Source organism: Zingiber officinale, chromosome 8A (genome assembly GCF_018446385.1).
Source record: "Zingiber officinale cultivar Zhangliang chromosome 8A, Zo_v1.1, whole genome shotgun sequence".
NCBI classification, from domain to species: Eukaryota; Viridiplantae; Streptophyta; class Magnoliopsida; order Zingiberales; family Zingiberaceae; genus Zingiber; species Zingiber officinale.
Window position 1 is genome coordinate 55,950,770 of NC_056000.1, and position 72,089 is coordinate 56,022,858.

The following is a 72,089-nucleotide window of genomic DNA, read 5'->3' on the forward strand; positions in this document are numbered from 1 at the left end:
AATCGATTCAAATGTTTTCTGTGTTCTCACGATCGCGCGAGAACTTCCAGCTCCAATCGATCGACCGATCGATTGGAGATTCCCAATCGATTGCCCGATCGATTGGGAAGGCCTTTGTGCTCACGACTCATGCTCCCAATCGATCGGCCAATCGATTGGGCCATTTCTTCCTTCGAAGCACACTCCAATTGATCGGCTGATCGATTGGACCCTGATTTAATCGATTTCCCAATCGATTGACCATCCTGGACTTGACTCAATCTCAAGTCTAAAGTCTCCAACCCAACTCTCGGTCAACCGTGACCTGTTGGGTCTCCATGCCTAGCATTTGGCCACACCTGACCAACCTCGAGCTAGCCTTCTAGCCTCCTCCATCAGCCTCGCGTTCCTCGGATATCTCCCCATCCTTCACGCCTTGCCTTCAGGAGCTTCCTTCGGCCTCATCCTAGTTGTCGAGTCTTCCTTGCCAAGTCATACCAGGACTTACCTTGCCAAGACCACATGCTTGGACTTATACCCTTTGCCAAGATCACACTTGGACTTTCCAATTGCCTGGCTCCTCACCAGGACTTTCTCCTTTGCCAAGATCACACTTGGACTTTCCAATTGCTTGGCTCCTCACTAGGACTTTTCCTTTGCCAAGATCATACTTGGACTTTCTCCTGCCTAGCTCCACACTAGGACTTTACCGTTGCCTGACTCCTCACCAGGACTTTCTCCTACCTATCTCCTCACTAGGACTTTCCCGTTGCCTGGCTCCTTATCAGGACTTTCCAAATGTCTAACCTCCAGTTAGGGCTTTCCCAGTCAAGTCTCTTGTTAACCTTGACCTACTTGACTTGTATTCTCATCAACCTGGTCAATTCTTTGACCATCTCCACAACCGGACGATTGTTCCAATAATTTCCTTATATTGTCAAACATCAAAACTCAAATCCTGACTCAAGCTTGACTCAACTCAAGCTTAGTTAAACAGGTCAAACTTGACCTAGGGAAATTGTCCCAACAATCTTCCCATTTTTGATGTTTGACAATACCTCTAAGTTAGGCTAAATCTCATAGCTTTAACCTCTTCTTTATACCAAGGCTAAATCTCATAGCCTTAACCTCTTCTTTATCACAAGGCTAAATCCCATAGCCTTAACCTCTTCTTTATACCAAGGCTAAATCTCATAGCCTTAACCTCTTCTTTATCACAAGGCTAAATCTCATAGCCTTAACTCTTTCATGACAAGGCATGAATGAAGGTTTTCTTCATTCTCTTCCTTTCCTAAAGGGCAAACTCCCCCTGCTTGGGATGAAGGTCTTAACCTCTTCTTTATCACAAGGCTAAATCTCATAGCCTTAACCCTTTCATGACAAGGCTTGAATGAAGGTTTCCTTCATTCTCTCCCTTTCCTAGAGGGCAAACTCCCCCTGCTTGGGATGAAGGTTTAACTTAACCTTCCATTCTCCCCCTTTGTCACACATCAAAAACTGAAAAAAAAAAAACTCTTCTCCATAAGAGTTAACTCTACGTTGTTTACAACCTCATATGTTGTTAACAACCCCACAATGAAGATCTCATATTCTTCATTGCCGCCAAGGTTTCCCCTTGAGCTCTACTTCACTTCACAATGCTCATCCTAGAGCATGCATCAACTTCCCAACGAAACTCCCATTCATTGTATTCAATGCTCCCCCTTGAGTAGTAATCTTCTTCTCAATGTTCATCCAAGAGCATTTTCCACTTTACCAATGAAGGTCTGATCCCCTTCATTAATCCAATGCTCCCTCTTGAGCAGTAACATACTCCACAATGCTCATTCGAGATCATTTATCATCCTAGCAATGAAGATAATCAATTTTCCATTGTTCCCCAATACTCGACCCTGAGTATTATCTATCACGAAGGTTTAACCTCCTTCTAAGGTCCTTGAAAGTAAATTTTCATGCATTCACGGAGCAACTCCCCCTAAAAACATGGTTAAACTTCTGTCATTGCACCAACAATGACTTAGAGTTCCTAAATAATTAGAAAAACTAAAATTTGAAGTTTTGAGGTTCAAAATTCAATAATGAAACTAAACCCCAACCTAAACTTCACCTAAGTCTACGTTAACCAATCCATACTTGCTTTCATCATGAGAACTCCCCCTAAATGTATACAAGTGTATTCCAAAGGGTTAGGAATGACTAATGACCTTTGAAAACTAAAACTTGAAGTTTTGAGGTTCTAAAATTTGAAATTGAAACTAAACCCCATCCTAATCTTCACTTTGATTTATCGTAACCAATCCATACATGTTTTCATCAAGAAAACTCCCCCTAAATGTATACAAATATATTCTAAGGGATTTGGAATGGTTATTGGAATTTGAAGTGGCTTAATGTGCTGAAATCATGCTTTTCTAGTCATAATCAGACTTCCCAATTGATTGAAGTTGGGACTCAATCGATTGAAGCTACTTCAATCGATCCATTGATCGATTCCGCAAGCTACTGCTCGCAGAAATTCCCTCTGAATTGATCGGCTGATCGATCCAGCCTAGGTCAATTGATCGGTTGATCGATCCACTGACCCTCTGTTCACGGGAATTGGCTTCCCAATCGATCGACTAATCGATTAAAACCATCCCAATCGATCAGCTGATCGATTGGGTTTCTGATTTTCTGAAATTTAGTTTCAGCGAAATTCAAAAACTCCCCAAAAATTATATAAAATTACAAAAATCGTGAAAATTCATGTAGATACTCTTTATGGTATACTCTATCAAGGAAAAATAATTTTCTATGAAAATACTTCATATTTTCAAAGATTTACACAAACTTGAGACCTTGTAAAAACTTTACTGTTTTCTTCCAAGTTTGTGTCTAACTATTCAATGATGATTACTATCAAAAGATAGTCTTTACCAAGGTTTTCCAAAAGCCTTTTAAAATCATTTTCAAAACCAATATCCAACCATGTTCCTTGGGCTCAATGCACATGACTTGTACATTAGCTTTCCCAATGATTGGAAAACACATAACTATGTGTTTTGATAAACCTAAAACTCAACAAGATGCACTAAATCAATATCTTGAGTTTTGTTCACCATCCTAACATTTCACTTGTATCTAATGTGTACTAAAATACATACAAGTCACCTTATGATTCTTTGTGAGATGTATATTTGATTTTACCCTCAACTAAGGGATCATGCATATCTATCTAGGCATTATGAAATTTATGATCATCCACCTAGGATGTCACTAGGTATACTCCCACTTGTTAAAATATTTACCATTCATAATAGATGTCATTTGTCCTTAATAGCAAGAGAATTAAAATAATGCATGATGTTATATAGCATACATCAAGATGAGCAATTTTTCAAAAGAAAGACATGTTACTGCTACATGATGTATATATGACATAACATGGTATTTTTGTATTTTTCATAATAAAGATGAATGCAACATATGATGTCATGACATGTGATAAACAATCAATCATGACATTTTTAGCATAAGTAAAATATACCTAGATAATCTATCTAAGTATCCTTAATTCTTAGCTAAACCTTAAAATTAACCTAGATCGCCTATTTCTTAAGGAAATGTCAAAACCCAACTTGACATTTCTTCTACCCTTTTTATTTGTGCCAATTGAAATTAAAAATTAAATCCTCAAAATTTTGTTTGGCACGTGTTACTCTCTCAAGGAGTAATCTTCATTTAAGACTTAGGTTTGCTCTTAACTCATAAAGAAGTTATCTAAGTCCTAACTTGGCATTTCGTTTGCTTTCCCAAGTGTGCCAATTTAACCTAATTTCAAATCCTCAAAACTTGGCACATTTTTGCTCTTCAAGGCTTAATCACATTTGATTAAATCATGAGTTTTCTCTTAATTCCTTAAGAAAGTATCAAAATTCTAACTCAATTTTTCTTATACTTTTCTTAAGTATGCCAATTTAGATTAAGTTCAAATCTTCAAATTTTGGCACATATATCACTCTTTCAAAGAGTGACCCAATAATCTTTTTCATTTTCAAAGGTTAACAATAACCTTGAAAATTCTCTCCAAGTGCCAACTTCATCAATGTTGGATTGACTACCCTTCCAATTAGAGTTGACACTCTCTAAACCCATCTAGGGTGTAGAGAATATGCTCCTAGGAACTCAAAACCTATTGATACTCCTTGGATGCTCTAGGTACTCACTCGGGATAACTTCCTTAGATACCTTTCTAAGGACCTTTCTAGGCTTCTTAGAAACCTTGGTCACTTCTACTAGGTCACTCCTAGGGATAACTTCCCTTGTCACATTCTTTGTGACTTTGTTAACTTCTTAGAAGTCTTAGTCACATTGGTCTTGCCAAAAGAACCTTTAGGGATTACTTCCCTAGTATCATTGACTTGACCTTTACACCTAGGGTTGGTCCCATAGCTATATGGAACCCTATAAAAAGAAGTCACATCCTTCTTGACTTTAGGTTTGTATCCCAAACCTCTATAGCCATTGGATGACTCTTGTCTAGCTTTTCCTAGGTTATGCTCATTTTGACCCCTAAGCATGTTTTCCATTCTTACTAGAGTCCTTTCTAAATTATCAAGTCTTGACCTCAAGACTTGGTTCTCCATCATTAAATCCATAGATTTGAATTTTTCTTGACCCCTATGAGCATTTTTATATTTTTACATATATCTATAATCCTTAGAGTTATTGCCTAAGATACAATCTACCTTCCTAAACTTAGGTGTGGTAGTTCTAGCATGAGGAAGAATATATTTTTCTCTTAACGCTATCATGCTTCCTACTTTCATGATAATTTGCATTAAAATGATAAGAATTATTTCTATCATGTTTTTCATCATGTGTCAAAGAAATAGATTCATTAAATGATACCTTGGTTTTTACCTTGGAAGCTCCCCCTAGACTTGTGCTTCCTCCTTTAACTTTAGTTGTTTTCTTCCCTTTTGGACATTGGCTTCGATAATGCCCATTTTGGTTGCACAAGAAACACACAATGTATTCCTTGCTCTTCTTTGTTGTGGGGATTGTCTCCTTGGGCTTCTCCTTGCCCTTGAGTACTACTTGGCTCTTCTTCTTGGCCAACTTGGGACACTTGCTCTTGTAGTGCCCATGCTCCCTACACTCAAAGCAAATGATATGGTTTTTATTTTTTACAATTGAAGTTTCTATACCTTTGCTTGTAGGGATGATACTTGATTCTCCATTTGATATAACTTGAATTGTGGATGTTGCATCATCTTCTTCTTCTTCTCCTTTTGAGGATGTGGGTGCTTCCACCTCTTCAACCCTTGATGATGTGGATACTTCCACCTCTTTCTCTCCTGAAGATGTAGACGATCCCTCATCTTCTTCCTTCTCCTCCTCTTCCTTCTTCTCCTCAAATGTTGACCTTATGTCAACATCGGATTAGTCCTTCTCTTCTTGGACCAATGAGCCCTTCTCCTTAGGCTCATCCACTCCTTGAAATTGAGTGGGGTTCTCATGATAGGCAATGATCTTTTTCCAAAGATCACTTGCACTCGTGCATTCACCTACACTCAAAATTATGTTAAAGGGTAATAGATTTAACAAAATTTTTGTTACCTCCTTATCCGCCTCCGCTTGCTCCCTTTGTTCCTCGGTCCAATGTCGAGGTCGGAGGTGCTTGTTGGACCCCGTGGTTGTTTTGATGTGATCAAACAAGTTTATGTTAGGTCCTGTTTGTCTGATCCCTGTGTCTAAGTGTGCAGGAGCTTAGAAGCGCAGGAAGTCGAGCGAAAAACGCAGCTGGTGAGAAGGACGACACGGGAAAGTAGCCACAGGCTTGGTGCGTCCGAAGGACGAGAGAGCTGCGGAAGAGTACACCAGTGGAGGAGAAGAACGTGCACAGCATTCGAGGGATGTAAAGCCGGGACAGAAGACTGCTCGAGGAGAAGGCCGGAAACTGGGTTCGGGTGAGCCCTATTCTGGAAGGTCGAAATCACCCAAGTGAGCAGAACCAGAGCAAATCAATCGAGACGTTGACTTGACAAGTGTTCGGTCGACCGAATGCCCTTATCAGTCGACTGAACCCCTATCATCAGAAACCCAGCTGTTGGTGACACGTCAGAAGCCACGACAAGCAGCCAGCCGTTGGTGAAGTGATCGGTCGACCAAACCTTCTGATCGGTCGACCGAACCGAAGATAATCAGAGACTTGGTCGAGCGATTTGATCGGGTCAGATCGAGTAGAGACCGTTGGTTGATCGGATGACCGAACACAAGGATCGGTCGACCGAACCTAAGCTCGATCTACAGAGTCTGCATTCAGACGGCAAACTCGGAAAGTTCATCAGGTTCGGTCGACCGAACCTGGGGATCGGTCGATCGAACCTGGGGATCGGTCGACCGATCCCTCTCGAGTCAAATCCTGATCCTGAAGATCAAGTGATCTGGATAAGTGTTGGAACCCATATATAAAGGGGTCTCGAACAGCTATTTAACACAACGAAAAGAAACTCTGTACTTTCATTCTTAGCAACTTATGTGCTCTGAAAGTGTAAAAGGCTTCTCCGCCTTCAAAGAAGGAGACGTTTCTAGTACGCTTTCCAACCGCTTTGGATTAACAACCGTCTCGGTTGTAACCAAGTCAAATAGCTGAGTCGTCTCCCTTTTTGTTTCTGTTATTTAATTTATAATACTTCTGTTGCTTTTATTTTGAGTTAAAGTTCTTTAAGGAGGGTATACTCTTTGATTGCAGGCAATTCACCCCCCTCTTGTCGGCCCCGCTGCACCAACAAGTGGTATCAGAGCCCGATAGCCTCAAAAGGACTAACTGCCGTTTGAAGCACAAAGATAAGGACAATGGCCTGTGCGAATATTCATCCCCCAAAGTTCGACGGAGACTTCGCTACATGGAAGCGAAAAATGGAGGTATTTTTTAAAACTAAATTTGATATACTCTTAATAATGAAATATGGATATGAAGCGCCAAAAGACAAAGAAAAGTACAACTAGACGAAGAAGGAACAAGCAGACTTCGTCGCCAACAGAAAGGCTGAGTTCCACCTGCTCAGCGTTCTGCCGCCTGAGGAGGTAAATCGGATCGGAAGCTACGACTCCGCGAAAGACCTCTGGGAAAAATTCCTGGAGCTTCACGAAGGTACCTCCGAAGCGAAGCTTGCAAGACGCGACATCCTCCGGACTCAGCTTGCGAACCTCCGGATGAACAATGGCGAGAAGGTAGCGCAACTCCAAGCAAGGATTAAGGAGCTAATAACTCAACTAAGCAACCTTGGAGAAGAAGTAACGAACTGGGACTCGATCCGGTACGCATTCAACGCCTTCCCCAGAACTCCAGAATAGGCGTCCTTAGTAGATGCATATTACATCTCTAAGGACTTCGAGATAAGTACTTTAGAAAATTTGTTGTTTACTTTTGAACTTCATGAATCTAGAGTTGCAAAGCCCAATGGAGTAGAGAAGACTAGTCAGAACATTGTCTTAAAGGCAAGAATAAACGGTTATGACTCCGAAGCCTCGATCGACGAATTCGAAGCGGCTCTATTGGTAAGACGTTTTAATAAATTTTTTAATATTAATAAATTCAGATCGCAGACAAAGAGGCTTCGGCGAAATAAAAGGACGATTCGTTGCTACAACTGCAATGAAGAAGGGCACATCAAAGATGACTGCCCAAAATTGAAGAAAAAAGAAAAAGGAAAGGAAAAGTGACAATCTTCCTCCAAACAGAAGAACCTGAAGGTCACATGGTCAGACTCATCCTCTGAATCAAACGTCGAAGAATTCTCGGGGCTAGCGCTAATGGCTAATCATCACCTGGAAGAAGAGTCGAGCTCAGAAATGAGCATAGATGAAGGGGGAGGAACATCAGAAGAAAGCTGAGATGAAGGGGGAGCTACGGAAATACATGTAAGTGAGGTATGCATTCTAACTCCCAAGCAGTCCTTTAAGTTTATTAAATCTCTTTCTAAAGATTTACTTAAATTAGAAAATGAGAACGCTGATTTAAGTAAATTGCTAGATAATTTAAAATCAGAAAATGATCATTTAAAAATGCAAATTGAAAAGTTGAAATCCGCTGCATGTTCAAATGTTTTTCAAAAATCTAAATTAAGAATTTTTGGTAAATTAAACTGGTATATTAGAAAGTATCAAGGTTAACTTAGGAAAATTCCTAAAACTTATGTACCCCCCAGATTTTTGATTAATCATATAGGAAGGAACCTCTATTGGGTTCCAAAATCTATGTTAAATTAAAATTGTTATTAAAGCTGTCAGAAAAGAGATTAAATGTTTAAAATTTCTTTATGAAACTTTGTCTAAGGAAGTGATTGTTGCTCCAATAACCAAGAAGACCTAGTGTCTCGCCATGACTTAGAAGCCGAAATATCGAAATAAAATATTTAATTTCTGATAAAAGCATTCAAATTAAAATTATATAATGCTTTGAAAAGTTTTTAAACATTGCCTTGGAAAATCATTTTTTTTTTACTTAGAAATTTTTTTTTCCCGTTTTTGCTGTGATCAAAGGGGGAGAGTTAAGTAACAAGTTTAGGGAGAGTCAGGAAAATTAAATTTTTTAGTTATATTTTTTTAATTTTTGTGCTTAAAATGTTAGTTTAGTAATTTTCTTAAAATTACTATTTGTTTGTTTTTACCCTAACTTAAACTTGGGTTGATGCACATCAAAAAGGGGAGATTGTTGGACCCCGTGGTTGTTTTGATGTGATCAAACAAGTTTAGGTTAGGTCATGTTTGTCTGATCCCTGTGTCTAAGTGTACAGGAGTTTAGGAGCGCAGGAAGTCGAGCGAAAGACGCAGCTGGCGAGAAGAACGGCACGGGAAGGGAGCTGACGGGCTCGGTGCGTCCGAAGGACGAGAGAGCTACAGAAGAGTGCGGCGTTCGAGGGATGTAAAATCGGAATGGAAGATTGCTCAAGGAGAAGGCCGGGAACTGGGTTCGGGTGAGCCCTATTTCGGATGGCCAAAATCATCCAAGTGAGCAGAACCAGAGCAGGTCAATCGGGACGTTGACTTGACAAGTGTTCGATTGACCGAACGCCCTTATCGGTCAATTGAACCCCTATCATCAGAAAGCCAGCTGTTGGTGACACGTCAGAAGTCACGACAAGCAGCCAGCCGTTGGTGAAGTGATCGGTTGACCGAACCTTCTGATCGGTCAACCGAACCTTCTGATCGGTCGACCGAACCGAAGATAATTAGAGACTTGGTCGAGCGATTTGATTGGGTCAGATCGAGTAGAGACCGTTGGTTGATCGGACAACCGAACACAAGGATCGGATGACCGAACACAAGGATCGATCGACCGAACCTAAGCTCGATCCACAGAGCCTTTATCTAGACGGAAAGCTGGGAAAGTTCATCAGGTTTGGTCGACCGAACCTGGGGATCGGTCGATCGAACCTGGGGATCGGTCGACCGATCCCTCTCGAGTCAAATCCTAATCCCGAAGATCAGGTGATCTGGATAAGTGTTGGAACCCCTATATAAAGGGGTCTCGAACAGCTATTTGACACAACGAAAAGAAACTCTGTACTTTCATTCTTAGCAACTTTTGTGCTCTCAAAGTGTAAAAGGCTTCTCCGCCTTCAAAGAAGGAGACGTTTCTAGTGCACTTTCCAACCGCCTTGGATTAACAACCGTCTCGATTGTAACCAAGTCAAATAGCTGAGTCGTCTCTCTTTTTGTTTCTGTTATTTAATTTATAATACTCCTGTTGCTTTTATTTTGAGTTAAAGTTCTTTGAGGAGGGTATACTTTTTTATTACAGGTAATTCACCCCCCTCTTGCCGGCCCCGCTGCACCAACAGCGCTTATCCTTCCTGTCCGTTGGAGCTTTAAATGGGTCCTCCAAAACAACCCATTGGTTCCAATTCATTTGGAACCATGTCTCCAACCGAGTTCTCCAAAAATTGAAGTCCTCTTTGTCATACGGTGGTGGAATTCGAATGTCCTATCTGAGCGGTCCTTCGGACTCCATCTTCTTCTTCCTCTAGCTTCTTACTCTCTTGGTGGTTAGTCCATAGAAGAGCGACCTCACTCTGATACCAATTGTTGGGACCGATGTGCCCGCTAGAGAGGGGGTGAATGACGTTTCCTCGTGCTTGCATCGGTTTGCCTCATCTTGTTGTTATGCAGCGGAATACTCGAAGGCAAGCACTCGCAATGCTAACACCTAGGATTTACTTGGTATCCACCTCAAGAAGAGGTGACTAATCCAAGGATCCACACACGACACAATATCTCCACTAAAGAAAACCTCCTTCTCGGTCGCAGCTGGAGGCGGAGAAGCCTCGTACAAACTCACATACAACACAAACACAAATACAAGAAGAAACTCTAAGAATACAAGTGAATACACCTTTCTTCTTGCTACTTGTTGTTGCCTCTTGATCCTTGAAGATGCTCCTCAAGTGCTTTCAAGAACTGGCGTGAGTGCTGGAGAAATCGCTGTGAAGATCGCTATAAGCTCGCAGGAGAAGATCGTAAAGATCTGGCGAAGAAAGCGCTCCGCCCAAGCTATATGTAGGACCGTTGCGGCCGGCTAGAAGGGGGGTTGGATAGCCTGCAAAAATAAGACAACCCTTTCTCGAACTCTCAATAGTACACTTGTATAAAATTGAAGCAGTAAATAAAAAGCAGAAAGAAAGAGGCAGAAGGTTTTTACTTGGTTACAACCAAGGAGGTTGTTAATCCAAGGAATGTAGCACTAATATCTCCTTCAGGCGGAGAAGCCTCTTACAGCAGTGAAATCGTAAAATAGAAAAGCTAATCTAGAACAGTAGCGTACAAGTGTTGGAAATGGAATGCATGAGTTGATGAAAAACTTCTGGACCAAGGTTATATTTATAGGCTTGGTCGGGGCGCCTGGAAGGGGTTCCGGACGCTCTGGGGGATAAAACTTTATCCCCAACGTTTAAATCACGTTTGACGTGATCTGGTCAACAAACCAGATTCGAGCGCTCGGAAGGGTTCCGGGCGCCCCAGGTTGCTCCGGGCGACCCGGATTGCTCCGGGCGTCCCGGAGCCTAAAGTCAACTGATGTTGAATTTTTCATCCGGGGACCACTGCTCGGTTCAGTTTGCCTCGGTCTGGGTCTTCTACTCCGGATTCGTTCGCTTGGGTGATCTCTGCCATCCGGAAAAGGGCTCACCCAAACCCAACTTCCAGTCTTCTCGAGCGGGCTTCCCTCGGGCTTCTCATCCCTCGGGCTTCTCATCCCTCGGAATCGCCGCGTATTCCCTTCTCGTCCGCCGGCGTACTCATCCGCAGTCTTCGTCCCTCGGACGCACTGCGTGCCGTCCTTCTCGCTAGCTGCGTCTCTTGCTCCCCGAGCAATCTTCTGCTCTGGCTTTCGTCCCTCAGAATCACCGCACGCTTCCTTCTCGTCCGCCGGTGTACTCTTCCGCAGCACCTCGTCCCTCGGACTGTCATCCTTCTCGCTAGCTGCGTCTTCCACTCGACTACCTGTGCTTCTAAGCTTCTGCACACTTAGACACTAGGTTAGAAACAAACAGGACCTAACTTAACTTGCTGATCACACCAAAACAACCTTGGGGTTCCAACACTATATACAGTGCCTCCAATCGATTGAAATCAACCCCAATCAATTGCCATGTCAGCACCGTTCCATCGCAGTCGTCTATCACTTGCATCCCGGGCAACGGTCGAATCCTAATCGATCGGCCAATCAATTGGGACAGTCTGAATCGATCCATTGATTGATTTAGATGCCTTATGTGTTCTCGCGATCGCGCAAGAACTCCCAGCTCCAATCGATCGACCGATCGATTGGAGATTCCCAATCGATTGCCCGATCGATTGGGAAGGCCTCTGTGCTCGCGACTCATGCTCCCAATTGATTGAGTCATTTCTTCCTTCGCAGCACACTCCAATCGATCGGTTGATCGATTGGACCCTGGTTCAATTGATTTCCCAATCGATTGACCATCTTGGATTTGACTCAATCTCAAGTCCAAAGTCTCCAACCCAACTCTCGGTCAACCGTGACCTGTTGGGTCTCCATCCCTAGCATTTGGCCACACCCGACCAACCTTGAACTAGCCTTCTAGCCTCCTCCATCAGCATCGCGTCTCTCGGATATCTCCCTATCCTTCACGCATTGCCTTCAGGAGCTTCCTTCGGCCTCATCCTAGTTGTCGGGTCTTCCTTGCCAAGTCATACCAGGCCTTACCTTGCCAAGACCACATGCTTGGATTTACACCCTTTGCCAAGATCACACTTGGACTTTCCAATTGTCTGTCTCCTCACCAGGATTTTCTCCTTTGCCAAGATCACACTTGGACTTTCCAATTGCTTGGCTATTCACCATGACTTTTCCTTTGCCAAGATCATACTTGGAGTTTCTCCTACCTAGCTCCACACTAGGACTTTCCCATTGCCTGGCTCCTCATCAAGACTTTCTCCTGCCTAGCTCCTCACTAGGACTTTCCCGTTGCCTGGATCCTCACCAGGACTTTCCAAATGCCTAAACTCCAGTTAGGACTTTCCCAGTCAAATCTCCTATCAACCTTGACCTACTTGACTTGTATTCTCATCAACCTGGTCAATTCTTTGACCATCTCCACAATCAGACGATTGCTCCAACAATATCCTTATATTGTTAAACATCAAAACTCAAATCCTGACTCAAGATTGACTCAACTCAAGCTTAGTCAAACAGGTCAAACTTGATCTAGGGAAATTGCCCCAACAATTCCAACCCAGGACGAGTGGAGAGATAAATACTTTTTCATTCGACTTCCACCCTCTCTGTCTTGTCCCACAACCGGGCAACAATATCTTCCCCTTATCCCTGATTTGGGCAATATCCGAACGGATCCGGTCTTTTGCAAGGTTTTGGAGAGGCTAAGAGGCTTGAAGTTCAGCTTACCCAAATTGACCATAGAAGGCTTGTTATATGTTTTTGGGCTTACCTCGATTGACCTTGGGTTGAGCGCCACCTTTGGAAAGAAATCTTTATTTCTTCATAGTTATTTGTAAATTATAATATTTACTTATTTTTGTAGTGGAGGTGCTTAAGTTTCTTTTGAGAATCTTCGCTCTAATGTTTGATTACCAATTGAGACCCTACTAAAGGACCATGAGACCAGGCAAGCTTCATCCTCTGTCGGTTATCCCCTCCCCATAGATTTTCCTGAAGAAACCTCTTCCGATTCCTCTGATTCGGATACTCCCCTTACGTTCAAGCATAAAAGGCCTAGATCAGAGACTTTAGCTTTATCTGTGCAACCTGCAACTGAATAAGCTTCCCTCAAGGTAGCCGAGGTCTACTTGGGGAAAGCAACCTATGCCACCCAAGCGTCATCGATCTAAATTTGGTATGAGATAGACCAATACTACACTTACAACTTCTAAGGTTGTGTGGGCTTCTGAGCCAGTTGAGATAATACTAAAACCTTTGCTTGCCCGTCCGACCTCACCGCCAAAGGTTATGAGCTTTTCTTCTATCACCTTAGGAAGTTTGAGGTCAACACCTACCCTAGATCTGGCCAACCCTCTCCAAAATTGTACAGGATATTGAGTCAGTTGAGACAATACTAAACCCTACCTCGCCTGTTCATTCAGCATCGCCAATAGTTTTAGGCGCCCATCCTCCAAGGCCCTCCTCGACGGTTTATAGACTATCATCGCCTTAATAGAGAGCTTCCACAAGACCTCTTAAGTAGGTTTGATCAAGAAGGGTATGTCTATATTTTTCATGTCATATTCTCAGGCTATGTAATTGTTGTAATGAAGAAGAACTAAATATCAAGACGCGTATTAAACACTGTTAAATCACACCTATTGTTTTTGTATATCTTCAGAACTACTAGTATTTCAAAATATTTATTAATCCACATAGTAGACTGTACGTAATAATAACGTCAATCCATGTAACTAGGCTGAATAAGTGACTCGTATCCTGAAGGGTCTCTGAGCTGAATAATATGTCAGATGATATAATGGCACCGAGCAGAATAATTAGACCAGGTGATAATAACCTTTTAATACATTGGTAAGATAACGAATTCTTAATAATCAATGAGTGGACTGAATAATAAATCGGATATTATAATGATACCGAACATAATAATTATAGCCATTTAATAGTACATTTCCGAACGGATTCTTTATAATGGATTTCTGAGATGAACCATAAACTGGGCAAGATAACGCTACCGAGCATGATAACTAGACTGGACAATATAATAATGCCTTTATAATTGAAATTTGTCTGGAAACTTAAAGAATATGAGATTTGAAGGTGTGAGAGCATGATCGCTTATAACCTGGCTAATGGCTTAGGAGTCTAGGGCAGGCCTAGTCTAAAATCCGAGGGCTTATAATTTTGAAGCGCGAGAGTATGCTGGCTTATAACCCAGCCGGTGGCTTGGGAGGTTAGGACAAGCCTGGTCCTAAAACTCGGTGACTTATAATTTTAAGGCGCGAGAGCATACTCATTTATAACTCGGCTGGTGACTTGGGAATCAGGGATAGATTCGGTTTGAACCTCAAGGAATTATAATTTTAATGCGCGAGTGCATGCTCGCTTATAACCTAATTGGTGGCTTAGGAGTCTGGGGCAGGCCCGGTCTGAAACCCGGGAGCTTATAATTTTAAGGCAAAAGAGTATGCTCGCTTATAACTTGGCAGGTGGCTCGGGAGTCCATGATATGCTCGGTCTGAAACTCGAGGGCCTATAATTTTAAGACGCGAGAGCATGCTTGCTTATAACTCGGTCGATGGCTCGAGTGTCTGGGACAGGTCCAATCTGAAACCTGGGGGCTGATAATTTTAAGGCGCAAGAGCATGTTCGGTTATAACTCGGGCAGTGGCTCGGGAATCTGGGATATGCCCAGTCTGAAACTCGGGGGCTTATAATTTTAAGGCACTGGAGCATGGTCGCTTATAACCCGGTCGGTGGCTCGGGAGTGTAGGCCAGGCCCGGTCTGAAATTCAGAGGGCTTATAATTTTAAGGCACGAGAGCATGCTCGCTTATAACCTGGCCGATGGTTCGGGAGTCTGGGACATACCCAGTTTGAAACTCGGGGGATTCTAATTTTAAGGCGTGAGAGCATGCTCGCTTATAATCTAGTCGGTGGTTTGGAAGTCTAGGACAGACCCAGTCCAAGGAATCTTCTATTTACCCATATGTATACCTCTTTTGTCATTTATAACTTATGTTCTTGTCGAGATTATTGAAGAAATATGCTGTTATAAATGATCAACTGATGAGAGACACACTACCCCTCGAAGAAGATTTCAGAAAAATATTCTCTGATACCTAGTTGTTATTCTGACAAGTTGTTAGGATGCTGTCTGCTAGGTATATCTCGGCCAAACTATAAGGCTAGCGATTTTTCTGCTTGTCCTTGCATTAAGCTACTTGTTATGCACATTCCGCAAGATGTCTTTTTGAGAATATGAGTATATCTCGACCGACCAATAAGTTTGGTCATCTTTGTGTCTATTTTGGCATTAAGCTGCTTTGATGTATGTTGAATAGTAGTAGTTCATCCAGAAAATAATATGCTGCATCGGGCATACTAGAAATCCGTTCGGGAAGCAATATAAGACCAAGTGTCTTAAGCCCGCCCGACCTTTTTATCTGGACTGACATGTATAAAGAGGTGTGTGAGTCTAAGTGCTTTAGGCCTGACCAGCCTTTTATCTGTCCGAGCATGTATAAAGAGATTTATGACTATATGAAATTGGACCTTATTTTACTCGCCCATGTGGCGAGTCTGCTATAAGGTAGGTCTAACCTTCTGGCTGGGCTATACGGTCGACCACTTTTAAACTCGATCAGTCAGCCCCCTCTCGCCTGGCCCACAACCCAACTAGGTTGGAGCTGAGATCCTTAGTGCTGGGCTAGCGATGAAGCCAGGTGGAGAATGTTCTCTTCCCTTAACTCTGACCATCATGTCACCTTGACCTTAATCGTCATGCCATCTTGACTTTGACTACTACGTCACTTTGACCTCGACCACCATGTTATCTCTTGGGTCCGCTCGTTATAACTCGTATCATGTATTAATATAATTTTATCTTTGGTCATTACATATTCTAAGCATTACAAAAACTCTATTTTAGTTCAGCTTTAAAGATTTTTGGAGGATAATTGACTAGAGTGCCTCATAATCAATAAAATCATCAGTTGGTTAGTAGGAGGATATCTTGAGTCTTTGAATTGTTTTACTGTGTCTTCTATCTCCCTCCCTTACAGGTTTGGAGGTGCTAAGTCAACTACTGTTCCCGAGTCTTCTATCTCCCTCCCTCATATGTTTGGAGGTGCTTTAGTATAGATTTGGCAACAGAGGTTTTATTATATGCCTACGCTATGTTGTGGGAAAGAGAGTTCATTTTTTGGTTGCCATCAGAGTATTGGGAGACAAGGGTACTAAAGCCTTCAACAGTGAGGCGAGATTGTTGCTGGCAGAATCAAGGATTATAGGTCATAGGGAAGGTAGCATGAGAAGAGTGGTATATGTGGCACAAGGGGCTAGACAGGGGAAGGAATCTATTCGGGGATTTCGGGAGTTGGTTCGGTGGTTAGCAAGATACTTGGGTAGGAATATGGTGGCACAATGTCAATAGGGTGTGCATGTTCTGTGGAAATAAAGGGTGTTGGTTCCATAAGCTAGTGAGGAGGAGAAGGGGCTCCGAGTCGGATGCAGTGGGGATGCCTACAAAGAAAGATGGGAGAATTGTTGGAGTTAGGAAGGTGAGAAGGCGCCCCTTCCTCTTCCAATCCATTCACCTTCCTCCATCAATGAAGGAAGGGAAAGAGACCTTCTACACCTATATAAGGTTGTCCAAAGCAATCTGAAGGAGTTGATCATAAGAGTGAACGAAGAACACAAGATAAGACTTGGAATTTGGTTTGTGGAATCTTGAAAAGCTTTCCTATTCGTTCTTTCGACGACAAGCGAAGATCAAGATCTACTACGGAAGCTCAGTGTGAGTTTTATAGATTTCATATTTCTGTATTTCATGCATTTAGATCAACAATGGTATTAAAGCAAACGTTGAATGCATGATAGATCACTATCTTTTTGCTTTCTATATGATCATGTTGCCATGAAAGCATAAGATCTCTTATGCTTGCAGATCATGCTACTATAAAAAGATCTGTGCAAGATATGTCAGTAGATCTGTTCCAATGGTATGCACTTGTTCATCGTCAGAGGAATTGTCGATGGAGTTTTCTCTATCAGATTTCGTTGTCGCCGAGCCCATTGCTGGGCACAATCGCGATCTGCGACCATCGCCGAACCTTGAGCGCAACAGATGATAACCATGAAGTTTATCTCCCTTTCTAACTGGTGGACGATTAGGAGGTCAATCCTCCGATTATGACTGACGGGTGAAGGGGATCGGAGGTGATGGTGGCGTAGGTGTTGGCGACGGAGAAGAGAAAAGAAGCGTGGGTGATATCAAACAAAAATCGAAGCATTAGGTTTCATACCAAGCATTAAGTTTTGTGCATATGTTTTGGTAAAGCTTTTTTTGGCAATAATTAAGAGTTTACGTTGCAATTAAATAAAAATGGTTTAATTAATTCATGATTCAATTAAATTAGTAATTAAATTTTGTTTTTTTAATATTTTAATTAATTGGGCATGAACTTGAATAATTGGATCATTGAGACCCCGTTCTAGTTCAAACCATTGGTTAGTTTAACCAGACCAATTTGGTTCAATTAGACAGAGGTTTGGTTTAAATCATTGGTGGATTTAACTAGATTAGGTTAGTCATTTTAGACCCCGGTCTGGTTTAAACCATTGGTTAGTTTAACCAAATCAGTTTGATTCAATCAGATCACATTAAATCTCATTGGATTGGACCTTTCCAGATTTGATCATGTGGACTAGATTTGTTCTAATATGCTAGATTTGATTAAATTAGGCTATATTATCCATTGGACCAGAATTGATCAAATAAGCATTGATTGGATCAATAAGTATGAGTTAGACTTAAATGTGCTTAGGTTAAACAATAACAACTAAACCTCCCAATTAGATTAGTTTTGATGAGGGCAGGGGACTTGGGATATAGTTATCCAATTAACTGGTCCAATGTATTAGTCAACTGGAGCTTCTCAAATAAGGAAAATTTATTTTTCTTATTTGCTAGTTATTATGTGTATTTATTCTATGTAGATGTGTGAATTGAAATGAATCGGTTTTGTTACTAGTTTGTGTTGGTGTAGGGTGTACCAGAATCAAACTTGAATTTTGATGTTGTCAAATGTTCAAGTTAAGTCTTGTTGTGATCTGATAAATTAACTAAGTATACATGTTGTTTACTTAACTAGGAAAGTCCTAGTGGTGGTTAGGTAGGAAATGTTGGAGCAATCTAGGTGACATAGGTTTTGATGTTTGGGCAAAAATTTAAGTTATGTTTATTGTTGTATTTGATATGTATTGTGAGTGTGCAGGATACAGGTACAACAAGAGAGTCCAAGTGTGATCTTGGCAAAGGAGGAAAGTCCAAGGGTGAGTCTTGGTGGTGTAAGTCCAAACATGTAGTCTTGGCACGTAAGTCCAAGTATGACTTGACAATGGATGAAGTCCCGGAGGCGTGACCTCTTGGCAAAGGAAGACCCGACAACAATGACAAGGCCGATTGAAGCTCTAGAAGGCAAAACGTGAAGGATGAGGAGGCATCCGAGGGATGTGAGGCTGATGGAGGGGGCTAGAAGGCTATGTCTAGGTTGTGCGGGCAAGGACGAGTGCATGAGAGATTATACTCAAGGTAAAATCTTAGGTTTAGAATTTAACTATAGTAGTACTATAGCAATTACTATAAAAGTACTGTAGCAGTTGACTGGTGTTTTCATCAGTCGACTGGTAGTGAATAGAATGCCTCTACTGGCTCAACTCATGTGAAGCAGTCGATTGATACTTTCATCAGTCGACTGGTATCGAGCCTTTGGCTTGTAATAGTCCAATTCCACTTAGGACCAGTCAACTGGTGTTTTTTACCAGTTGACTGGTAGCGGAGAAAACAGTAAGTGTTTTCCTCCTGAGCTCTATTTAATAGAGCTCGGGGTGCTTGGGTAAGGTTGACGAAATAGAGGTGTTTAACCCTTATGAGTAATCTTCCTAGCTCTTGTGTGTGATCCGTGTGTACATGATCAAGATTGTGGCGAAATTCTTCACCCACAAGGAAATCGTGCTAGCTGAAGGTTTTTCGAGGATTGATCCACCGATAGATTGAGGTTTCGTCCACCTTATAAACACGTCATGGAGAAGGAGCAAGTTATTTCCAAACCACGTAACTAAACGTGTTAAGGTTTGCTTGGTTTTCTTCTTTGTATTGTTTAGGGTTTAGCTTTATATGTGTTAGTATTTTGTTTTGTATTTCCGCTGCATACCAATGAGTGTAGGAAACGACGATTTAGGTGATCGTCCATTCACACCCCTCTAGTCGGGCGTCAAGGTCCCAACAGGAAAGTCTTAGTAGATTGTGGAAGCTAGGCAAGAAGTCCAAGTGGGTCAAGGACCTAACACTTGGTAGTTGTAGTCCATATGTCTGAAGAACCTGATATCGAGAGAGAGCCCTAGTGAGCCAATATGATGCTAAGCCAAAGTCCAAACAGGTTTGGAGGATCCGATGTTTGGCAGATAGGTTGAGGTAAGCAACTTGAGAGAAGCGACTGGGAGATCGTATCTCGGGAAGGGATAAACCCTTGGTCGCTAATTCAACTGAAGAAATCGAGAGGTTTCCAAATTGAGATCAAGATAAATTTTACTGTCTATTATTACTCATGCATCATATCTCTGTGCTAACTTTGTGTTGCATAGATATCTTTTATATACTGTGCATCTAATTTTATTTTGCAGATTCTGAAAGATCGGTTAATCGAACAGGAGGTTCAGTCAACCGAACCAAGCTGACATAACATAGAGTTCAGATTGAGCAGAGCACATTTGATATTCAAGGTGGATCGGTCTACCGAACACAAGAATCGGTCGACCAAACCCATTTTGGTAAACAACCTAGAAGATCGAATCTTGGTAAACTTGGAATTCAAACGGATCGATCGACTGAACCCAAGGATCAGTCAACCGATTAATTAGGCATTAATGATGAAGAAGACCGAATCTCTGGGAAGATGGAAATTGGCATGATCAGTCGATCGAATACAAGGATTGGTCGATCGAACAATAAATGTTATTAATGAGGCAGTGATCGGATCTTGACGAAGAATGAAAGCTGGTGGATCAGTCGACCAATAGGGAGATCGGTAGACTGAAAGGATTAGTCGTCCAAACGTCTTTTCGGTCGACCTAATGAAGCTTATAAAAAGACCTCGAGATCCAAACTGATGATAACAACTTTTTCTATGCAACTCTTTGCTCGTGCTTCTGCTATCCTGCGCCTCAAATTTCATGTGCAAGATGCTACGCCAAGAAGTGCCGACGAACTTCATCATTTATTCTTTGTCGGTATACTTTACATTCTACTTTGCATTATTTACAAAAAGATAGTAGTGTGTTACTATCATTTTTTTCACTGTACAAATTACTTCTTTTTTAAGGTTTCGGGAAGAAGGATTGTAGTGAATTGCTCAACGGTACGATCAAGGATCATGGGTCTTAGAGTAGGAGTCGACATAGACTCCGAATCAAGTAATCAAACGAGTTACTTACATTGCTTATTGCTTTTATTTTTCTATTCCGCTACTTACTTTGATTAAAAGTTTTTAAAACGAACGATATTCACCCCCTTCTATAGTTTCTTTTCGATCCTTTAATTGGTATCATAGCAAGGTTGTTCTGAAGTAACTTAACAGTTTTCCGAGCAATTTTAAAAAACTTTTTCTTTTTCTTTAAAGGTGTTTTATTTAATTCTTAACTAATATTCTTTTATTCTTTATCTCACACTGCTAAATCCAAGACGAAAGTCTTGGAAATCTCCTAACTCTTTTATGCAAGAATATCGAACTCCTACCAAGAGGGCTACAACACGGTTCGTCCTCCACTATTCAAGGGAGACAACTTTAGTTACTGGAAGAATAGAATGGAATGCTATCTCAAATCCGATATCTAATTTTGGTTTACTATACTGAAGGGATACACACCACCAATGGAAGATGGAAAACCCATAGATCTTGAAGATTGGACTCCCCTACGAGTCAGGGGTGTAGCTATATGGGGCCGAGGGGGCGTAGCTACATGGAAGTATTAAACTGAATCAAACCCTACGAGTCAGGGGCGTAGCTACATGGGGTCGAGAGGGTGCGACCACCCTCCTTGAAATTTAATACAATGATTTTTTAAAAAAGGATTTAGTTATAAATTCTAAAAATTTTAGGATTTTTTCACAAAATGTTTAATTAAAATAAACAAGAACCCAAATATTTTTCTCTCTTTCTCCGCCAACCCTTTTTCTCTCTCTTGATATCTCCCATTGTCGGTACTTTTTTCCCCTCTCCCCTCTTGTGTTTTCTTCTTCCTCCTAATCCCCTCTCCTTTTTTTCTTCCCTATGGTCTTATTCCTCTCATAATCCCCTTATTATTCTTTCCCTAACCATAATTTTACCCTCAAGATCCTTTGTCGTGCATTGATGTTGTTGCCATCTATGTTGCTATCACTGCACGCCGCTATCACCAGCACCGCTGTCATTTGCTGCTAGAGCTGTCATCGTTACTTTGTCGACTCTCCACAACAAACGTGTTTTGATTGAAGTAAAGTTTTCTTGCTTTATCTCTTTTGATTACGAATTTAACTGTTGAAAAAACATGTATTAATTTTTCATATATTTATAATTTTGTTTGCTAGTTAAGTATGCCAAATATTTACAGATATTTAGATCTTCTATGCATTTAATGTTTGATTTATTATATGAAAGTGATCAATTTCATTAACGATCGTTCAAAATTTGATCAATTAAATCATATCATTTATTGCAACTCATCATATAATTCACTACAAGAAACCCACAATTAACGACGAAATTTAATTTCTGTCACTAATTAGCGACCGAAATAAATAATGGTCAGTAGTTTAGCGACAAAAATTAAATTCCGTTGCCAATTCCATCTCTATACTTATTTAACTTATTTAATTAGCTACGAAACTTAATTCCCTCATTATTTTAGCAATAGAATAAGTTTTCGTCACTATTTTAGCGACTCAATTAGTTTTTCGTCACTAATTTAAGGTTTTCATTCTTGATTTTTCTTCCCAACACCCTAAAATCTTCCTCTCTGACCTTGGCACACTCCTGTCCTCTTCGATCTCTGGCATCGACATGCATCTCGTAGGTATGCACGATCTTCTCCCCTTCCCTCTCCTCTCTTAATGACGACTTAGCAGTGGCCTCACAGCGAGGTCTCACTTTGGCCGTGACCTCACAGTGAGGTATTTCCTTAGTCGCGGCCTTGCAGCGAGGTGCTGAGGTCGGGTGTGACCTCAGCAGAGAATGCAAAAGAGCTTTGAAATCTCCTAGTAAAATGACACGAAGGAATAAATGACTCCAAGGTAACGAAAAGAGATCTCCTACTAAATAACTTATTCAATGTTAAAATGCTTCCCAGAGAAACTGTCACCCAACTCTACGCACGACTCAAAGACATTCTCAACGGCCTCTGCTTAAGCGGACATCACCTAGAAAACTACGACATAATAAGGTATGTCTTAAACATCTTCCCTCGAAATGCTTTGTGGGCATCAGTAGTAGATGTTCACAAAGTCTCTAGGGACCTTTCAATTATTAAGTTAGATGAATTTTTTTGTAAATTAGAATTACATGAACAGTCTAACTTGAGTCAAGCCGAGAAAATAATTACTTTGTATGCAGGACTAAGTAATGCGACAAAATCCAGAATCAAAAATTAACCTGAAAGTGAGTCAGACACAGACTCAGACTCAACAAACGAAAAAGAACAGATGAATATAATCCGAAAAATATTTACCAAGAAAAAGTTCAAAAAAAATATAAAGAAAATACCAATCAACCAAAATCAAAACCAAAACTAAATTAAATTAGAAGTAACGTGCTATAAAATATGAGACAATCCAATTATTCTACGAATTTGACAAAGGCATTCTTGTTGACATGGCACCTAATCTCAATTGAAACATTTATTTATATCACAATTCATCTTTATTGATCTAAGTCTATAACGTAGATACCAACTCAACTCGAACTCCATCTTCATGGTCTCACCTGTACTTGTGATTGCCCCCAATTGACAACATAGGTGTTGCATGTTAGGTTGGTTTGTGTAAATATATAATGAATCTCAAGTTGATTTAATAAACATGGATCGTCTTTTTCTATTATGATTTCTGAACTTTAGAGTTGAATCCAACTAAGAATTTGATTGACTAATTAGGTTTAAATAATATGTTAAGATAGGGTCATGTCCAAACTACGTCAGCTGCCATTCCTTCTTTGAGTTGGACTGGCAGGTACCCATCATACTACACATATCCCAAATCAATTAATCACTCATTAACAGCCTGTGAATAATTATTAAATCTATTCAATTTGGATTGCGATTCACCCAATTATTTATTATTGGTAATTCAAAGTATTCCATTCTTACGTCTAATTATGGAAGTGACCATCACATCAAATTTTTTCATCATCTTCAAGGTAAATCAAAAAATGAATCCTCACAGACGACCCAACATCGTATAAGATTTAAATTCTCATTGTCTATAAAATTCATCCTTTTTTTTATCATCACACAGGCATTCCATTCAGCCCATCCAATTGGAATTCAAATTTCTCCATGGTCAAACATAAAAAAAAAAAACTCTCTTCTAATTATTATTATTATTATTATTATTATTAAAATCTTTTTTATTTCTACTTTTCTATTACAAATAACTACAACATGCATCATCCTACAACAAAATAAATTATTTTAATTTTAATTTATTAAAAATATTATAGATAGAATTTTGTTTATATTAATTTTTTTTACTAACTTTATAAAAATTATTTAAACTTAATAAAATTATTTTTAACATGATAAAAATCATTTTAAAATTATTATAATAGTTTATTTAATAATATTATATGTTACAATTAGTGAGGTATTCAATTGTTATCACACACTGTAACAGCAGTTCCAAGTTGTTTTCTCTTGTAGCAATATTAAATAACTACTAAAAGAGTTTAAAATAATTCTGAGCGATTTTAATATAAAGATATTTTATATAAAATACTTTACGTATAATATCTTTAATTGAATTCTTAAACAACAATTTATTTTAACAATTTTCTAAACATTAAAATATAAATAATTTTAAAATGAAAATCTACTGTGACCTTATTTTATTTTATTTGTTTTTTTATTTAACTATCCGATAATCTAAGACCCATTTTAATTTTTGCCTATTATTATTATTATTATTATTATTTATATTTTATAATAGAGACTACATTAATTTCTCAACTACTAGCTTCTCTGGCTCCTCCGAGTGCCCAGAAACCCTGTGTTCATCTCTCTCTCCCTCTCGCTCCTTTCGGCTGGTGAATGAGCGCTCTGACGCCTCAAGACTAATGGAACAACTTCCGAGCAATTGCCGGCAACCACCTGCGCTGGGATCCTCCCACCTCTTCGCCGACAACCTCAAGGGGTTCCTCCTCGCAGTCGCATCCAGTGCCTTCATCGGCACCAGCTTCATCGTCAAGAAACAGGGCCTCAAGCGCGCCGGCGCCACCGGCTCCCGAGCCGGTACGTAGCGCTTCTCCCTCTTAGACCTACTCGTTGTCGTGTTGACCTTTTTTTTTTTTCTTTTATGAATTTCTTAAGCTGTTGGTGGCTACGGATATCTTATGGAACCACTTTGGTGGATCGGAATGGTTACGAGTAAGTCCTTTCTCCTCCCGCTCCTGGATTTTGATTATTTCTTTGATCTTAAAGGGAAAGTTGAAGTTTTGTAGTGATTGTTGGCGAAATTGCCAACTTTGTGGCTTACATTTTTTCTCCGGCTCTTCTTGTAACGCCTCTTGGCGCTTTGAGTATTATTGTGAGGTAAGTCGTGTTGATGAAAGCTTCTTGCGGTACAAGCATTATTAAATGGTCAAAACATGTTTTTTTGTTCTACTACCGATTGGTCTGTACAGTGCGGTTTTGGCTCATTTCATATTGAAGGAGAAGCTACAGACAATGGGTGTCTTAGGGTGCGTGCTTTGTGTTGTGGGTTCAACTGTGATCGTGCTCCATGCTCCAGAGGAGAAGACACCGACTTCCGTTGAGCAGATTTGGGGTTTAGCGACGCAGCCAGGTATTATCTGGTGGCTCGTTTTTAAGTTAATCCTACTGATTCTTTGGTCTAATGCATTTCCTTTACTCAATTAGCGATCTTGCCGGATTTATTTATTTCTTCCTGCTTGTTCTTCATTTCCAGCCTTTCTTCTGTACACACTTTCAGCTATTGCTATATCTCTGGTGCTTATGCTGCACTATTCTCCACGGTTTGGGCAGACAAACATAATGGTGTACTTGGGCATATGCTCTGTAATTGGTTCACTGACGGTAATGATCCTGTTCTTTCGGTGATTTGGACTTCTCTTGATGCTTCTGCACTTGTATCTCTCATATAGAGTATTGCAGGTTATGAGTATTAAGGCCGTAGGAATTGCAATCAAACTCACATTGGAAGGCATCAATCAAGCTGTTTACTTCCAGACATGGGTATTTGCAATGGTGGCCATCTCCTGCATCATAATTCAGTTGAATTACTTGAACAAGGTAAGGTCACCAAGTGAAAATTAGAACTTGGATGCAATTTGAGAATTCTCTTATGTGCTACTTCCAGATTATGTATATGAATATCCCAGTAAAATATTATGGCATCAATTTCCCCAGATAGTCAGAGTTAGAACACACCTTTTCCCCTTAATGTATGAAGTACCTTCTTTATTGTAAATACACCTGAAATTACCATTTGTGATATCAAATAAAGATAATGTTGTTCTCCACTCTGTATTTTTGTAAATGTGTCTTCTTTCTTATTTTTCTTTTCCTTAATGACATGTTTATAAGTAAGTCGTGAATTGAGGTATAGTTTAATTTCAGAGATTCATCTTCACTTCTCCCATGGCAATTTGTGGTTAGCTTTTACTTATTTTTCAGTACCGGGTTAACTATACAATTAGCAGGAGTTTCATGTTTGGCATTCCTTTTATTTCCCATATGCACATTAGTTAGTTTTTAGTATCCAGGTGTAAGATAGCTTCAAGACTAGTTTAGTAATGCCAAAATTCACTACTGTTTTTTGTATTGACCTTTTCGTTATTTTTAATTGAGTAATGTAGATTTTGGGGAAAGGAAATAATATCTTGCTTAGAGCATCCACATCAGTTACCCTATTCAAATATTTTATCCTAAATTTTGGATAGGGTAGCTAAAAAATCTTTGCATCAACTACCCTATATATTCCCTAAATTTAGATTTGATGAATAGTGATTCTCTAAATTTAGGGAATGAAACCTTTACCCTAAAAGTAAAATAATGTTTCTTTTTAATCTCTCTCCTTCCACTCATTCTTTTCAATCTCTCTCTTTCCACTTATTCTATAAATATAATAATAAAAAAATAAAAAATAAAAATAATAACAAAATTAAAGATAATAGAAATTTTAGGGTAGTTGATATAGTGTATAGTAAAAAGTGTTTGTCTAAATTTAATAAAATGAGCTATTTACCCTAAATTTTAGATATAGTGATAGAGACATTGATGTGGACGGTTTTATTGTGAAATAATTTACATGGGTATTTGTAATTCATGATAGAACCCTAAATTTAGATGCATTAATGTGGGACAAAACCAATGTTCTAAAAATCGGCCTAGGCGGCCGCCTAGGCCTTAGGTGCCAACCAACCGCACCAAAAACATGCTAGTCGGCCAACCAAGGCAGCCTTGGTGCCTAGGTGGGATGAGGCAACCCTAAGCACCGACTAATCGGTCAAATCGTTTATGTATCACGGAAATAGTACAAGATTTTCGTGATTTTTTTTTTTAGTTTGGGCTTTAAATTTAAATCCCAATTTAAAAAAATTGACATGTAACCTTTTTTTTTTGGGTGTGTGTGTTGGGTTTAAGTTTTATAAATCCTAATCTTTAGTCCAACAAGAAAATCAATTTGTTGGCTTGCCCTGGCAGCTAGCACCAAACTTCATCTTCATCGTACTTGAGCTTGGAGAAATCAGAATGAATGAAGAAGCCCACATTTTTTAGAAATTAGAAGAGAGATCGATTTGAAGAAAAATTTATTGTCTGATCTCCTCAGTGACTTGGAAACGATTGAATTGAAGGTTGACCAAAGCCTCATCCTTTGGAAACGTCATTTCATCAGACAACCCCAAAGAAGCTCTAGAGTGAAAAAACTTTACGAGGATGATGTTGTATCCGAAGAAGAAGAGGAGGATCACAATGATGATATTGAACTTGTGTCTGATGAAAACAAGTTGTTGAAAATTATAGAGAAGTAGAATAAATTTATGATATTTTATTAATTGTATAATTTTGAACTCATTTTAAATTTGATGTTATTGTGTTGGAGTTATAGAATGTGATTTATTATATAATTTATATTGATACCGTGGAATCTGCCTAGCGGCACCTAGTCCCGGCCTAAGTGGCCTAAGCGCTAAGCGCTAGGCACTAGACACTAGGCACTGTTCTGCCACCTAGTAAATTTTAGAACCTTGGACAAAACCCATTGCATCTAATAACTATTAAATTTAATTCCTTCAATACTCTTCTTAAATCTAGAGAATAGACACTATCTATGTCTAAATTGTTATATGAACTGAAAATATAGATTAAGACGTGACCATAATGAAACGATAGTATAATATTCACACACAAGTGAAACAATACATAGAGTTAAAGAAAAATGCAACCAAAGATCTCTTCAATTTTAGATTATTGAAGCTTTAGAAATTAGTTGATGTTACATGCGAACACTGATTCCTTAGGCCTCAAACCAACTAGCACATTGATGAGAGAGAAGATAAAGAGGATAAATATGAAACGACACTAGGATAAAGGGATCTCAAGAACAAGTCTCTTAAGTTGGCTTCTCCCTAAAGTAGTGCATATAACATGTAATAGTTTGAGAGAGAAGAGGAAAACACTCAAATTCCTAGAGGAAAGATCAATAGCTCAGCTTGACCCTTTGCTTGACTTACCAATATAATATCATAATATGACATTTTGTCTGTTCAGGTCCTGATTGGGGATAACAAAGCTTGATCCTTTGCTAGTATAGTGAACGGGAAAGTATGTTCTCTGTTCAAGTCTTCATTAGAGATGGTTAACTCTACTCAAAGCTCTGCTAAGAGTAGCAGAATGAGAATTAGATGTTTTTCATGTTCATGTCTGCATTGAGGATTGATAGCACATTGTCTCTATTCAAATCTTTACCGGGAAGGATAGAGGATACAACTTTAGAAAACACAGAAAAAGGTTTGAGAAGCATAGAGATTAAAATGAAGTAGGAAGTACTATTGGGCAAAAACTAGTAGATGTGGCTACGAAAAATATTGGATGAAGGAACAAGAGATGGGCAAAGAGTTCCTTGTTCAGGTGAGAATCCTAGAAAAAGATTTGGAGGACAACAAATAAAGAAAAAGAAGTGAAGATAATACTACTCAAGAAAATACATGTGGAGATAAGAAAGATCCAAATGAGAGTTTTCTCGGCTACATATGTATAGTGTTGTTGTTGGATATGGAAGACATAGAAGTCTTTATTAGGGTATGGGAAATTGTCATTCCTAAAGCTAAGGAAAAATGGGAATATAATACAGATTTCACCTGTAGAGATGGGAGCTACAATAAACTTGCAGGAAGAAATTGTGGCTAGAGAGGGGTGGATAGAGAGGGTTTTTGTTGGATTGAGATTGTGGCTAGAGAGAGGTGGATAGTCGTTTGCTTTCATTCATCTTTGTGTCTACAATTTGTTAGTACTCAATGGAAAACTAGAGAAAAACAAACACAAAACACGAGACAATACAATATAAGTGTTTCAACAACCCTTGGCTCATACTCCACGGCTTTTAATCCATCGGTAGATCACTCTGATAATGCTCTCTATATTTTCTCCATCTTGGATAGCTTTCGAAAATAGAGAAGGTCCTAATCTTACAACAATTGGTTGTTTACTTACCTCAATCGATTGATGACCTCTAATGAGTCGACTGAACCTTAATGTAGTTACTACTCTAGCTTGCAATGGCTACTTGGGCTCTTTCTCCTTGTTCTTGAACTAATGAATCCTTTTCCTTGAGCTCTTTCTCCTTTTGTACCAGTGAGGGCTTCTCATGAAACTTGATTAACTCGATCCATAGTTCATGAGCGTCCTTGTACTCACCTATCTGCACATGCCGTTATGCAAAATGTTAATCAAGAATTCCATTACCCTATCATTTGCCTTGAATTTTCGACCTTAAGGATTCTTCTCTTCTTGTTATTCTGAGCCTCGAATCCTTTCCTCAAAGCAAATCAATCTTCGATGTTGACTTTAGTGAAGGTCTCTATTCCCAACTTCCACTGAGGAAAACTTCCTATTCTAAAGGGTGGAGGAACTTGGATATTGTAATCGAAACCATCTCTGAAATTCATTTGAATTCTAATTGAATTCTCTACTTTTATAACACGGTGCCCTTTTGGCAGTTAGTCTAACAGAGTTTCTCAGCTATAATACCACTTGTTGGATTCAGATTGTAGCCAGAGGGGGTGAATAGACATTCATTGTCGTTTGTGTTTGTATCTATAATTTGTTAGTATGTAAACAGAAAACAAAGAGAAAAACAAGCACAAAACACAAAAGAATACAATATACATGGTTTTGTAGTCTCTGGCTCCTACTCCACTTCCTATGATCCGTTGGTAGATCACTCCCCAAGTGCCCTCTATCTTTTGACTTTTTGGAGGTGGATAAACGTTTTACAACAATACAACAAGAGTTGAAGATCAATTACAACATGGTAGTGGTTTTCTAAAAGAATGTTATGAACCCACACTGGCTAAATTGCTTGGTTAACTATGCTACTTTTAATGTGTTGAAGATCAGTTGATTGAGCAGGAACTTATGGGTTAAAAAATTGCATGGTAGGATGGAATACATGGCCAGCATAAGTGGAATAGATCTAAAAGACTAATTCAGGTTCCAAAATGGTTGAGTGAACTGTTGACATTATTTTCTTGACCTTATTACTTATAATCTTCTGATTGTACTTTGGATGATGCTTTTTGATATTCGTTCCTGAGAATGTTTTTGTTAGTTTGGTTCCTGGCTTCAATTCAATATCTATCTTTAAATTAGCTAATTGCAATTTTCCCTTATCTTCTTTCAGAACCAACAAAGTGTCTACTCATACTAATTCACTATAATTTTGTTCTCTCCAGGCATTAGATACTTTCAATACTGCAGTTGTTTCTCCAGTCTATTATGCCATGTTCACAATTCTTACTATTTTAGCAAGTGCAATTATGTTCAAGGTACTGAAATATGGAAATGAGTTTTGTGGTTACCTTAAACTAGTATCCATTCTTTATTTTATATTTATTGCTTACTCTTTCACATAAGTGCAGGATTGGTCTGGGCAAAGTGCAAGTGATATTGCATCAGAGATTTGTGGGCTTATTACAGTAATTTCTGGAACTACTGTATTGCATTCTACAAGAGAGCCTGAACCTCCTTCCTCTTCAGGTAAAATTTAAATCAAATATGGTATACATCAATGTATTACAGTTAGCTTCTGACTGACTAATTCTAGGACTTATTTATCAATGGTGTCTTTCATCCCTTATTGATTGATATTCATATCATACTGGATACACTATGTTGGTTCAAACTGGAATTAATTTAACCATCACAAATGACATCGTTCTTGAACCAATAATGTTATCACATGGTTCTTGAACCAATAATGTTATCATGTTAATGCAACTTCATTCTATTAAATTTTCCCTGTACACTCATCTACTTACATTATATTCACTTTCCGCAATCATAGGAATAATTCATTTGTGGTAGATCAATCGCAATATAGAGACAACTTTGAATAAAAAGAAAAGGAGATCATTCTTATTTAAAATCATGTACGTTTGATGAAGTTGTGGTTCTACTCTAAAACTAATGGTATTATAAGATTGTCGATACCATGGATAAATAGCAATTCAATTCTACTTCTAGAGTATCACATCCTTTATCCAGCTACTTTGGGACTTCTTTCTCAGTTTCAATCCTGAATTTTGTACCGTTTATTAGCATCTTGCCTCATTTCCTCTACAATCGGTTGTGAATCTTTATGTTATTTCGCTATCAAATTGTTGTCATGCATCTGCAGATCTATACACACCTTTCTCTCCCAAAATATATTGTCACATTCAAGGAAATGGTGAGATGGGAAAGCTGAAAGAAGATGATTTGTTGTCTGAGGAGTTTGTTGCAGTGGTTCGACAGGATTATTTCACTTAATTCATCGGCATGGCTCACTGCTCTCATTCTACAGCTCAGACGCTGCATGGAAGACCTGCAGAGTTCTAGCCCAGCCATGTCAAACTAAAATATACAATTGATGTCTTCTTTGGGGGTGCTTATGGTCTCTAGTTACTGGTTTCCATTTACATTTCAAATAGCCCCTTCCATTTTTGATATATTAGCTTCACGAGAGCGACGATTTTTAGTTTCTTGCTGCTGAGTGAGTTGTGGTCGTTTTTTCTTCTTCTAAGAGTAAGATCTTTAGGTCTAAAGTGTTATTCATCTCTATATCTTTATTTTAGCAAGTACTTGCAAGTCTTGTGATGTAATTTGCTGTATAGTCATTCTTTCACTGCAAAGGCAAGTCTTTAGTTCAAGAACTTGCTTGATTCGCGGCATTAAGGAGAAGTTAGCATTATGAGGTTGTAAGTTTGTTTTATTTTCAAAGATGTTACAGTTAATGCTAAGAGCTGATTTCATTTAGTAGGATAAAAGGCTGATTGTTATTGTTGCCGTCATAGTTAATGCTTAGGTTTTAAGTAGAAAATTATAAGAATAAGTTTTGATAGTATCGATTATTTGACTACTTCAATATTAGATTATATAGCTGTGTATCATTATTTGTGTTTGGAACATAAAATAGTTCACTATACTAGATTTAACCGTAAATGTCTAAGAAGAGGGATTCCTTAACTAAGCTGAATATAGTTCAGACAAATCGAGTTCGCCTTGGAATGAGTTGACTTCAACCCAACTCATACCCCAATTTAGCCATACTCTCCTCGGACCTTATTTTCTCTCATCATGTTCTTGAGCAAAGCCCAAGCTTAATTCTAAAAGCTACTAAGCTTTTATAATCGATTGTGAATTTCACTGCAACAGATTTAACACTAGGTGAAAAAAAGTGTTAGGTACCAAGACAAGACAAGAAGCGAAGAAAAGAGGATGATGGTAAGTTAACTAATTTGTTCGCGAAAAGGATGCAAAAAAGATCACCTGGCGAAGGGGAAAAGAGTGTACAATCGATTTCTCTGTTTTAGATGAAGTTGAGTCTCCAACTTTGAGGTTTCAAGGCATTCTGTAGTTGATGACAAGGATCAATTATGATGACAATATGAATGACTGAAAAAATGTTTACAAAATTAGAGAAAGAGAATTTACCAAAATTAGGGACTGGACTATGAAGAAGTTTAAAAAGGAACTATAGCTATGATGACAAGGAATTGGTGCTCAACCATCAGTGCCACAAACCATGCAATAGATATGACTTCATTCAACTATTGATGATTGCAATAACATCATTTAAGAATAAGAATGCAAACATAAATCCATCGGAATCTTAGCAATATGACTTATGATCAACCATCCTTGTATGCAATAGAGAAATTGATAAACAGGTATTCCCTAGTTTTTAATCAAGTTTTCATAGTATGCACTAATACTCCTCATTGTATGCCGCTTTGCCACTAATACTCCTCTAGTGCATTGCACAAAACATTCTCCATTTCATTTGTACTTTCAAAATCTAATATTCTTTTACAATCGCCCATGGTCAAAATTGATCATGGTTTATATTTTTACGTTTGATCAATATCATTGAATGTGTTTTGGTAGAATGCAAGACTTAATCCTATGGTCATAAATTTGAGTCTCGTGCTGTGCAAAGTGGATCAATTCCGAAAAAAAAAAAAAAAGTTAAAATCCATCGTCTTGGTGGCCCCTCACGACTAAGAGCAAGTGGATCAAGATTAAGGTCGAGGTTCAATAAATATCTGATATATGAAAAGTCTAAGTGAATTAAGATTGGTCGACACTTGACAGATGAAAAATCTAAATCAATGTTAACCAGACACTTGGCAAATGAAAAGTCCAGATGAATTAGGATTGATCAAATATTTAGTAGATAGGAGGTCTAAATGAGTCGAGGCTAATTAAAGATGGAAAGTGCGGGAATAAAGTCCGGATAAGTTTGAGGTTGACTCTACTAGGCACACAAGGAAGTTCTGAAGACCGTCTCTTGGCACTATACAAATCCAGCCTAGATGAGGCTAAAATCAAAGTTCCAATCAACTAGTAAAGGGGTATCAATTAATTGATAAACCGAAACCACAAAGTTGTGGTTTGATGAATTCGAAGTTTAATCAGTCGATTATTGATGGCCTAGTAGTTGACTGACAAAGCAGTCGACTTGGCCCAAAGTTAGAATGAACATGATAGTTCTATTTGGTTCTGAATGAAGATTAATCAACTAGTCAATCGACTAGTAAAGAGTAGTTGATTGATGCCTAATTGGAATGTGCCATTGGAAAAAAGCTGTAGAAAACGACTAGATTCTAATGTAATACAGTGGAGAAGTCGACTAAAGTTGTTTCAACAATTGATTGTTGAACGTCATCTAGACAAGAACATAATGAAATGTTTTGTGAAGGATTCGATGGTAGTGTTCTTGAAGGTTCTTTAGACAAGTGTTGTTGCATCCTAAGTTCTTCCTTGAGAGAAAAGAAAGCACACATCAGAAAGCTCCTGTGGCACTATTCAGAAATATAGGTCAAACCTAACTAAAACCATTTTTCAAATACATCAAAATCAAATAAGTAAATGGGCACGAAAAAAAAATAATTCAAAGCTCCCCCAACACAAGCCCTCGTTCAATGTGTTTGGGAGTAAGTTATTGTTGAGATAACACTTTACTTTTTGATTGGGAGAGAGGTTTATGTTTATGTAATTAGTCTCAAGATTGATCATGATAACAATATGTTTGATTGTTGAACAATGTGTAAAATTGACCATGGAAGAACCAGCCGATACAGGTTTCTTCATGCAGACCAATTTTATGTAATTAGCCCATAAAATTGACCAGAATATGCAGATCCAGAATTGGATGTGGAACTAGTAGACCAAGAGGAATAAGCAAAAATGTGTGAAGAAGATAATTGCCACGATAATCTGCTTGATGTTATGGGCTAGGCTGCCAAATGGATGGTTGAGTGAAATTCCTTATAAACTCCAACCAAAAGCTACAAATATGATGACAGTATCAGAGCAAAAGCTACACACTCAAGGTAGGGACAGTTCCAATCCCATAGGTGCTGGAGATTTGTCTCTCAGAGTGCATCACAATTGCTCCAGCTTGATTTCTGAAATCAAAGACTATAGGCTAGTAGGTTCAAGCTAACCTTAACAAACACAAGCTTTGTAACACCAGATTCAAAAGAAGGCAGACTGTCATCATCTGGAATATAATGATGTAGATATTTATACAATTCCCCACTGAAGCATTCTTGATTACCTTAGAGATCACAGCATTAATTGTCAAAGCAGAAACATTTTGGATTCAGTCGTCGAATTTGGACTGCAATAATAAAAGTAATTTACTCTTGATAATGCAAATCAAGGTTGCTCTTGCATTTCCTTCTCTGTGCACAAATACTACCGTGGATGCAATCCAATTGCATATGGTAACTGTCTATTGGCAATCGGCGATCAAGATGCTTAGTAGTGTGAAGGGCCATGATGCCCTTATGAATCCTTGGACGAGGTCATACTCATGGTACTTTATGGTTTTCTAATACTGTCCACTTGATCAATCACATCAAGTGCTTTTGTCCAGTCAGTAGCAAAGCCAATGACAGGGAGCATTGAGGGTCTTCTCAGCATGAAAAAATCTTTCTTGTCAGAGCTAGTTGGTGAATGGCTGTTGCTCTTGCTCAACCTGTTGTTCTTGCCTGCTTTCTTCTTTGCTGTGTCGAACTCCTGACTCTTACTAATACCTGGAGTAATTTTTCGTAAGTTTACATAATGGAGCATTTCTTGGTCTTCTCGCGGAAGTGTGGAAGATGGGATGCTCAGTTTCAAGGAAGGTGATACTACAGTTAAACCCCTTTGAGTGGGAGAACAAACTGGAGATTTGATGGGTGACCTGGTACCTCCAATGCCAGACTTTGAGTGGCAGACAAGATGTTGGAGCCATACCACTAAGTCGAGTATGTATCCTTCAGTCTTCTCTTTGTCCGCATGGTGGAGTGTCTTGATCCGAAGCAAGTCTGACTGACCACCTGCCTTATGGTTTATCTCAGACCTGAGAGTAGAAATGAAACTAAGTTTTTTATGTTGAAGCGACTAGAATGATAGGAGGTCCTGAGATCAATTCAAATACAGTTTTCTTACCCAATATTTGCCCACTCTCCAACCCAACCGAAACCATGGTGAGCCCTGAACAAGTTGCATCAGTCACAAACATAAGCACAATTTTGTTTGCATGTTCAGAGACACAGATTAAGATGAGTACTGCAGAGGAAGATAAATTACTTGGTCGTGTTATTGGCCATCGGAACAAGCCAACGTAGTGTTTTTTCCATCTCTTCTTTGATTTGAGGAATAGTAAGCTGCAAAATTTTAAGAAAATTAATAGCACCTAGCGATTTAAAAGTGTCTGATAAAGATGAGAAAATCTTTAGCTATGAAGAATTGCAGATTTTAGTGATGACATACCTCTTCCTTGATTTGTAAAGACAGCAATCTAGAACGAAATGCATTTTTAATTGTCAGGGGCAGTCCTTGGTATAACGAATCCCTCATATTTGGAGGCACAGAACTTGAACGAGAAACCTATTTACAACTAACAATTAGCAGATACAATGGTCACCCAAACAGATCAGAATATGTTGCATTCACATGCATCAGCATCTATTGAAGGTTTCTTCCCGAAACATGAATGCTTATGGCTTGTTTAATTGGATGGATGGGAGGAAGGGGTAAGAAAGGTACACAAAATGAACATCAGCATTATATTTTTCGTCTGCAAGCTTTGTTCCTTTCCTCACCCACCATCTTGACTCCCCACGAGTGCCACAAAGTGTATTTTTCATTAAACTCCAAGTGAGATACATTCGTATACCAAAATAAGTTTACACAGAACAACAAAATAAAGGTCTAAGAAATTTTATATTTGGGAAATTTTATAGAAAAGATGCTGCATCTTACCATGATCTTACAATATTGCTAACTACATGAGAATCCATAAGGGAAGTACGTAAATCTAGAACAAAGTTCCCAGTGCATAAAATGCACATTGAGTTTTGAACTTTTTTGCTTTTCCATTACTTTTGGACTCGGGTAAGGGACGAATCTGTAGAACATAGTTGCCCGAGTCAAAAAAAGTAATTGGAAAAGCAACAGTTCAAAACCTCAAAATGCATTTTCTGTACTGGGAACTTGATAGTACAATCAGGTAAGCAAGGAAATATATGTTAACAAACATACCAATCTACCAGTAAAATTAATTTGGAGTCTGGTAACTTTTCAATCTGAAGCCTAAAGCATGACAAGACAGTATAGAGAATGGCCAGAGTAACTTAGATCTTAGACATCAAGTTCCATTGCTCAAACCAGCTTTCTGTTATATTTAAAAATCATGTTTGACTCGCATTTTTCTTGAATATTTTAGACCAATTAGTTTGCTTGCTTAATAGTATCTGGGAATCTGTCCTTGGCAGAATCTCCAAGAAATATTTTCTGAAATGAAATTCACTTAGACTGCATTATAGGCTATTTGATTAGCATGGTAGCGTATCACTAATGCTGGATTTAATTTGATGGAAAATTGAGAGAGAGAGAGAGAGAGAGGTTACAAAATCACACACGAAGTTTCATTGCTTATATATTTTTGTGTCACTTTCCTCGCTCCTCTCCCTCCCTATCCTATTTTTTCATCCAAGTAAACCACCCTAAATGCCAGATGCAACTAGAGTTGGTAGATGGAATAATGGACAGCATGCATTGTGCTGGCAATATTCAAATCTCAAAACAAAATGCGATAAGTCAACAAAACGCATAAAGATTTGAGACAATTTATTGATTTTATATAGAAAAATAATAAACTTTTCTGAGGAGAAGTACTATGCGGAGATGTATTTTGATGGATAAAGAATATAAGCATGTACGTGTGCAAGGAAAGAAAACCCTCACATTACATTATTCACATGCATCTCATTACTCACAAGGGTGTCTATCTGGGTGATGATATTTGCATAATGCAGTGCAAGGCCAGCAGGTCCCAGTCTTTGACTGCCAATCAACTCTGCTGTTTTTTCATCATCATTTTGAAATTTATAATTTTCATCTAGAAGGATAAATAAGTAACATTAGTATATAGAAGATGCCACAAATGAACTAAAGGATCATTGTCGTAACTTTATTTGGTAATAGAAAGCAAAACAGTAGAGTTACTTGAGCTTACAATACAAATCAGGAATGTGCAACAAAAACAACTCAAACTTAACCCTTATGCATAATTAGGAAAAACATGCTAACTAAAAGATTCTTCGATATATAAAGTCCAGTCATTCAACTTGAGTTTGCACCAATAATAAAATCCTTTAAATTTAACAGATGAAGAAAAGTTAGGTTTAACCATGAAAATTATTTCAAACCGTCTTTTCATCTACATGTAATCTTCTAAATCAAGTTAGAATATGATTATGACAACACCCAAGAAATATTTGCTGGGCAAACGATGAAGTGGTTGGCTTTGACTTTGGCAAAGGATTTAAATTAAGCTTGAGCTATGTTAATAATATGTGCATCACATGTGCAGGAATTTAGAATAGTGCAAGGTTCAAAATCTTAAACCATGCTGAAGTTTCGGTCTTTAATTGGAATGATATTGTTTAGGTATCGTGCCAACATTTCAATGCAGTGTCGGTTGGGAGGTTGAAGGGCAAAGGAGACATTGTCTATGTCAAGTGGTATCAAGTTTCGATAATTTATTAACATGATACATTTTGACTGTTTTGCTTGACATGATATGAGATTTCAAACCATGGAATAGTGTACATGGAGCTCACGGAGATCAATGACTTGATGCGGTCATATTGGTTTGTACATGATGGCTGAGAGGCTTGAAATGAGTGTTTGAGTTTTGGAGGAGCTTAAAGGACACTCTAGTGCAAGCATTGGGTTGTTGTGAATACAATCTTAGAGATAATAGGTTTTGATGGCTTAGAGGCCTAAACAAGGTGGGCTCGTAGGCATAGAGCAATCTCAAAGAGCTTAGTGCATCTGATAAAATACAGGATTGAGGCCTTTAGGTGAGGAGGATTGACTAAATTAAAGACTTGGAGACATGTAAGTTGTAAAAGATTGCAAGAGTGATTTGTAAGCTTAGGTTTTTGCCTTTGGGTGTCATCAGAAATAACATATTAAGCTAGATAGGTAAGTTATCTAGTGGCTTGGTATGAGGCATTCAAGTGGAGAATTATTGGTCCTAAAAGGTAGTTTGCAACTCAGCTTGGTCTCTGAACTTTGCGTAGATTTGCAGGATGATAAGTTGAGTGTGTGAGGAATCACCAACTGGATTCAGTCAATTGAAGGTGAATTGAGTCAACCAAAGCATGCCAATTGACTTAGGAGTCTGCTAACTGCAAGGGTTTGGTGAATAATGTTTCTATGAGATAGACAAAGGTTTAAACAATCAACTGGAAAGGAAATCTAGTCAACTAGCAATTAGTCGAGGCATTCAATCAACTATAGGGCGACAAAATGTCTGTAGAAGAATTTGTTATATAAGTACTTGAGGGATTTTGAGCCAACAACTTACTACGAAAATATTATCGTTCCCCATGTGAACAAGTGATAAAGTGCTCAAAGCTTCCGAAGGCTTAAATCAAGTTTAAAGGCTACACAAGTCCTGAGTAATCTCCTTTTCATATAAAAGCTTTTTATTTCATCTTTTATTGAAGGAGAGTATCCAAAGGTTGGATTTGTAAGAAATATATTCCATCTCCTCTTGTATAGGAGCTACCAAGGGACATTTGAGAGTGATGCACTAGAGACATTGTAGGTGGTGAGTCATGAGTAAAGACATTGAACCATGTAAAATATTGTGTTAGCATTAGCATTGTAATTGTTTTATTCTTATTTCTGTTCTATGCTTAACACGAGAACCTAACACAACAAGCACTCACGTGCAAATTACAATTAGTTTATGTTTGTTTTGCAAGAATTTGTATTTGGGGTTCTGTCTATCTACCCCCTCCCATTCTAATGGGACCATTACGAAGATTATATTGGATTTCCATGGGTAATCTACACTAACAATTTAGAAAAGTAAGGCTAATCATATATACCCTGCGCCTTGAAATACAATAAGCATAGATCAGAAAATCAGATTGGCAATTGGTAATGGTCAGTTGCATGCATGTACAAGAAAGGGTGAAGGTCTGACCCTTTGACAAGGGGAAGCTTGAAAAGTTGCACCTTGATATTCAAGAGGTATAGATCAAAAAATCAGATTAGCAATTGGTAATCATCAGTTGCATGCATGCACAAGAAAAGGATGAAGGTCTGACTCACTGACAGCACAAGGGGAAGCCTGAAAAGTTGGGTGATGCCTACATCGCTGAAGCTTCTCACTCAATTTTCAGATTGAGATTTTTCAACTATCCTTATTTATTTTATTCATTTTCCGAGGCTATTGGGTAGAATTACTAGTTTCCAAGGACCAAACTGGAATCATCCAGCAATCAGCCAGATAAGTGAATTTTTCTCCGACTGGTTTTCAGCTGGGCTATTTTCTAGTAATTTCTGTTGACATAATGAAGTACTGATGAACTGCAATATAATATCCAAAACCCACAGCAATACAATAAATAGAATGTAAAGACATACCAGAAGGTGCCTTTTGATTTGGACAGTACTTATTGACTAAGAAAATTTTAGTAGATAACATCACATATGGAATCTCACTTACCAGTCACGCCACCACAGTTTGACCCACAGTACCAATGTTAGCTCACGAAATAGTCAACATTATGCCACACCTCATGTATAGCTAACTTGCTTCATGTTACCTTACAAGATGGAAAATTGGCAAAGCAAACTGAAATAGGATTAGAACTAGTGTGTTGTTAGTTGCCTGCCTATTGAGTGCAATCACTCCTTGCAGGTTTAATTGCCTAAAGCATGCCTTTTTTATATCTTTAGATACTTCCAAGACAATATGTTATTTGGACTCCCGTACAACTGTGACACGGGTATAGGTGAAGGTGTCAAATAGCATAATCAAGTGGGAATATCAGGTCAAAGGGATCTAGGTGTACAACTCAACATACCATTACCGAGATCATACCATGATGACATGGGTAGGGGGTAACCAATAACTTCAAGCAATAGATGGCAGATTAGCAAGTCCATCTCTTATTTGTTACTTCTCTACCTACCTAATTCTCTATCATCTAGGACTTGGCCTCCAAACTAAGCACAAACCAGATCATTAGCGTGCAGGTCAAGACTTCATTTCTGTTAATTACTTTTCTCACAGATTAAGAATGGTTCTTTTAATTGACTGTGGCAGGCTATGGCTGCCAGTTTCCACCATTGGTTGTCTGTGAGACAGATATCTTGTCTGATACTGCTTCAGGAACAAAACAACTCAAATTAGATAACAAAACAAGAAGTTATGTTTAGCAAACAAACATGTAAATCAGCATTAATTCTAAATCACAATTAAAGAGAATTAACAAACTAATATGAGTTTAGATTTAGGAAAAATCATTTTAGCACCTGTACCAAAGGAATCATGTATCTGCACATATAAGAAGTGGACAATATCTACAAGCTTCTCCAGCACCTAAAAAAAAAAGAACAATATCAGAAACCATGAAGGAGGAAAAAAAATCAAGTAGACACATCATATAGTCAGCTGATACAATACCAACGAGCATTTTTATTGGCCTGATGATAATATCTAAGGTAAACTTCAAAATATGCATAATACCTCATCCAAGTTTTTGGACCATAGTGATTTTTTCTTCAACAACTTTACATGCTTGCTTTGGCTCTTCAATTCTTGCTTTAATATTTGGAGATTATCACCTATATATCAATTAAATAATTGCACGCATTATGGAGTTTATTGATGTTATATAGGAAAAATATCAACAATGAAGCCATATATATAAGAAAGCAAAGACCTTGTCCTGGTTCATAGCCATTTTTGGGCCAAATCACCATAAAGGCAACTCAAAGTATGACATATTTTTTAATGAAAAAGAGAATATTTTCATATGGAAATAATGTCCCTCTAACTAGGCAAGATTTAGCAGTGCTTTGGTGTTAGGCATATAGTTACCAGATCAAACAGAACATTGATTTGGTTAAGTTCCAGATCACTCATTTACAACTTGAAGAACATGTCAACTCACACATTAACCCAGCTAAGAACATTGGTTAATTATAGATTTAAATAATGCATGAGAAAATCAACATACATTTTTGTATCCTTTGTTTAATGAGTAATCTGACGGTTTGTATCAGTGCCGATGAATCAATACCCCAAGTGGTTTGGATTTGCAGTTTGACCAGTCAACTAGTAAATGATGACCAATCGATTGGTAAATGGGGATGGGTCGACTGGTGGTCTAAATACTCCAAGTTGAGTCTAATTGGAGTATTATGATTGGATCAATCGACTGGTGGATAAGGATTAGTCGACTAATAGTTTAAACTTTATCAAATTGAACAAAAGGTTTTCTAGTCATCTGGCTCAATCGATTGTGGTTCTTTCTAAATGAGTAGAATGTTTTCCAATCAATTGAGTTCTATTGGAAGAGCATAGAATGTCTTGGAGTCGATTGGAATCGATAATTGATTAGTCGATTATTAATGAGTCCAGACGCTGATGCCACAGTGTCTAATTCAAACGCAACAAAAGATAGAAGTTCCAACAGTGTGATTCCAATAAGAACCCAAGGATTTATCGACTGATGGATGATGATCAATCGATTAATGGTCGCCAAATCAGCAAAATGAGAAATTCGGAATGAAGTCTATAAAAGGGGCTACAGGGGTTGCAAGAAGAAAATTACTTTGGGCAAGCAACGCCCGCATACTACTTTGTTGAAACCTTTATTATTTATACTATTCTTGTTGTTTTCCTTTCCTGTATGTAATTGTTGTTGTAAGAGGTTTCTCCACCTCCAATGCTCAATTGAAGAGCAGAAAATATAGTGGACATCGTGTGTATAGTAGTGGATGTAGCGATTCTTAGGAATCGTGAACCATGTAAAGTTTTATTTCATTTTATATTTGTGTTCTCTAGTTCTATTGCACATATACATATATATATTTCTAGAACACTAATTGTGCTTGCAAAAAGTGGCATTCACCCTCCTCTACTACACCGGCATTAATCGTAACATATCGAACTGAAAAAAATATCAAAAGATTAGTTGAAAAAGTATATATGTAACAGTTTCTAAACTTACCAAAGCTTTAATATTTCTTGTTGTTAGCATGGCTAGTTTCTCGAGTCTTTATGTTAGCTATCTAAGTTATCCGTGGGTAATTTTAACTTATGGATGCAATAACCATTAACAACCCAAATACAAATGCCTCAAATAATATAATACTATGAGATTGCAAACATGTTAATTTCATGAAGAGCAGAGTTTATTTCAAAAATGTATTAATTGATTTTTCAAACCTTTTTCAAGACTCCTTGTGCCATGTAAATAATTTGAGAAGAGATTTTCACAAATGATATTTTATTTTAATGTGTTTACAAAAAATTATCCATGACTATTAGTTTGGCTCCTTGTAAAATAATAATTTATTCTTTAAAAATGCTAAACAAAAAATAATAAACTTATAAAATCATAAAAATCCAAACAAATAGTTAAGGAAATTCTAATTTTACATGAACAAAAATTTAATATTTATATCTCAAAAGATAAATTAAAAAAAATACAATTTTTTAGACAGATATAAAGAAGGAATGCATAGCATGACACTAAGAGGATTGGAACAATGAGGTGAAAGAGAGTATTCTCAAAAGCTCATCCAAAAGGGCATAGGGAGTGTTTTGATAAAAGATATAAGGTATTTTGGTAAATCAACAAAAGTAAGGTGAATATTCGGCCTCTGAGATTGTTTGATATTTATCATCATTTAATTCATTCAAAGGTTCTGGTTGTTCTGGTCAGTAACAAATGAAAGTGATTCATGAATTACAAGATTAAGTTCTTTCAAACCAGGAATATGTTGAGAAGTGATCAAAAGGAATAGCAGATAGGCATTCCTATTAAGCAAATCATACAGTAACAACAAACAACACAGAAAAGCAACTGACCTTTGTTCATTCCATTTGTGATATCCTCTTCTTGATGTTTTCTCCTGTAATCTTGTTCAAATTTATCCAAGGCATGGAACTCATGGTATAATTCCTGCATAAACATTAGTTGGATAAGAAAGAAAATATTCCAAAAATTGAGTAGATAGACAATTAAAAAAGAACCAAAATCACCCAAAAAAAAAGGGAATGAACAGTTAAGAACCTCATGGTACGAATTGAAAACATAAAATTTTAACTAAATTTGGTTCAGTCAAGTTGAAAGTTGGATCTTATTCAATGGTCAGTGGCTTACTGCAACTAGGAAAGGTATTTTTTGCAGATATTTTAGACAAACAACACCAACAAGAAACCATAATTCTGAGTATCTAGGTTTGATTATATGATCTTATCCTCTCATAAAACCCTATCAAGGCTATATCACTAGCACTAATTAGATCCACAATTTATTTCTCTAGCACCTTCTAAAATAATTAATTCAACTTGTTTAACTATAAAATCTATTGGATGCTTTAAAATGGTTATATATCATATCTTATCTCGTTTAATTTTCTATAGTCATTTAATTTTTGAATTTTAACTATCAATTAAGATAAACTGAATTTAGCTTTGGTGGTTCAATTAAGGTCTAATTAGGGTTGGTTGGGTCAATTAGATAGGAGTTGTGGTTTGGGTCAAGTAATTTGAACTATTTAGGTTTGGTTATATGATATTATCCTCTCATAAAACCCTATCAAGGTTATATCACTAGCGATAATTAGATCATCCACAAAAAAAAAAAAAAAAATCCTATAGCACTTTCAAATTGATTCAACTTGTTTAATTGGGTGCTTAAAAATGTTGTATATTGTATCTTATCTCCATTTAATTTTCTAATAGTCATTTATTTTTGAATTTTAACAATCAATTAAACTAAACTCATTTTAACTTTGGTGGTCCAATTGAGATCTAATTAGGGTTGGTTGGGATCATTAAGTAGCTGTTGTGGTTTGGGTCACGTAGATTCAAAGTATTCAATTTGCACTCATTCTAATGGTTAAGGATGAACCGAGGCTGTGTTGAGTTGGGTCACATTAATTGTCTTTCTTGCTTGGTTTAGTGGAGCCTTTTAAGTTTTGAGTTTCTTTATATTGGTCCCACTTCTCCTCATAACCATAACCAACCATGGCCCCTCTCCTCTTCTTCCTTCTATTCCATGCAAAGCTGTCCAGGTCACATTGCAAAGAGTGTGATTTCAGCCGTCGACAAGCGGAGGCACTTCCGCTTCCTCTAGTGGCCAGAAGATATCCCTCTCCCAATCCCTCTTATCTCATCTCTCACATTCTATTCGTCCCCATGGTGACACACAAGACCTCAATTGTGAACCACACGATCATTGTATTGGTGAATGTCACTGCTTTTCTCCACTCTGCTAGCCTAAGTACACCGTATTTTCTCTCTCATCTCTCAATATATGTTCTTTCTCTACTCATAGTGACAACACCTCCTACAGTCATTTATTGACGACTATTGGCTATCAAATGATTGATTTATATTTCATGTCATATCTATGATATTACCATTATGGACTATCATGAAGGTGAGCCTTGGCGCAACAGTCAAGTTGTTGCTTTGTGAGGGTTCAAATTTTAGAAACAGCCTCTTGCAAAATGTAGAATAAGATTGTGTACAATGGATCCTTCCCCGGTACACCGCATGGCGGGAGCTTCGCGCACCAGGCCTGCCCTTTGTCACCTTTTATGCTTGATATCCTTTTAATTTGATGTTTCATGCTTCTTATATGCTATAACTTAGACTTTAAAATCCATCTTTAATACGATTTTAAAATAGCACAACATTTACTAAATAGACACATAAGTAAATACCACATGATTGTCCATACCTTAGATGTAAAAATTGCTATATAATGTGTAAACATGAATCGGAATACCACTTAAAAATGAAAAACCTAAAGTGAATAAATGTCTTGAAATAGATATTAAAAAATGAAAACAATAAGCTTAGTCATATGGTCAAGGCTTCTCCCTCCTCCCTAGACATATTGACTCTATGTTTTTCTTGACCTCCAATTTACAGGTGAATATTTAAGGTTTTAATCAGTAGCAACAAGAATAAAGTCTCTCAAAGATACCCAAATGTTCTAAAAATTAAGTTTATCAAATAATGATTTTGCTCATTTACATTTCTAGTAGCATTTTTCTTAATATAATTTTGATTGCAAAAGGAATACTAATTGCATTTTCATTTCTTATGGGGGTTGTTCTTGCTTTCACTTTGAAACTTATTTTGTTATCTTAAAAATGAATAAAATGCATGTTTACTTTATCGTCTTACTATATCTATCTACTTTATATTGCTCCTTGTTTTTTTTAGTTAGCACCAGGTATCCAGCTTACACCGACTAATCCTGGAGTAACCGACTCGGCTCCACAGAAGTTTCCTACCCACCACCAGGGTAAATTGGGAAGCGCTTGCAGCTGGTGAGCCTTTAGCCTAGCGCTCTTAGGTCAATCGTCATAAAGGGAATTCATCCGTTAATTCGCCGAAGCTGAGACTCGATCATTAGATGCTTCAGAAATTGAGAAGGCGCCCTACCGCTACACCATTGCCCCAGGGGCTCTTTATATTGCTCCTTATTGTCATGGAATGTTTCTTTTTAATAAATTGTATTAGCACGGATATTTCCTCATATTCATGGAAGAGTACCATGGATTATGCTTGAAAATATTTGTACTCTATTATTATCTTCTATCACCTAATTACATTTTGATAAATAGATTTTGTTTTCATTTTAGTAATTTCATAAGTTCTTCTTAGTATTCTCACTTTTGTTAGACTAACATTTCATGAATTTTTTCCTAACTACCAAGACACTAACCCATAAAATATTACTAGTGCCCTAATCTTACAATGTTTTTCTTTAGCCTAAGAGACAAAAAAAAAAACTAACACAATGAAAAGCTCCTCTCCATTTCAATCATCATTCTTTAATCTATACACATAATGATGTAAATATGAATTTAAACAAAGAACAATATGGCTTTTAAAGTATATCCTGATGGTTTTTTGTGCTGGAAGGTCAAATCCAAAAAATTTGTAATAACATGCATGGAGACTAGCTTGATGACTATCGTGTTTAATTTCCTGGAATAAACTAGTTCAGATAAATTGATTCAAGATTGTGAAAAAATAGCAACATGACAAACATGTGAATGGAAATTTCATACAACCATAAACATTTATCATCTCTACCTAAAAAATGCCAATACTTTAATTTGTATATATCATGACATAAAAACCACCAAATTACGATAATTAAAAAGGAAATAAATATGTACAGAGAAGAATCAATGAGATAACAGATACTGACAGCTGTATAATGAGCCAATGTCATTAGTTGCTCCATTGCTCTTTCAGCTACTTCTTTCAGCTGATTTTGGTGGCTTCTTTCTGATGTTAATCTAGTATTAACATGAAATAAACTGTTGAAATCCATAAAACTAAACAGATTAACGGTTAATTATTTATACTGATTATTGGAAAGTTACCTGTCAAAATATCGCTCCAAGTTATGCCACTGAGGATCTTTACAACAATTTCCAAACCGCACAACCTCATTCGAGAATAGTTTCAGTTCTTCACTGTTGCAATGGCATCCAAAAAAGCATAGTACGCTTGATGAATGTTCAAAAACCCTCCAATTGAACAAGGTTGCATCAAAATACCAAAATTGGAAAATTCAAGAGTATAAAACCTTTTGTCAGTAGCAGCAATCCTTAACAAGTCACCCATGTCTTTAGATATCAAATACTGTACACCTTCAGATAGAAGCACCACTTCCTTCAAATGCTTTATATTATCCTTGGAAAGTGATTGCATAACATTGTAACCTTTAACTATTGTATTGGCAATTTCAAAAGACAAAATAGATATTTTATTTCCTTTTATTGATGCCCCGGATACAAAACTACCACTGAAGTGCAAACTTGTCATGCTACTCCCAAGAGTATCTAATACTTCCACTGCTTTGCCGAGCCCAACACTACCTGCCTTGCCCAAAACTGAGCTCACTTCAGAAACCTGCTATAATGAAGTAGGAACAATTCATTCCATGAGCATGGTAAATTGTATAAAAGAGATAATTTTCTTAAGACATTTTATTATAGCAATCAAGGCAACAATTGGTAAGTGAACTTAGTTCAGAAAGAGTGGAGAGAGAAAAGTAACAAAATGGATTATAAAAATCGTAAATTAGAACAAAGTGCAATTATGACAAGAAACCAGCAATATAAATAGGGAAGTTTACTAGCCAAGTATAAAAGAAGGGTGATTCCATGCACAAAATTTTATTTGATAAAAATAAAGTTGAGCTTCCTATGAATCTATATTTTAGTGTTGGTGCACCGTGAATCTTTATTTTCAGTGTTGGTGCACCATGCCCTGAGTAATTGTGTTTGACCAGGATTTATTAATGTGTTGGGCACACATTTTAAGTTAGGTTTTTCAATATTGCCGACTTGTATGCATAAAGTTTACAAGGATTTGACAGGTTGCACATAGATGATTGGCTCAAACGTTTGGTACAAGGTGAACTTGAAACTTCATCTGCAATTCCCACGCTAGTCCCTTGTACCTTGCCTTATCATTATTTTCTGTATATCCTTAAATATTTGGGTACTTATAAATAGGTTGTACAAATCTTCACAAAATGCAACATAGGATCAGATTGAAGCCAGTGTCATCTCCAGTTTGTGCCTCCAAACAATCATGCCTGCTGTAAAACGACAACAATATAAGAGCATGCATGCTCCTAATAAGTGTGCATGATTGCAGCTAGTAACCCACTGCCACTAGCATCGAAATAATGAGCTATCATTCCTTCACTCTATTGAGTCCAATTTCTTTGTTGTATTAGCATGCTCCGATGTTGCACTAAAAAAATGATTTATGTTAGTTCCAGACTTTATAAGTATCAATGCTGTCAGTAATGATCATGAAAGGTTATGTTTTAGACCTCGGGACATCTATGGTGTGAATTGATATTTTGCATTACTAGTTTAAACTTTTGTGCAGTCATATAATAATTTACAAATCAATAGCTGGCCATATAGCATGTGATAAGCATCATAAGAAACAGAAAAATTCAATGATGAGCAACTCCTTAACATTCATGACTTGCTTGGAAGGATATTATCTTTTCCTAACCATGTTATAGCTGCAAGTGTAAAACTTGTAGCCTCATCTTCAATTCATAAAGGAAGATTAAATTTAAACGTTTCATCCTCCAATTGGCCATGATATTATCTTTAAAAATAATAATTATAAATAAAATATTTTTTAAGAAAAAAGACAGTACAAGGACAATAAACTATTCTCCATCCTAATAGCACTCCTTGTCCTAAACTAGGCACACTAAATTATTATTAGGAGATGAACTTGCCTTGGCAGTCCTTGAGGGTTTGGGCTTCGTTGACCCAAAATTGTATGAAAGAGTCCGAAAGAACTTCGGCTCGCTTTCTGCAATGTTTCCAGCTTCCTGTTCTTGTAACCGTTTCCCCATAGCTTCTCCTCCAGTTGAATTACCCGAATCACAATACATCTTATCAAAGGATTGATTTGGTCCCTCCTGATCCTTAAGCCCATTGGGATCGAGAGTAGTCTCACTAGGTGACTTATCTACAGCGGATCGTTTTGAGCAAAGTCCGCCCATTGTGCTGGATTTTTAACAATCTCAGTTTTCGTTTGCACTTCCCTTGCAATAAATTCTATGCAAAATTTCCAAGAGAGAGATCTCAAAGAGCGGAAATTCCATGACCCCTCCTGCAAATCCCAAGTAGATCAAGAGTTAAGCCTCGGAAGGACAATCGAGCAGTGAAGAATCTAGAATGAAAGTGACGCCATCTACATTCGGAATCCAAAGCAAAATCTGAGCCCAAGACAATCAAAACTACGTAACAGAATACCGGATTAAGAAAATATAACAATAACAACAATGATAAGAAAAAAGAGGAAAAAAAGAAGAAAGAGAGAACAAAACTGCGCCAGCGATGGACTGCTTGACCAATTACTACAGTTCGACAAATCAATCGTGATTAAAAGAGGGGGAGAGAGAAGGAAAAGGAAAAATACCCTTCTCGCGGCATAGATATTCCGGTCGATCAAGATCCAACCTTCAAACTTTCAGCGGCATCGACGGGCTGGAAAAGGAGCAGAGCGGACTGCCGTGGAGGCGGTGGCATTGCAGGGGCAGCAGGCGAAGTTTGAGAAGCAAGAGGAGCGAGGCGAACCAAAAAAGGAGTGAAGTGGAAATGGTCAAACCCATGGCACCTCCCTAGTCTTCATTCTACTCCTCCCAAGTCTTCTGCTTTGCAGTGGTTTGCCAAGGGACACTTCCTCCTAATTAATTTTATAATTTATTTGACTCCGTCTCTCTCCATTCCTTGGTATAGTATTTATGTGTATATGTATTTATTTACCCATCGCTATATTCATGTGATCGATATGAATTTATTATTATTATTTTTTAGTTGGTAGATTGAAACATGCAATGGTAAACACCATATTTAGTCATCGTTTAAAATAATTTTATAATATTTTTTTCTTTTCGTTTTTTTTTTTCTTTTGTTGACTTCAAAATATTTTCTTATATCAAGCCAATTGAGACCCAAAGTTATACTTTGATTCTTCCTTAACCCGGATATGCTTAAAATTTCTTTCACGTAGCAAGTGTTTGTTGAAAGGTAATAAGCATGCCACTTTCTATTGGAAGAATGACTTTTTCACGAAGTTCTTCACTTTGCCTTGTGTTGAGTTTTCAACCCATTTACCCACACAAAAAAAAACAAAAAAGAATGTTAGCCTACGCATGGTGCACCAAGTATATATATATAATTTTTTTTTAGAACTTACGTTTAAAATTTAAGATTTAGATTTTATAATTTAGATTATAGGGTTTAAGTTAAAGAAATTTAAAAAATAAATAAATAAATTACATAGGGTGCTCACAAGATGTACACCATAAGGTGTGTAGGCTAGTGTGTATATATATAAAATAAATGTTACCCTAAGAACTTTACCATACACACTTCGTGCAAATCTCAAAAAAAATTTGATTTGAATTTTTTTTAATTAATAATATAATCTAACCCCTAAATTCTAAAGACAAAATCGCATTGGCACAACTGTTGGTGCAGAAAGTACTAGATGATCGAACATAAATTTTGATTATTACAAAAAGTTCAAAGTTAAGGTCTCTTGTTATCTAACAAGGTTGACTGAGTTTGTAGGAAAGTCCTAAGTGATCTTAAGTAAAAGAAAAGTCCTAGTTGATACTAGACAGGTGGAAAGTCCTAACTGTGGTTAGACAAGTGGAAAGTCCTAGTTGTAGTTAAACAACGAAGTTCTAATCCAGAGGACTGAGGGAACACTTGGCGGGTCAAGGATTTTGGATGAAATCCTAGAGCCGAGGACTCTAGGTGAAAATCCTAAGGGTCGTAGACACCAGGTGGAAGATTGGACGGGTTGTGGATCGAACGTTCAACATGAAATTTTGAAGTCTTAGACGTTGAGCAAAGTTTAGACGGTCTGGAAGGCCGATCTAACAAAAGGTAAACTCTTCTGAGAGGAGTAAGTAAGGATCTGTTTCCCAAGAGGGGATAGTAAGCATTGGTTTGATCTAGGGTTTCTAGGAAAATCCGAATGTCAGAACCGGATAGCTCGGAGGTCATCAAAAGTTAATTTTTATATATATTCTAGCTCTGTTTTGCAGAAAGACTAACACTTTGCAGGTTAGACTTTTGCCTTGTTCGATCAACTGAACATCTGGATCAGTCGACCGAACCCCCAAGCAAAAACTCATATTTTCAGCAACTTGATCAGGTTTGACTAAGGGATTGGTCAACCGAATCTTAGATTCAGTCGACTGAATAGTAGATAAGTAGCGGGTTTGATCGTGTTAGTGTATGCACTTATGTGCCAAGACACCACTTATGTATTTTGTGGATAAATAATAATTATTTAATAAAGGCAAGAATTTATCATTAATTATTTACTTTTCTGTACGTATATGATTAATGATAAAGTCCCACAGATTAATGGGTATATTAATCTGAAAACAGTCCTTGATCGGATAGATATCTAGAGGGGACATGGATATCTAGATCAACGCTGAGTATGACTAGGTCGAGATAGACCGGAGGGATGGATATCCAAGTTGTACTTGGGGGTGCCTTGAGTTTAGAGGTACACTGGACACGACCCGCTCAAGAGGAGACCACATATTAAGCATCATTGGTTATTCCTCTTATGAACGAGTGTAACTGATTTTTTGACTTGAGACCTTCATTTATTCTATGCGTGGAGTTATGTGCTTTGACGCCGTTAAAGCATCTTTATGGATTGTGATTAATACGGTAGTTGGGTGTATGACAAAATGTAGAGAGAATAGTGTTGAGTTAATAGAGGATTCGTCGCTCTCTTGGATTAGGAGTTAACATCCTGGCCGCTTGATAGAGATGTTAGTGACTCAAAATCCATGGCCATGGGAGGAATGATTTATCATTCAAGAGAAGTCTATTATATCTTGGAAATCAAGTAAAACAATTAATTTGGTAATGATGCATAATGTATCGAATTAATTGGGATGTAGGCTTTAGATGAAGAGATTGAATTATACAGTAATCGGTTCATAGTGGTTTACAGTTTATGACTGATATTAATTTTATCGCGTTGGGTGGCTAAAAACTGTTGCTAGACGGTTACCTTAGTCTGTGTATGGATTTACACTGCCTTCGTGTATAAAACCTAGAGGGTCGCACGCATAGCACGTAGACATGAACAAGAGTATCGGAAGCGAGTCGAGATCAAGATCAAATATGAATTTATTTGATACAAAGAAGAGAGAATTCGAATAGCCATAATCATGATGATTAATGGAGAATTCGAAAAGTCATCATAATGATAATTAATGAAGAATTTGAAGAGTTATCATAATGAAGGTTATAAATGAAGAATTTATGGAGCCTATAACTCTTCATCTTCCTTATTAATGAAGATCATAAATGATGAATTAATTGAAGACTTAACTCTTCGTATTCCTTGGAAGTTATAAATAGCCATCCTCGGAAAGAATCAAGGTAAGGGATTTCATTCTCTCCGTTTCTCCTTCGTCAACTTCATTTTCCACCGGAAGAGATCGGTAGTGCTTCCAAGACTTTGTCGATCCAAGTGGCTAGCACCTAACGGATCGTGTCAAGTTCGTGATCTAGTGCGCGTGGATACCGCTAGAGGAGTCACACGTGGAGCTCTTATCTGTCTATCTGTCTGTGATATCATTCACACCTATCAAGGACTCGAGGTATGTTTTATATTATTTTTGTGTAAAACTATATGTACCACGAAAGATCCATGATTCAATATATGTCTTCCGCTGCGCTCCGAACCCAACAGATCGGACCAGGTCGATTAGATAAGATAAGCCGAGGATCATCGATGAATCGATCGACAACAGCAGGATCAGTCTACCGAATGAAAACTCTTATTCGAGCAACAGTATCTAGATGAAAAGTTGGGCGGATTCAGGCATGATCAGTGGACCGATCAACGTCGAGTCAAACATTGATCTCGAGATCAGTGGATTTGGATCAGGTTTAACTCAATTATAAAAAGGGTTCAACCAGCAACTTTGAAGATAGATTATTCAGAACAACTTATACTCATGTGCGCTGCTCTGGAATGATTCAACAAACGTCCAACCGTTACTCCTACAATCGACGAACATCCTCTTATTCTTTTATTGTCGGTAATTAAATTTTTATATAGCAATTGTACTTCACATTATAATATATTCGAGCTATTAGTGATTGTCCAATGAAAATGATCAACAATCGTGGATCTTGGAGTAGGAGTCGTCAAAGGTTTTGAACCAAGTAAAATTACTTATATTTGCGATTGTCATATTGTGTTTCTTTATTTCCGCTATGCATTCTGTGTTTTTCAAAAAGTGTGTAAAAGTCACGAGTATTATTCACCTCCCTCCTAACACGTTTCAATCCTACAATAACTGAGAGCTTAAAAAAAATAAAAAAGAAAAAAAAATAAAACAATATTGGCACGGACGAAGTTCACATGACTTCGTCTGCAGCTAAGGACCTTATTCCGCACACCCTATGTAAACCACAAAAAAATCAATTTGAAAATTTATTTGTATTTAATAATATAATCCAACCCCTAAATCCTAAACATAAAATCTTATTGACATAGCCGAGAACTTTAAAAATTAAATCAAAAAAATTAGAAAACATATAGTTTTGTCAGCAACCTATATATATCCTACTTAGTTTATGGTGCCCACTGTGCACCATATGTATTTAAAAAAATATACTTAAATTCTAAATCTTAAATTAAAAAATATATCAAAAATACACATGTGCACATGGAATATATATATATATATATATAGAGGATTTCTTTATCCTAAGGGAACAACCCATCTGCAATGTGCGATGTGCATGGATGATTGAGTGGTCGGGTGATGTAAAATCAATATAATCATTCAGAGATATAATTTTTGACTTGGGACTTAGAATAATGCTATATCAGCGTCCACACATGTAGAATTAAAAAATCTATATTTGTTACTAGGGAATCCATAACCGTTAATTTTTAAATCCAAATTCTACCGTTTAGACCATTTTGGAGCCCTTCTACTGTTTTGAGTCATTTATATTTTTATGATATTTAGAATTTTTTTTGGTATTTATGGTATTTAGGTGTTAGAAATTATCTATATGTATTTTATTAACTTTTGTCTATTATGAAATTTCTTTTTTTAGTAAGGTTTCTTTTCATTTCTTTACCATATTAGAGGTTTAAAATTTTAGATTTATTTCCTTTTTGAGTGTTAGGGTCCATGCTCAATTGTTAATAAATTGTGTGTGTGTGGTTTTTTTTTTAGTTCCTCTTCTTGCTTTCTCCCCAATCCCTTCTCCCCAATCCCTTTTTCTTGTTTGTTCATAGGATAATTATTATCTTGTCCGACATCATCAGAGCGTCTGAAAACCACTTAGGCGCCCTAACTGAATACTCATCCGGGCGCTTGGAAGCCACTCGGGCACCTCGACTGAATGCTCATCGGGGCGCTCGAGTGGCATCTGAGCATCTCACGCATTCAGTTGCTCATGAGCGTCGTGCATATATATATATATATTATCTCTTTTATTTGTATTTAAAAAAAATATAAATTGTACTTCAAACTTGTATTATTGTGAATCATCAAAGACAATGAGAAATTCATAATTTTGTTATTTCTCTATTCTTCTTTAATGATTTCTTTTCGAAGAGCCAAAAAAAAAAAAAAAATTAATGATTTTTTTGTTCATTCATGCAAAGGAGGACAATACAATTTTTATCGAAATGATACATTCTTAATTTCTCATTGGATGTCAAAATGAAATAAATAATTATTGATTAACGACAAGTTTAGTTAAAGAATTTAAAAAAACGATTAAGATACTAATGCTATTGTAATTTGTCAGACAACTTCTCATCTACGTGACTACATTCTCACACTATAAAGAGGTGAAACAAATGATAAGACCATCTACAAACTACTATTTAGAATTATCAATTTAGAATTGGATATATTGGGTTGAACCGTCCACCGAACAATTTAAACATATTGGTTAAAATGTTATAAATTTATTTTAAGATGGATCTAGATGGGCCGACTTGCTAGTGACGGGCTCAAGCGGGCTAGCCCATGACAAGCTCGGGTGGCTTCGTGAATTGAGAAGAAAAAATTGTTAAAATTAAAAATTAAAATGAAAAATTCAATGAGCTCATATGTTTGACCAGCTTAATTCAAATTTAAATATTTTTTAATTTTTTTAATTTTTTGGCGGACTCACGATTTGAGTTGCCTAACTCATAATATGCATTGAATTAGATTGGAAATTTTTCAACCTGCCCCAGTATATAATAGATTTTTGATCGATCAATCTGTCTCACCACGGATCGATGTATCTCACTACTCATTGATTTGTTTCCCATATACTATTATCATGATACAAAATCATGAAATGACTTGAATAGTTGATATTAATAGAGAGTCTCCCTATGTAACATGTGATCTCCGGGAAAAACTTTTAAATCTCAAAATCTAGGTAGTTAGTAGTAATGGTAATTTTCTCCGATTCCGACAAAAAATTTGACATCCGACCCGAATGAAGGAGGATATAGAGGAAAGTTTTAGACCCGATTATAATAATCGGGTATGAGTATTTTCGAGTATAGGTGTGGAGGCGGATGTGTTAAAATATTACCCATGCCTTACCTGATACCCGATGTATAAAAGTCTTATTTTTTGTTGGAAAAGAAAAAGACTTTAGTTCACTTTCTATCTTAGAAAAGAAATTTAGGGGGCGTTTGATTTGCGTTTTCCACGCTGTTTTCTGTTTTCATTTTCTGAGAAAATGAAAAACGCATTTGATTTGTGTTTTCCATGTTCATTTTTAAGAAAATGTGAGAGCGTTTTCTAAGAAAACGAAAAACGCGGAGAAATCATTTTCTGAAAAACCAAACGCTCCCTTAATTTGCCTCTTTATTTGATCATCAACACATATCTCATTTTTTTCACGAGAAATGCTCACATGATGAAAGAAGCATGAGACGAGAAAGAATATATAAGTATATTGAAATATTTTTTTAAAAAAAAAGAGAATGATAGATAGTAATAGAATGATGTGTATGATATGGATACCCGATCCTCCGACGGATATGAGAATGTATGAAAGTTAAATATTCGATGGGTATGAGGATAGATATGAGTATACATATAATATATTGGAATATGTATAAATGAAATGAAATCTTATTCAGATCCTATCCATTATCATTCCTAGTAGTTAGATCTCTACTTCTAAGTTGTCAACTTGATGACTCAAATACTAACAATGGAAAAAACTATAGAATGATGATAACAATTGTGCCAAAATAATAGTGGCGCAGTGTTGGTAAATATAGAAACATACAGTGTAGAAGATATTATAGTGCGGGGATTGAAATAAAAAGCTCACGTGTCGAGTTATTTCTATTTCTTCATTCATTTAGAGGTAGTAGATCTAATTTCACAAAAGTTTTTTAGTCATGAGTAAATTGAGAAGCACAGATAAATTATGGGACATACCGTGAGAGACAATCTAGCACCACGAGTGATGCAAACGCTGTAAATATTTATTTGCACTGTCTGATAATCGGACCCTTATTAATTCATTAATTGACGTATTGGCGAAGGGCTGTATGTTTATTTACAAGTAATCAAGATGGGTCTTGTCGAGATATTTACAAAGACTAATTATAATAAGTATTTATGATAAAATAAAGTGATTTACTTATTCTAATTTAAGTCTTTTTAAAGTGAATTCCCTCTCCTCATTGGTCGTGAATTCTCATCTCTAACAGTTGACATATGTTTTTTTTAATTTTTTTTTTTACAATCCGCTTTGACATATGTTTTTCTAATTTTTTATAATGCAGGTATTCAAATTTTAGCTCCAATTAATTTTGAAAGTCAACGATCCAACACACATATCAGCCATCAGATAAGTTCGGATGTACAAGTGTAGGGACAGATCTAAGAATTAGAAATGGACTGGATTGATCTCATATTGACTGAGTTCGTCAAATATGCCATAGAAGAGGTTCGGGTTCACTTCGTACGTTCAAATTATCATCTCGTCTTTTTTTACATTTCATTGAATTATAATTTTTTATTAAATATTTTTTTATTTATGAAATTATTAAGTTAATTTACCGATAATAATATTTAATTAGTAGATATTGAAAATTTAAGGATCATCGTAGAAGGTTTGATCGATGACATCGGTGTTAGAGAGTGTGTTGCCGACGGTGAGATAGAGATAGGCCATCCATGAGCGCGGTGTGAGACCATGCTCGAGCATCTCACGCGAGACCTCAATCTACAGTTGCTTGCCTCCAGTGTCAACGTAAGGGTATGCTAATGTGGAAGATATGTCAATCTGATCGTGATAGCCACGATCGAGAGTAATCATGCTGACGACTACGCCTCCGCGGATGAGGGCCTGGCCACTAGTGGCGACAATGAAAAGGGTATGGAGACAAGTAAACAAGGTGGACGAGGGATGCGATATCGTCGGAGGACGACGAGCGGAGGACGACGATGAGAGAAGTTGGGTGAGTGAGATGGAGAATTGGACCATGATCTTAGAAGCAAAGATGAAAAGGGTAGAAATAAAAATTACCCAGATTAGTAGCTAAGAAAATAATAAATATGCATATTGTCAGTTTAATCTAAATGGATAGAATAAAACAGATGATATGTATTTATAATTATAATAAAAAATAATTAAATAAATATAGAATTGAATTAAAAGTAAAATGATAAGTGCACAAAATATTGAAGATGATAAAATAAATTTGTGAACCGTATCTTCACTTAAGTGTAAATTAAAATTTTCTGAATTAATAAAAAATTGAAAACAAGGCAATATATGGATTTTTTTCTCTTCTTTGACTTGGTATTTAGTATTTACTTGATGGTTGAAAATTATTAATCTTTGTTTTTCTTCCCTCTTTACTTAGGGGGCTACCTTGGACTCAGGGGCTCCGTCTCTAGTGAATCGGCTTCTCACCATGTCCTAGATTTTTTATTCTATTTGGGAAAATATCCCGTAATATATCAATAATTGAGACTATTTAAACGTTTTACTATGACATTATAGCCGGGGCTTGACATGTGCATCTCCCGCCTTTGTCGAGAGGTTCCATCAATGGTGACGACCTCTCACTAGGTCTAGGACCAGGAGTGATTATTTCTCCGTCCAGCATCCACAAACGACATTGCATACAGATGGTCAAGTTGTGCAATTAGGGGCAGGTTGATGAGGGCTACACCTAGAATTAGGGCAACTGCTTTGCAAACTAGAGCATGAAATATGGGAGATTGATTCATTTACTTTCGGTGTCAGCAATTTCTTTTTTTCTTACTTTTATACTGACTTTGCCGAAAGTAGCTTTATTTCATTTTTTTTCCCCCATGAATGCTGAGCAGCCAAGATACACTGAGATATGCATATAAGTCAGACGAAGAAATTTAGGCTGAGCATTTTTTTCAAGAAAGCAAGGTGGAAGAAATGTATGGAGCTTAGTTGAAAGGTATGCACTTAGACTCTCTATATAATATTAATTGCATATAAGTGGTAAAAACGTTTATTTCATACATCTCTCATTATCCATCTTAGATTATGTGAAGAGATCAGATAAATCATGAGATCAACTTATAATCAACCGCTAAATTAATTAAAAGAGAGAGAGATATTTTTCTTCAAAAATTTACGCTTGATAAAAATTAATCTCTTATTTTATTATAATAAATCTGTCAGTCATTAACTCATACTAATAGCATCTAATATATTAAGTAAAAGTAAAAAAAAAAAAATCCTTTTTTATTAAAATCATAGAAAGGATGTCTCTTTATATTTATTAAAATAACATACAACTTATTCCATCTCAATCTATTTTTATTTCCAAAAATATTCTTATTTTTGATATTGTAACAGTTTATTTATAGCTGCTATAATAATCAATGTATCAATATGACACCCAAAACATGACAAGTATAGATGAATAATATAAAATGTACTTCAATCTTCAATCTAAGTGTCGTCATATAATATTATGTCAAATATCAAATTTGACACAACTCGATAAACTCTGTTGAATGTGTAAAAAATTTCAAACTTGCACACTTTAAATTTTATCCTACCATACTATTTTTTAATCAATTTAAGAACTCAATCTTTTATTAACACACTATAAAATCCCCTAGGTTAAGATTCTTTGATATTCTTTTTCAAGATAACTCTCATACTTTAAAAATACTCTAAAGTATCAATTTTATCACAGTTGAATTAACTACTTTTTCAATCTAAACTAACATACCCTATATTCATTTAATGTGAATGGATCATACTCTTAGAAACTCAATACTTATTAGAACTCCCTAAGTATATTAGGTACTCATTAAAGATAACTTCCTTAAATATTTTTCTAGACTTTTTAGAAACTTTAGTCACTATTTCATCAAAGTCAATAATAAGAATGACCTCATATCTAACCTTGATTTTACTCCTACACTTAGATTTGTTTTATATGATACTCTATGATATGATCACATACTTTGGTCTTAGATTTGTGGCCCAATTTTTTCTTGTCCTTGGATTTGTTATATCTTCCTAATCTTAGGTTTTATTATTTTAACCCACTAACTTCATTTGTCTTTTTTCTTAGAATCTTCTCTAATTGATTAATTCTTGATCTTAAGATTTAATTTTCCTTATCCAATGTATTAATTCTTGATTGTTATCAGGTTGTTGTTCTTCCTAGGAATATGTCTAGTATTCTTAGGATTATTGACTAGCTTCTTCCTATCCTTAGATAAAGTAAGTCTATCATGAGACAATATAAAATTATCATTAGGTTGATCATATTTCTTAACTTTATGATAACTAGCACTCAAATCATAATAATTTACTCTAACATGATTTTATCATGAAATAAAGGAATTTTATTATAAAACAATACCTTAGAAGCTCTCCCTAAGTTTGAGCTTCCTTCTTTGTCTTTACTTGGATGCATCCCCATTGGACATTAATTCTGGTTGTATCCTTGTTGCATGAAAAACATACTATGTTCTTCTTGCCCTTCTTTCCAAGGGTTCAGTTTTCTTTTGCTTCTTCTTTGCCTTGAATGCCGCTAGCACCTTCTTCTTTGTCAATTTTGGACACTTACACTTATAGTGTGTTTTTCTTCTATACTGAAAACAAATAATATGATTTTTATTTTTAACAATCGAAATTGTAATACCTTCATAAGTTGAGCTCTCTATGCTTGTTGAAGGGACATTAGCTTCCTTATCGACTTCGGATGTTGAGGGTGCCTCTCATTCCGATGTCAATGGTCTTTCCTCTCGTTCAATTCTTGAGGTAGAAGTTTCTTCATCTTCCATCTCAGATGTTGAGCACCTTTCAACCTTCGAGTCCTCTTATTTTGGTGTTAATGAGTTTCTCTCCTTGGGCTCGTCTTTACTTTATGTTGAAGATATGGATCTTCATGGAGCTTGATCAACTTGCTCCATAATTCACTTATATCCTTGTATTTATCTAATTTACATAAAATATTATTAGTCATCAAATTAATCAAAATCTTGATTACCTTGTTGCGAGCCTAAGATCTTAGGGATTGCCCTTTAGTCCATTTCCTCTTCCAAAGAGGATTTTTTTTTAATCTTTCGGAGCTTCAAATCCCTTCATTAAAGTGAACCACTCCTCTATATTTATTTAGAAAAACATCTTCACTCTTCCCTTTGATTGAGCAAATTCTCCTAATTCGAAGGGTGGTGGAGCTTGAATGTCACATCCAAAATCCATCTTTGGCATCCATTCAACTTGTCTTCTTCCTCTATTACCACTTGTTAGGAATTTGAGGACTCAAAGTCTTAGCTCTTTCTTCTTCTAGTGTTGTGTTCCTTCGATGACCAGTCCAATGAAGAGCAACCTAGCCCTGATATCACTTATTAGGTATCAGAGGGCTCAAAATTGCTCGGCTCTAATACCACTTGTTGGAACCGATGCTACTGCTAGAGGGTGTGAATTACGATTCTTGAATCGATCTTGTTCATCGTTCACTTGTGTTTGTCAATAAGAGATTAATATGTGTTGAAATGTGAATGGAATAAAAAGATGGAGACGTAGAGACTCTATTATGCATGAGTTTTTAGTCTTCATATTAGAAATCTCTTAGTTTTATTGTTGGTTTAAATTATAACATATGCATTGATATTGTAAACATATGTATGGGAAGAGACTCTCTCAGGCATGGGGTAGGTGCAAATCTAGGGCCTAGATTGTACTGAATCAAGGTTGACTCGTGTGCGAACATGACCTGCGTATGCCGAATGCCAGACTGGTCGAGGCATGATTTGCCTAAGAGGATGAACCAACATTTTGCCACCTAAATCTCTTTTTACTATATGTTCAAGAGTGTAACGGAAGCATTAATATAAAATTAATGGTGATTTAGTAACATCTTGACATTAATGATGACATTAAACTCATTAATGGTGATTTCGTAACATCTCGACATTAATGAATATATTAAACCCATTAATGACAACATTAAATCATGCATTAAATGACCATAATTTGATCATTAATTATAGGCAAGGTGAAAGCTCCTATATAAGAATGCTAGATCTTGAGCAAAGATATAGGAGCAAAAGATAAGAGAGACGAGAGAAAGAGCAGGAAGTGAACCTCTGCCCACCCGTGTTCTCTCACAAAAACTCTCTCAACCGTGGACCTGTTTGACTGAACTACTCGTGATAGCACTCAGGTGCATTCTTAGTTCACCTAGAACAATCAGTGCTTGGTTGTGTGCGTGGTTTTACCATTGTATCTTGGGAAATAGAAGATCCAAGAGAACCTCAAAGCACAGCTGGAGGTGGGCGAATTTATTTCAAGGAAATTACGTTGAGCACACGCCTCGGTATCTTTCTTAGTGAATTCCCTTTTCGACTTGGTGATTGTCTCCCGATTCTGCTACACACCGCATCAACTCCGTAACTCGGATCACCGGAAGCTTGGCAAAACTAACCCCATTGGCAATCTGAGATTATCTGCCTAGCTATCTCAACAGATAAGTTAGAATTAATTTTGTATAATTTCAATTCAGTAATTTTTCCCAATATCTTCGGCAATAGATTATCTAACAATCTTGAAACAAATTTCATTCTGTTGAGAAGATCACAAAATAAAGTGTTAAGGTGCAACAGACTCAACACAAGAACACCCCCTCCACCCTAATTAGAACTATGCCAATCAACAACGGGGAAAGACTAGAGAGTTCACTGGATTGAACTTCAAGAACTGGCAGCAGAAGATACTCTTTTACTTGACCATGCTCAATTTGGCTCGGTTCTTGACTGAGGACCCTCCCAAGCATGTTGAGGATGTTGACGCATATACTATGAGTACAGTGGAGGCTTGAACTCACTTTGAGTTCCTTTGCCAAAACTACATCCTCAATTGACTTGCCGACTCACTGTATGTTGTGTATCGTACGAAGAGAATGATTAAAGAGCTGCAGGAGTCCCTAGACAATAAATATAAGACGAAGGATGCAGGGGTGAAGAAGTTCATCATGGGTTGATTCCTAAACTACAAGATAGTTGACTTCAAGATGGTGATCAGCCAAGTCTAGTAGCTTCAGGTAATATTACACAAGATCCACTCAGTAGGGATGGTTCTGAGTGAAACCTTCTAGATGGCTATTATCATTGAGAAGCTACCTCTAGGTTGGAAGGACTTCAAGAACTACCTGAAGTACAAGCGAAAGGAGATGAGCGTGGAAGAACTCGTGGTTATACTTTGAATTGAAGAAGACAACAAGAGTTCAGAGAGGAAATTATTCTCTTAAGCTACTGTGAAAGTCAATGTAGTCAAGCATGGTCAAAACTCGAAATGGAAGAATCAAATTTTAAAGGAGATAATGAATGCTCTTTTATTGATCTCTGGATTGCCAGAGTTCATGTGGGGAAAATTGTGTTAATAGCTAATTACCTTTTAAATAAGGTGGGGGTGTCTTGTCAAAAGAAAATACATAAGAGTCTTTATTGTTGGATCGAGATGCGCTAGAGGGGGAGGGGGGGTGAATAGCGCTCGTGGCTATTTCGTTCGATTCGTAAAACACTCGAGTAAAGACGCAGCGGAATAAAAACAAACAACACAAAGACACAGGTCAATTTTACTTTGTTCGGAGCCTAAGGCGACTCCTACTCGAAGGCCCGCGATCCTTGATCGCTTCCGGTGGGCAACAACTATAAGTTCGAAAGTATACAAAAATGATTTATAAGTAATGTAGTAAATAATCTTATACCGACAATGGAAAATACTAAATTGAAGCTTCGGGTTGTCGGTGTCAAGTTGCAACACTTCGGGACGAGTTCGTTAGCAGCTAAATGCAGAAGGAAGACTTGAATGTTGATGTACTGAGCTGCTGGTCGAACCCTCTTATAAATAGTGTTCAAGGCGCCTTGAATGCTACCCAAGGCACCTTGAATGGGTCGAGTCAGCCGCGGAGATGAGGAGCGAACTGGTCGAATCTTATCACAGATTTAAGGCGCCTTCCACTGTTCACAGGGCGCCTTCATCTGTTCAAGGCGCCTTCCACTGTTCATCAAGGCGCCTTGAACAGCTTCTCGCAGCCAGCTCCAGCCTTGCACCCGAGGCACCTCCAAGCTCCATGAAGGCGCCTCATACACTGTTCATCCGAGGCTTTAGGTTGCTTCTTTGCACCTGCAAGATACGTTAGTCCCAAACACTATCCTGCAGCACAAAGTTAGCACATAATATAATAAATATGACAAATGAAGTATTGACAGTCTCCGGACTGTCCGAGTCTGACTTCGGATTTCCAACCGGAAACCCTAGGTCGACCCGACGCCTACTGTTCCCTCTACGGGGAACGCGTCCTCACCTACTCCACTCAGGAGATTTACCTGTTGCCAGTATGATCCTCCAGATCGATTGGACTTTTGCTCAGCACTCGACGCTTCCGGACTTTCTGCTGGACATCCGCTTCCCGGCTAGTCCAGTCTTTCACCTGGTTCGCGACACCAGGACTTTCCACCTAGGGTTACCACCCCCTAGGACTTTTGCCTAAAGCCATCGACCTGCCAAGACTTTCCGCATAGGGTTACCACCCCCTATGACCTAGGGTTACCACCCCCTAGGGTTTTTCCCTTTGCCTAATCGTAGCTAGGACTTTTCTCCACCTAGGGTTACCGCCCCCTAGGACCTAGGGTTACCACCCCCTAGGACCTAGGGTTACCACCCCCTAGGGTTTTCACCTGCCTAACCACAGTTAGGACTTTCCTGAAACACTCATTCAACATGTTAGATAACAACAACCCTTAACTTTGAATCCTTTGCCATTATCAAAACTCAGGTTCGATCGTCGGATGCTTCCCGCACCAACACTTATGAGTTGTGGAATTGAAGGCAACCATCCTACAAATATTTATGAATGTGGGAGTGTCTTGTCAAAGTTTTAGTGTCTCATCCAAAAATGATTAAGATAGGACCAAAGCTTGTTGATTACATATTTATTAGATATGCACATAACAGCAGTGCCTATCAATTTTTTATGTATGAGTCACAAATACTGGATATATACACAAGAGCTTGATAATAGAATCGAGAAATACCTCATTCTTCAAGCATGTGCTTCCGTATAAGACCAAAGAGGAAGGTAGCTCCTCAAAATGGGCATCTAAAACATAAGGTGAAGATGATGATGAGGAACCAATCGAGGTTGAGCTTAGATGGAGCAAAAGAGCTCGAGTAGAAAAAGCTTATGGATAAGTTTTTATCACTTTCATGTTAGAAAGTGAGCCTTAAAGTTACTCAAAAGTAATAATCTCTTCTGATGGACCTTATTGGAGATAGGCAATTGCATCTGAAATAGAATCTATTTTACAAAATCACACTTGGGAACTTGTGATTCTTCCTCTGGAAAGTAAATCACTAGGTTGCAATTGGATCTTTAAGAAGAAAATAATGTTAGATGGCACAATTGATAAGTACAAGGCCATATTGATAATCAAAAGATATCGACAATGAGAATACTTTGATTACTTTGATACATATTCTCCGGTGTTGAGCATAACTTCCATAAGAGTATTGCTGCCTATAGTCGCTCTATGGAATCTCGAAATACATCAGATGGATGTAAAGATAGTATTTCTAATGGGGATTTGGAAGAGGAAATCTATATGGAGCAACTTAAGGGGTTTTCTGTACCAGGACAGAAAAACTGTTAGATTTTGAGGGATGTCCTAAGGCAATCGCCTTACGATTTTTACTAAATATAAATTCACTACTCGAGTGCATATTATATATTTGATTGTCTTAAACTCATTTAGTAAATGTCCACAATAAAATTCATAGCATGAGAGAAATTGTGATTGGATCACAACTAATGATTATCTCTACATGTGTAATTATGAACATATTGGGATTTTCCTAGTCGTCAAATTGATGCATTCAAGCATCATCAATTCTGTAAGACTAGCATGGGTTATACTCCTTGGTTCTCCAAGCAACTATTTTCTCGCTGGCTGGAGACATAAGGATATCGAGAATTAAACGTGGATGCTAGTTATGGTAACTAGTTCCTTGAAGTGACTTGTTATAAGACTTCATATGGTTATCTATATATATGGATATATCTGTGAAGCTTTTACTGTAGATCAAGTGTAAGTTTCCTTCGACTTGAGGTATATAAGTCATCTTAGTCATGAAGATTTATACTTTGATATCTTAAGCAAGCACCTCATTGAGGTGTGGACCCGGGATGATTAGGTATAAGTCGAAATGCCCAAAGATATTTGTATAGCCCACAGAGGATTCATCACTCCTTGTGAGGAGACGTATACCCTATGACCACTCGTTAGGATTATTACTCAAAGTCTTTGGCCAAAGCATCACATGTTAAGAGTATGAGACTCTTGTACACATATACAAGTAATTTGCACATAGAACGAGGAAGTATTACTTAGACTAGGTGTGACATAGTCAGTCTAGTGGAGACAAACACATAGACTATGTTCTAAACCAAGTGGGTATAAGACGAGTGAAAGGAATAAGACACGACTCACTGTAGTTGTTGAAGGGGTTAGAATTAGTTCTAAGATCAACTATAATTTTTTGGCTAATTGGGGATCATGATGTACTACTAGGTGCTACTCATGATCGTTCGATAATTAAGTAGTTAATTATGAATAACCAAGATAAATCGAGAACCAATTGGTCACACACACTAAGGAGTCTTTAAAAGACGTAAAATAAGTTAAAAATAGGATTCTTAGATCAAGGGATAAATGTTTGGTTGGACTATACATAAGATAAATATAGAAATATTTTTCACGATGGAAGCGCGGATGAGCTACATCTCTTATGGTAGAGTTGAACCATATTTGGTTTAATCATGAATTAGTCATGAACCAACTTGGTTTAGTTGTGAACCAAACTAAGGGGTTAATGAGCTAATTTTTGGTTAAGGGATAATGAGTTGGATTTGAGCTTTCTAATCTAACTCATTAAAGATGATTATATATAGATGTAATTGGGAGAGAATTAGATAGAAGTTTCATTATTTGGTTGATTGACTTTTGGAAACCCAATCCTCTTCTCCCTCTCCTCTCTCTCTCGCCGCCAACAAGAGGGTGCTCCCTCTTGTTGCGTGACCACCACAAGAGAGAAAAACTCTCCCTTGTGTGTTTCTCTTCTTCTTCTTGTTTCCTCTTATTCGCTTGTGGCTAGTAACTTTTGACGGAGAGGCTTGTACTCAAAAAGTTGTCTTGAGGAGCTCGGTGTGGATAAAATAGACACGAGGTTCGACAACGTCACTACGGTTGATGCGCTTTTCGCTACAAGTCATCTGTAAGATATACTTAGTGTAAATTTACTTCCTGTAAAATTTTAATTATGCGATCATGTTTGACATATTATATCCTTGTATGCGTGTGGTATGTGTGATGTAATAATTAAAAATTATTATTATTTTATAGTCCCCCGTGCATGTTTATGAAACGTGTTCTAGCACGCACTCGTATCGGACATATCCCAACAGTGGTATCAGAGCCCGATCATGCTTCGACATGATTGTAAAATTATTTTACGGTTCGTAGTTAGTGTTGTAATTAATTTTAAAAATTTTCTAGAATTATTAAGATTTTTCTATTTTTGGAAGTTTCCTAAATTATCAGGAAATTCTATTTTTGGAAAGTTTCTGATATAATTTTGAAAATTTAAATTTAGAAATATTCTGTTAATTTAGAAATTATCATTTCTAGAATTTTCTGAAATTTTAAGAAATATTCTATTTTTAGAAAATTTCCTAATTTGTTAGGTAATATGAAACATGGAAAGATTCTAAAATTTATAAAAAAAATATAAATCTGAGATATTTTAAATTAAATTATAGAATTAATCTTTTCTGTAATTTTTAGATTTATTAAAATATTCTATTTTAAAGAAAGTTTCTTAAATTGTTAGGAAATATCAAATTTAGAAAGATTTTAAAAATCATTAAAAATACAGATTTGAGATATTCTAAATTAAATTATAGAATTAATATTTTCTGAAATTTTTATATTTATTAAAATATTCTATTTTTGGAAAGTTTCCTAAATTGTTACGAAATGTCAAATTTGAAAAGATTTGAAAAATCATAAAAAAATCAGATTTGAATTATTCTATAATAAATTAAGAAATATTAATTATTTATTACCTAAATTGTTAGAAAATTAATTTAGAAATTTGTTTCTAAAATAATTAAAGATTCTTGATTGATACAAAGATTCTAGATGAAATATGTTAATTAAATTTAGAAATTAGTTTCCTAATTTCATTAGATAAATTTTGATTTATTAAAAGTTAATTAAATTTAGAAATTAGTTTCCTAATTTCATTAGATAAATTTTGATTTATTAAAATTAGATTTATAACATATTTTTATTTCTTAAATAGAATTATAATATATGTAAATTTATGTCATGCTCATACCATATTGTATGTCATGTAGATGCAATGACATGATTAAAATTTACCATGTATGTGATGTAATTAGATCTTATTATATGTGTGATTTGTCATACTATATCATGCGTGTGATGTGTCATGTCATTATTTATGCCATGCATGCGACATGCCATGTCATTATTTATATCATGCATATAATGTCATGTATATAGAATATTTGTATTGATCCGGCGGTAAGAACAAGGGACCCCCGTCCTGGGGAGTCAACGACACATGGAAGTCAAAGGGCCGATCGGAGAATGGTGGGTGACGTCCCGGAGGGAGTCGGGGCTCCAGCGCTCTTTGAACAGGATCGTAAGGCTAAGCGGATGACACGCTCGGCCGAAGACATAAGGTAACATACTGCTAACAATCTTCACAAAGCACATTACCGAGTATCTCCCAAGTAGATCACTATATATGGCCGGCCGGACGTAAGGCAAGTGCTGGCCGGCCGGACGCCCGACAGGGAGTAAGGAGAAAAGGACAAAGGACATATTCTGACAGCGGGCATGCTTTATAATCCGGCCATACTCCAAATCTGACGACAAGGGGTTCCGCTGTCCCATCGAAGACATGCTTGGACTGTAGCAGTATGGTGTCAGGTAAGCTTGCTGACAGGCCCTTACTGGGGTATGGGCTGAGGACACATGTTTGCCTAGGTATGTGTGCCTGAGCTCCTCCCCAGCTCTATATAAGGAGCTTTGCACTTCACCAGAGGTACGCGTTCTACGATATTTGGAGTCACTTCTTCGTTGTTCGCTTACCTGACTTGAGCGTCGGAGGGTCGTCGTCGGGAACCCCTTCCCGACCCGACTTCTGTGCAGGTTCATCGGAGGATCAATTTGGCGCCGTTTGTAGGAACACTCCTGCATCCGATCGGAAGCAATGGACGAAGCTAGATGATAGCACTCGGTGATGCTCTCCACAGAGGAGCTCGATGCTTTGATCGAGACAAGAGCCGCCAAGCTTGTGGAACAGAGACAAAAGTCGCAAGCCGAGCGGGCAGAGCAGCAAGCAACATCAGCATCAGGTGGCCGAGCGGAAGCACCGCAGGCCACAGTTCCATTCCATCGGGCCCTATTCCGTACTCCTCCTGAAGCCGCAGCCACTAATCGCGATAGAGGATCTTCTTCAGATGAAGTGCCCAGACGAGATAACAAAAAAGGGAAAGCCCCCCGAGCGGACCAACCGTCAATTTTCAGAGGCTATTCTACGAGACCCTCTGCCCAAGCATTATGTGCCTCCAGCGATTGGTGAATACAACGAAACCACCGATCCGGATGATCATTTAGGTAAGTTCGACAACATAGCTACTCTTCATCAGTACACAGATGGAGTGAAGTGCCGAGTTTTTCTTACCACCCTCTCGGGATCGGCTCAACGGTGGTTTCGGAGACTGCCGGACGGATCTATCTCAAGTTTCAAAAACTTCCGAACGGCTTTCCTCCACCACTTCGCAAGCAGTCGGCGCTATCAGAAGACTAGTGTCAGTCAGTTTGCCGTCAAACAAGAAGCCCGCGAATCGCTCCGAGCTTATATCCAGCGGTTCAACAGGGTGGCTATGGATATTCCAACGGCCACCTCGGAAACCATGATGAATGCCTTCACACAAGGCTTGGTGGATGGCGACTTCTTCCGAACGCTCATTCGGAAATTGACCCAAGACTACGACCATATTCTACACCGGGCCAACGAATACATCAACGTGGAGGAAGCCCAAGCAGCCTGAAGGAAGGAAACTCCCACTGAACGAGCTCCCCATGCCGACCGGAAGCCACACACTGCTCATCAGCCGCCCAGAGGATCGAGGGCCGAAGCGATCCGCTCCCCCCAGGCTAGGTCCCATGTACAAGAGGTAGCTGCCGAGCGGCCCAAACCAAAGAGGAAGGTATGGACCCCTATTTTCTGCTCCTTCCACCGGACGGACACACATAACACCAGAGATTGCCGGAGTCTTCCTCTAATCACCCACCCCATTCCCCGGAGTGGCGGCCATCGATCGCCATCAGCCGACAGGCGACAGAGGCCTCGTGAAGCCGATCGGACGATAGTCGACATGCGACAACAACCAACTCCCGAGCGACATCACACTCCGAGGCGGGAGAATCCCCGGATGTCTAGGGAGCGTCCCCGACCATCCGCTCGGGAAGAAGAAAATAGAAGCAATACTTCCCGAGGCGAGACCAACATTATAGCAATACTTCTAGGAACAGGCGAGCGGACCCGAAATCAGTTTCGGGCCCGGGGACTTGGAAGGAGTTGAAGTGCCCCACAATGACACCTTGCTCATCAAAGCGGTAATAGCCAATTACACTATTCACCACGTTTTTATTGACACAGGAAGCTCGGTCAATATCATATTCAAAAAGGCCTTCGATCAACTGCAAATTGATCGAGTCGAGTTGCTGCCCATGACGACCCCCCTCTACGGGTTTACGGGCAACGAAGTTCAGCCGATCGGACAAATCCGACTGGCTATCTCGCTGGGAGAGGAGCCGCTCAGGAGGACGCGGACAGCAAACTTCGTGGTGGTGGACTCTCCGTCGACATACAACGTCATTTTGGGACGATCGGCGCTCAGCGAGTTCCGAGCGGCCGTCTCCACCTTCCACCATAAAATCAAGTTCCCAGTTGAAGACAAAGTGGGAGAAGTACGAGGAGATCAACTAGCGGCTCAGCGATGCTACGTCGAGATGGTCCGATCAGATGCCAATTCCGCTCGGAAGACGCCACGGATCGAGGTGAACGCTATAACTGAAAAACCTCCCTCTTTGATTTATGAAGAAAAAGAGGAAGTGCAGATTCACCCGACCTGATCGGAGGCCACAACATTCATTGCGTCCGATCTGGAGGCCGACCAGAAAGAGGAAGTGATCAAATGCCTCCAGAGAAATCGTGATGTCTTCGTCTGGTCGACGCATGAGCTGCCCGGAATTTCACCGAGTATAGCGCAGCATGAGCTCCACGTCCGACCGGACGCTCAGCCGGTGAAGCAGAGAAAGAGGGACTTCAGCGCCGAACAAAATGCCATCATCCGAGTGGAGGTCGAGAAACTCCTGGAGGCCGGCCACATACGCGAGGTCCAGTTCCCGAGCTGGTTGGCGAACGTAGTGCTAGTCTCCAAGCCAGACAACAAGTGGAGAGTGTGCATCGATTTCTGGGACCTTAACAAGGCGTGCCCGAAGGATTTTTATCCCTTGCCCCGGATCGATCAACTGGTGGACTCTACGGCCGGCTGCGAGTTGATATGCATGCTCGACGCGTATCAAGGCTACCATCAAGTGCCGCTCGCCCCAGAAGATCAAGAAAAAGTCAGCTTCATTACAGCTGACGGCACCTATTGCTATAATGTGATGCCGTTCGGATTGAAGAACGTGGGAGCCACTTATCAACGCTTGATGAACAAAGTATTCAAAGAGCAAATTGGACGAAACCTGGAAGTATACGTGGGCGACATTCTCATCAAGTCCGTCCGAGCGGCTGAGCTCTTTGAAGACATGGAGGAGACTTTCCAAACGCTGCGGAAATATGGAGTTAAGCTGAATCCCCAGAAGTGTTTGTTCAGAGCAAAAGGAGGGCGTTTCCTGGGATACATAGTGACCGAGCGGGGCATCGAGGAAAATCCCAGTAAGGTGAAAGCGTTACAAGATATGTCGTTCTCAAGAAATCTGAGGGAAGTGCAGCGCTTGACCGGTCGGATAACTGCTCTGTCCAGGTTCATCTCCAAAACCGCCGACCGGGCCCTACCTTTTTTCAAAATCTTGCGCAAAGCCACTAAGTTTCACTGGGACGAAGAATGCGATCGGGCGTTCAAA

The 72,089-nt window shown here is 37.9% G+C and overlaps 2 protein-coding genes across 2 annotated transcripts; one reads left to right on the forward strand and one right to left on the reverse strand.

The window, feature by feature from the left end:
- The first annotated feature begins 24,436 nt into the window (after nt 1-24,436).
- LOC122009146 (probable magnesium transporter NIPA6) lies at nt 24,437-31,934 on the forward strand. The gene is made up of 9 exons (XM_042565170.1): nt 24,437-24,705; nt 24,784-24,840; nt 24,915-25,005; nt 25,098-25,258; nt 25,382-25,509; nt 25,588-25,725; nt 30,390-30,482; nt 30,576-30,693; nt 31,334-31,934. Exons 1-9 carry the CDS (start codon nt 24,531-24,533, stop codon nt 31,462-31,464), a joined length of 1,092 nt encoding a protein of 363 aa, XP_042421104.1. The 5' UTR covers nt 24,437-24,530; the 3' UTR covers nt 31,465-31,934.
- A 2,739-nt stretch (nt 31,935-34,673) lies between these two features.
- On the reverse strand, nt 34,674-49,993 carry LOC122009147 (protein PSK SIMULATOR 1-like). The gene is made up of 13 exons (XM_042565171.1): nt 49,724-49,993; nt 49,035-49,414; nt 47,349-47,674; nt 47,143-47,235; nt 46,965-47,055; nt 43,595-43,688; nt 41,243-41,340; nt 41,029-41,095; nt 37,467-37,588; nt 35,959-36,075; nt 35,776-35,852; nt 35,635-35,679; nt 34,674-35,545 (listed from the first exon to the last, which is right to left on the reverse strand). The coding sequence occupies exons 2-13, from the start codon at nt 49,302-49,304 to the stop codon at nt 35,023-35,025; spliced, it is 1,923 nt and encodes a 640-aa protein (XP_042421105.1). The 5' UTR covers nt 49,305-49,414; nt 49,724-49,993; the 3' UTR covers nt 34,674-35,022.
- Between the last annotated feature and the right edge of the window lie 22,096 nt (nt 49,994-72,089).

What these genes read in the sequence shown, in the direction of transcription:
- LOC122009146 (XM_042565170.1), top strand. Translation starts at nt 24,531, where the DNA reads ATGGAACAACTTCCGAGCAATTGCCGGCAACCACCTGCGCTGGGATCC. An exon ending in GCTTTGAGTATTATTGTGAG is followed by an intron (nt 25,006 to 25,097) that starts GTAAGTCGTGTT and finishes TGGTCTGTACAG; the next exon opens with TGCGGTTTTGGCTCATTTCA. An exon ending in TGAACCTCCTTCCTCTTCAG is followed by an intron (nt 30,694 to 31,333) that starts GTAAAATTTAAA and finishes ATGCATCTGCAG; the next exon opens with ATCTATACACACCTTTCTCT.
- LOC122009147 (XM_042565171.1), bottom strand. Translation starts at nt 49,304, where the DNA reads ATGGGCGGACTTTGCTCAAAACGATCCGCTGTAGATAAGTCACCTAGT. An exon ending in ATTGCTGCTACTGACAAAAG is followed by an intron (nt 47,236 to 47,348) that starts GTTTTATACTCT and finishes CCATTGCAACAG; the next exon opens with TGAAGAACTGAAACTATTCT. An exon ending in GGTCCAAAAACTTGGATGAG is followed by an intron (nt 41,096 to 41,242) that starts GTATTATGCATA and finishes TTTTTTTTTTAG; the next exon opens with GTGCTGGAGAAGCTTGTAGA.